This window comes from Gossypium hirsutum, chromosome D08 (assembly GCF_007990345.1).
Source record: "Gossypium hirsutum isolate 1008001.06 chromosome D08, Gossypium_hirsutum_v2.1, whole genome shotgun sequence".
NCBI classification, from domain to species: domain Eukaryota; kingdom Viridiplantae; phylum Streptophyta; class Magnoliopsida; order Malvales; family Malvaceae; genus Gossypium; species Gossypium hirsutum.
The window spans coordinates 8,230,444-8,300,622 of record NC_053444.1 but is presented as its reverse complement, the minus strand read 5'-3'; the positions used below and the strand labels follow the sequence as shown (position 1 = coordinate 8,300,622).

The 70,179-nt window shown below is 34.8% G+C and overlaps 9 protein-coding genes across 13 annotated transcripts; 6 read left to right on the top strand and 3 right to left on the bottom strand.

Moving 5' to 3' along the window:
* Positions 1–6,474: 6,474 nt before the first annotated feature.
* LOC107918726 (MATH domain and coiled-coil domain-containing protein At3g58360) lies at positions 6,475–8,116 on the top strand. Its single transcript, XM_016848316.2, has 6 exons — positions 6,475–6,591; positions 6,691–6,820; positions 6,903–7,072; positions 7,150–7,435; positions 7,513–7,679; positions 7,755–8,116. Exons 1-6 carry the CDS (start codon positions 6,567–6,569, stop codon positions 7,910–7,912), a joined length of 936 nt encoding a protein of 311 aa, XP_016703805.1. The 5' UTR covers positions 6,475–6,566; the 3' UTR covers positions 7,913–8,116.
* A 1,273-nt stretch (positions 8,117–9,389) lies between these two features.
* On the top strand, positions 9,390–10,247 carry LOC107918719 (uncharacterized). Its single transcript, XM_016848306.2, has 2 exons — positions 9,390–9,698; positions 9,865–10,247. The coding sequence occupies exons 1-2, from the start codon at positions 9,475–9,477 to the stop codon at positions 10,103–10,105; spliced, it is 465 nt and encodes a 154-aa protein (XP_016703795.1). The 5' UTR covers positions 9,390–9,474; the 3' UTR covers positions 10,106–10,247.
* A 298-nt stretch (positions 10,248–10,545) lies between these two features.
* Positions 10,546–16,510, top strand: LOC107918776 (uncharacterized). The gene is made up of 4 exons (XM_016848358.2): positions 10,546–11,044; positions 11,124–11,282; positions 15,997–16,105; positions 16,199–16,510. Exons 1-4 carry the CDS (start codon positions 10,709–10,711, stop codon positions 16,375–16,377), a joined length of 783 nt encoding a protein of 260 aa, XP_016703847.2. The 5' UTR covers positions 10,546–10,708; the 3' UTR covers positions 16,378–16,510.
* A 5,970-nt stretch (positions 16,511–22,480) lies between these two features.
* On the bottom strand, positions 22,481–23,455 carry LOC107908229 (uncharacterized). The gene has a single exon (XM_016835471.1). The coding sequence runs from the start codon at positions 23,453–23,455 to the stop codon at positions 22,481–22,483; it is 975 nt and encodes a 324-aa protein (XP_016690960.1).
* Positions 23,456–32,295: 8,840 nt separating this feature from the next.
* Positions 32,296–37,383, bottom strand: LOC107915005 (uncharacterized). 4 transcript variants are annotated; one of them, XM_016844102.2, is made up of 7 exons: positions 37,274–37,382; positions 36,886–37,162; positions 36,364–36,635; positions 35,583–36,234; positions 35,234–35,433; positions 34,449–34,693; positions 32,296–34,097 (listed from the first exon to the last, which is right to left on the bottom strand). In XM_016844102.2, the coding sequence occupies exons 3-7, from the start codon at positions 36,633–36,635 to the stop codon at positions 32,419–32,421; spliced, it is 3,048 nt and encodes a 1,015-aa protein (XP_016699591.1). In that variant the 5' UTR covers positions 36,886–37,162; positions 37,274–37,382; the 3' UTR covers positions 32,296–32,418. The 4 variants fall into 4 exon arrangements, with proteins under 4 accessions (XP_016699591.1, XP_016699587.1, XP_016699602.1 ...); XM_016844098.2 differs by lacking the exon at positions 36,886–37,162 and having other exon boundaries at positions 37,274–37,383; XM_016844113.2 differs by lacking the exons at positions 36,364–36,635; positions 36,886–37,162 and having other exon boundaries at positions 37,274–37,376.
* Positions 37,384–37,493: 110 nt separating this feature from the next.
* On the top strand, positions 37,494–40,946 carry LOC107915027 (probable mitochondrial import inner membrane translocase subunit TIM21). Its single transcript, XM_016844125.2, has 8 exons — positions 37,494–37,896; positions 38,302–38,367; positions 38,517–38,535; positions 38,961–39,121; positions 39,572–39,750; positions 39,838–39,886; positions 40,179–40,298; positions 40,470–40,946. Exons 1-8 carry the CDS (start codon positions 37,783–37,785, stop codon positions 40,650–40,652), a joined length of 891 nt encoding a protein of 296 aa, XP_016699614.1. The 5' UTR covers positions 37,494–37,782; the 3' UTR covers positions 40,653–40,946.
* A 5,091-nt stretch (positions 40,947–46,037) lies between these two features.
* Positions 46,038–47,760, bottom strand: LOC107915037 (uncharacterized). The gene is made up of 3 exons (XM_041099788.1): positions 46,701–47,760; positions 46,524–46,595; positions 46,038–46,434 (listed from the first exon to the last, which is right to left on the bottom strand). Exons 1-3 carry the CDS (start codon positions 47,496–47,498, stop codon positions 46,429–46,431), a joined length of 876 nt encoding a protein of 291 aa, XP_040955722.1. The 5' UTR covers positions 47,499–47,760; the 3' UTR covers positions 46,038–46,428.
* A 7,400-nt stretch (positions 47,761–55,160) lies between these two features.
* LOC107918375 (RNA-binding KH domain-containing protein PEPPER) lies at positions 55,161–58,344 on the top strand. The gene is made up of 9 exons (XM_016847927.2): positions 55,161–55,753; positions 55,843–55,944; positions 56,141–56,371; positions 56,512–56,570; positions 56,672–56,769; positions 56,884–56,996; positions 57,124–57,186; positions 57,361–57,437; positions 57,975–58,344. The coding sequence occupies exons 1-9, from the start codon at positions 55,424–55,426 to the stop codon at positions 57,985–57,987; spliced, it is 1,086 nt and encodes a 361-aa protein (XP_016703416.2). The 5' UTR covers positions 55,161–55,423; the 3' UTR covers positions 57,988–58,344.
* A 2,686-nt stretch (positions 58,345–61,030) lies between these two features.
* LOC107918678 (peptidyl-prolyl cis-trans isomerase FKBP20-2, chloroplastic) lies at positions 61,031–64,372 on the top strand. Of its 2 annotated transcripts, none has more exons than XM_016848263.2 (7): positions 61,031–61,144; positions 62,398–62,479; positions 62,563–62,777; positions 62,953–63,062; positions 63,398–63,506; positions 63,634–63,710; positions 64,118–64,372. In XM_016848263.2, exons 1-7 carry the CDS (start codon positions 61,096–61,098, stop codon positions 64,235–64,237), a joined length of 762 nt encoding a protein of 253 aa, XP_016703752.2. In that variant the 5' UTR covers positions 61,031–61,095; the 3' UTR covers positions 64,238–64,372. The 2 variants fall into 2 exon arrangements, with proteins under 2 accessions (XP_016703752.2, XP_016703751.2); XM_016848262.2 differs by having other exon boundaries at positions 62,557–62,777.
* The last annotated feature ends 5,807 nt before the right edge of the window (positions 64,373–70,179 follow it).

The following is a 70,179-nucleotide window of genomic DNA, read 5'->3' as shown; positions in this document are numbered from 1 at the left end:
TATATGTACTTTTAATGAATTTTAAGTATGAGTGTTATATATATATGCATATGTGTGAGGTTCGAATATATAGTTATGCATATATATATTTACGTACAGGTATAATTTCTTGTATTGAATTAGGTATGGAATTATATATTGATATATATATGGTCGAATGGATATGTATATATATATATGTTTAAGGTTTGCATTGGATTAAAAGTATAAATTGTAAATGCTTGTATGATTCGAACAGGGATTATAAATTTTCTTGGGATAAAGTTGAGGATGTGAATTATACATAAATGTTATGAATGTGTGTTGCTATTAAGAAATATACGAGAAATCATCCTTGTATCTGTGAAATTGAAATTTTCAGGCTAAGCGCCTAGCAGGCTAAATGCCGGTGAATTTTTCAGACTATAAGTCTAGCAGGCTAAGTGCCGGTGATCGGAATCAGGTTATAAACCTAGCAGGCTACGTGACCGGTGATATGAATCAGGCTATAATCCTAGCAGGCTAAGTGCCGGTGAATATGTTAAATTATGTGATTATATGCATTAGATAGATATATAAATATAACTGATTTTGGGTTATATATATAATGAATAAGTATATGAATATTTATTTATATGTATTCGATGAGCTTATAAATGTTTCAATCTATAAGTTTAGTGAATAGGCATATATACATTGGTTGATATGAAAATTGTTGAATATACTTGTACGAAATCGGCACATGTGGATTAGAAGTATAAATGTGCATATGATTCATGTAGTTTATAAGTGGAAATATAAGTTTTTGACATATGTTTTTGAAAGATCATAAACAAGCATTCAATGAAATGCAAATGATAAGTATATTTGGAATATATATATGCAATTAATGATTATGTATGTAACTTGATTTTTAGGTATATAATGATTATACATATGATCGTTTATATGTATTTTGGTTATGCTATAAACTTACTAAGCTATAAAAGCTTACTTAGATTGTTTTTGTTCATTTGTTTTATAGATTTTGGAGACGCGTTACGAGCTCGGGGATCATCAGCATAGTCTATCACACTATCGACTTCTTTTGGTATTTTGTTAACAGTTTGAACTCGATCTTATGGCATGTATAGGTTTGAGTATGATTTTGGTTAGATTTGGATTGTATATATATAAATAGCCATGCGAAAATGGTTTAATTTCCATGTTTGTGATCAGTTTGGTTTTAAAAATGGTTGTGTTTGTTCGGTAATGCCTCGAAACCCTAATTCAGCGACGGATACGGGTTAGGGATGTTACATTATGTATCCGCCAAGCCTCTTATTCAAGTCAAAAAATGAGAATATCAATAAATGGATTTGCCTTAGAAGTTGAGTTTTAAGTACAGGCTAATTCATAAGAAGAAAATTTTGGGGTAATACAATGAGTCTTTACAAAGTTCAGTTGGAATCTGCATTGGTAATGAGACATCTTCTAGTCTGCCATTAGAAGTCGTTAATTTGTGTAACTGTATATATGGTTGACACTATGGAATACTAAGATGTTAGACAGGGACAAATCCCAGAAGAAAATGTTATTTGGAAGAATACCCCTACGACTAAATCGGTGGATGTGTCTACCAACGGTTAGCTTAGAGAATGCAAAGCATCAGCTACACCAGAAAATTTGTGGAGCACTCAGTGATATATAGAGAGTTTAAACTCTGTGCTTTTATTCTTATTCCCTACTAACATAGAGTCTTAGTGATACACTTACTGCCTTATTGCAGGGTCTATGGATGAATCGAGGTTCGTGTAGAGGGATCAAGCCAAACATCGCCAACTTCTTGCGAATGGTGGTAGTTGTTTCATGCATATATAGAGGGGAACCCTTAGAGGCCATGCCTTGGGGATTTATTAAGTATATCCGTATTAAAGTTTTAAGCCTCAGTATTTATTGTAATATTTGTTCACGCCTAATAAGGTTGAAAGGTTGCAAAAACTTAGTACTTGATATAATCAAAATTTAAGTTTTGAAATCAAATGTGATCTATGGAATTGAATAAGGGTTGTATAGTAGCAATAGATGTATAATTTAATATTAACTAAGGTTGTGAGTAATCGAATAGAAGCCTTGTTAAGTAAGTCGGGTTAATTATGACACTGGATACCCAAACCCAGTAATTGAGTCAGGTATAGGGTGTTACACATGCCCCATAAGAAATTGTCCACATCCTTGGCATCTCTCTAACCCTTGAAGTCTTTGGGCTTCAGAATGTCCTAACGATGATTCGAGGTACCAAGCATGCCTTCTGTGGTTTTAAGTCTCGTGAGGTCCTCTTTAAGCTCTACGATTTTGCTGCACATGGCCTCTACCAAGGCTACAAGGTCTTAGTTCTTATGGGCCAAATCACTTATCATTACTTTAAGGGCCCCTTAGAGCTTTCCCTTTTGGTTTTCCTTGGGCTTTTCACTGGACTCTTTGCTACCCATCTCTAGTCCATCCATGTGACCTTGGATGTCCTCCACTTGATCAATGACATTCGCCATGGATTTTTGTACCTTTGCAAGCTTATTCTCCATAGACGACGCCACATCATTTGAGTTCCTGCTTGATACGCCTTTTTTACCTCTTGTTGCAGCACCTTGGCTCTCCACCATACCTTCCTTTTTGATAACAAATAATGCCTCTAGATCCCAATCTTCTTCACTAATAGAAGTAACAAAATTACTCTTCAAAGGATTTTTCTTAAACCAACAAGATCATGTCATATGGCCCCTTTCCCACAATTATAACACTTTCCTTCAAAAATTTTATTGTTGTCGTGGTTGTTCGAATATCCCCCTTCACGAATGCTCCTTTCACCTTAATGACCTTTTGACTTTTCATCATTTTTCTTGGACTCAACATTGTCATGCTACTTGAATTTCCTTTCGCCCTTACTGGCATAAAGTGCGTCTTCTTCATTCTTTAGCAAGACTTCCATTTTTTTAGCTAATACTTCTTGAATAGCTAACGAATTTTCAAATTCGACAAGGAAGGTTAATTTTGTCATCCTTGTATAACAATAACAAAACTCCTATATTCTGGTTTCAACCCGTAGATGATGATCTGTTTCATTCTAGTATCATCAATTGGAGCTTCAGAATCCAACTCAGAAATCTCTTGACATAACATCTTTACTTTATGGAAATATTATGTTATTGACATATTTCCTTATGTTACTGACAATAATTTACTTTCTAGAAGTTAGAGCTTTATATCATTCTTTTTATAAATCAGCTTGGCGAGTGTATTCCAAGCTTCCTTATTGACTTTTATTTTCCATTTTCTTAGTGTGCCACTTGCATCCTTGGCTTCTAATTATGTCACTTCATTACTGTTGACAACCTCCCATAGATCTTGTCCTTGTATATAAGATATTATGCAAGTTGACCATGTATTATAGTTTTTATTATTAAGCTTCTTCATTTCGCCGACAACTTGTATGTTTGTCATCGTGTCAACAAATGATTCTTGCAATTGAATATTGAAATAGTGAAAGTAGTTTATGAACAATGCACCAAGTAGGTTACCAGGAAAAGAGAGGTGGATCACAGTGGACACTCTTAAGTACCAAGCCTTTCCTTAGCCAAAACCTTTCTTAGACATGCAATTTCACACCACCACACTTCCTTCCAACAACTATGCAATCAAGGATAATCTTCAAGTAGCTATGAAAATTTCTTTTCTGATGCAAAAGGTCAAACAATGCTGCAACCAAAGAACCACTAAATTGATATTTAGCTACACCTCCCAACATTCCAAAATAAGAAAATAAATGAGGAATTTAAAAAACCAAATAGAAAACTTAATATTTGGTTTTGGTGCAAATAATACTTACAATATAGGTTTTTATAAAAACCCAAGGTCCCACTACCCTTATTTTCTAAGCAACGCGGGATATGGGTTTTTATATAAACTCATAATCCTTCTGTTGTTTGCACCTAAGTGATGTGGGCTTCATTCCCTTACTAACAAAGTACTTAGTTCCTAAAGACTACTCACAAAAGGTAAACTTTTTACAACCTAAACACTAACAAAATATATCTTCCAATAAGTTGGTGTTGATATTCAATAGTATCTTGTAATAGTTTTCGTTGCTAGAAAGTGAAAAACTTTACCATATAGACAGAGCTCGATACAAACTACTAGAGAATATAAGTTTGAATGTTTTTAACATGTTACATATTTTCACTATAAAATTTCATATCAGAATAGTAATCTTATTATATAAGTTAATGCTTTCCAATATTTTACCTTAACTAGAAAAATTAACCATGCTTCAACTAGATGAAAGTTTGACTAATGTTTGAACAATGTCATCACTATTTAAAACAAAAATTATTGTTTTTGTCCATTAATAGAACTTTTTCCAACTATACATTTGCATTCCATCCATTTTTGTTCTTTATTCATTTCATGATTGTTATATGTATTATATATTATATAATTTTATACCAATCATAACTACACATGTTAAAATATCATGCATATAATAAACTAACATGTAATCTTTTATCAAAGATTTGATGCATGAGAAACCCATACTTTTTACATGGCATACTTCAATAAACAAATAACAATTGAAATCTAATTCATGAAACAAGAGTAAAGCAATAAATTTGATGTAGATTTTCTTACTACAAAAAATTCTTTTAAATCAAATTTTAACAAAATAACATACTTTTATTTGACTCAATTGTCAATAGCCTTCCTTATAATACCATGCTTGTTGTGCCATGCGAAGTGTGGTGAAGCAACATGCCTTCTTTAATTTCTCATAAATTTATAAAGATAGAACATTAAAATTGTTGATGTGTGGGGTTAAATAAATAAACTTGTGAGAAATTAGCGAAGGCTTTAGGGCATGTAACAATGCCCATTTCTTTAAGGTTCCATCATATATCTGGGTGTGTAAAAGAGCAATTGCTAAATGAACCCCCAAAGATATAATGAAGTCTAGTGATAGTTTAAATTTGCACTAACGAAAACAATCCACTAAGCATTGATCAATGTATAACAAGAATATTAATTTCTATAAAAAAAAACTTCTACATTAACTTTTTATAAAAAAATTTCTGAATATAAAAGATGGTGGAATAACAAAGGAAACTTTATTGTCATGTTTTTTGGTTATGCCTTACAAATGAAATTTAACTCCTACTCATAAAAGTTCTACTATCCAGGCACCTATTAAGATAATCATATCTATTATGAATAAACTTTAATTTGACATAACTTTTAATATTTAAGAGGCATAATTCATCACTTGAAATAGTGATAATTTTTAGTTATTAATTCAGTGATATAACTTTTACATCACTTATAATTTTTTTTATTTATAATTATTAAAACATTTAAAACACTAAATTGGTGCATTTAACTGGTGTTCTTAAGTCGTGTGTTTTTGTCAATTGAGTCTTAATTTGATTGGCGTCGACATTGTTGCTCGTGCGGGAGGACGAGGGTTCAAATGCGTTAAAACGTCTTATCCTTTTATTTAAGGGTTGGGGAGGGGCTATGGGTAATTCTAAACATTGTATCAAAAAGAGAAAAATAAGATAACAACCTATAATGACATTAATGTTAAAAAAAAAGCATGTTGTGTTTTTTTGAAAATTTTTCATTTTTGGAATTCTTTGTGTTGTGTTACATAAGTGTTTTGCCCTAGCTTGGTATTTTAACTTTTTTGGTGATGGCTAGTGTCGGTTGATATATAAAGATATTTCTTTTATGTTTTTAATAAAGTATTTTCGATATTGCTTAGATAAAAAAATTAATATCATAATAATCATTTTAAAGAAAATATATAAAGAATTATAAAAATTTCTATCCTTTTTAAAAAAAAAAAGTGATTATGGTAAAGAGTCCTCTACATCTTGAATGGGTTTCAGAATAATCTGTCAAGAAAAAAGTTTAATTTTGAAGTCATGAATTTCTTATATTCCACATAAAAACTCATTCTTAATTACTAAGAATTTTCTTTTCTCAAAAAAGGAAAAAAAGAAAATAAGAATATTTTTGGAAGAATCTGACACTCCAACAAAAGTTATTGCCTTTTTCCATTTTGAGAGTACTGTGTGCTTATGTCAAAAAGAATATGTAACCTTTTTTCTTTTTTTATGCTCAATCCTTCAATAAATAAATAAATAAATAACCTCAGGAGCACTAAATATTGAAAATTGTTTTTTTCATTTCAGGCTTCTATACAAATAGAATCTTCATTGTTGAGTTGAGGTAAAAAAACATGTTTGGAAGGCAAAGTTCTGAGATGGGTTTTCTTGCAGATAATGTAAGAATCAAACACAATCCTCGTATCAACATTACGTGTCCCCCTAACCAGTGCCTGTCTCTCAGGATAAGTATTCATATTTAATGTAAACCTGGAAACCCCACCATGGGGGATCCTAAAACGTGTTCAAAGTTTACAAGACAAGCAAATGTTCATACATATATATTATAGGACAATATATAATTTCTTCATCTTCCATTCATATATAAAATAAGAACTTTTTTAAAAGAAACGAAAAAAAAAAAAACCCTTCACAGTGTTAATAGCTTAGCTAATGGAGGATAATCCCAAGAAACTTGGTTTGATTTTCATTGTTCTTCTTCCTTGAAACTGTCTTTCTATAATATTGATTAGTAATGAAATAGTCTTGTTTTTTTTTTCTCTTGTATGTTTTGTAGGAATCAGAAGAATAACAAGAGATTTCCCACCAGCTCATTTCTTATTTAAAGTTGAAGCCTTCTCTTTGTTGGCCAAAACAGGTGTTGAAAAGTATGAATCTGATGCTTTTGAAGCTTCGGGTTACAAATGGTATGAACATATATATATTAAAGAAGTCATTGTTTGAGAATATTGAATTAAATCTTGGATCTTGGTTTAAAAACTTGCCTAGGAGATTGTCATTGTACCCAAACGGAGACAATAAAAGCAATGGAAATGGCTTCATCTCCCTTTACTTAGTAATAGAGGAAACAGAAAATTTACCTCTAACATGGGAAGTCAATGTCAGCTTCAGGTTATTTGTGCTTGACCAGATTCGAGACAAGTACTTAACCATTGAAGGTTTCCATTATTATACTTTTTTTCATGATCATATACGTACATAATTCGCCACTAATTTGGTCTGGTAAACTTGGTAGATGGTGATGGAGCAGTGAAGAGATTTCACTGGATGAAAACTGAATGGGGCTTCGCTCAACTTATCTCCCTCGACTCATTTAACGACACATGCAATGGGTACCTTGTTGGTGATTGTTGCATATTTGGGGCAGAGGTATTCCCATTGGCACGCAATTGTAAATGGGAATGCCTTTCCATGGTTAAACAACCTGAAGACAACACCATAATTTTCAAGATGGATCACTTCTCCAAATTAGACAGGAAGTATTACGAATCTTCTGTTCATACAATTGGGGATTCAAAATGGTATAATCAATTCATTCCCTCACTAAAAAAAATTGATAATAAAATGGTATAATCTTGACCCCATGAACATTAAACAGGAAATTGACAGTTTACCCAAGGGGAAATGTGAAATTCAAAGGCAAAGCTCTATCAGTGTTTTTAGAGCTAGTTGAAGCTAATAAGCTTCCTCCTAAGCGGAAAGTCTATGCAGAATACAAGCTACGAGTAAGGAACCAAATGAACGATAATCACATGGAATTTTCAGGTGCTTTTTTAATCAAAATTTTCAAATCGAAACTCAAAATTCACCTGTAACGTTGGGTTTGTGTTGAAATTGTAGTTGAACGTTGGTTTAGTGCAACAAGTGTTAACTGGGGTTACCCACAGTTCATGACGCTCAAGGTTGTTCATGACCCATCCAAAGGCTATATCGTGTGTGATAGCTTAATTGTGGAAGCAGAAATTAACCTGGTTTCTCAAGTCAAGCGTTTCTCATGAATTATTTCTTTTATTTATTTATTTATGAAAATTTAAATGGTAGTTGAAGGTGAAATTGCTGTCACTTTTATGACCAGATTTCTTCATTAGTGAGGATGATGCATTGTTACCATGTATTGCTCTTGACAACTTGGATTTTATCTGTCTATTTCTCAGCTTACCAATTTATTTATCTAATGAATAATACCAATAAAGGTTAATTTCTCAAATATGAAGTTATTGTGTTTTGTATTTTTATCAATCCAGATATCAATTTCTAAATAAAACTCCAAATAATGAATGTGGTCATATTTTGGTTTAATTTCTCTTCATTTTTCAAATTTTGAATTTCTAGTCTTGATTTATATGATAACCATTAAATTTTATTTCTATCATTTTATACGAAAAATATATTATATGTATAACACTATGTCAATTTATTATTTTCACATAATACTCACACAAAAAAGTCATTCAAAGGTTATTATTTGAGTCAGGATTAAATTTTCAAATTTTGAAACGCGTAAAACTAAAAATAATCAAATTGAAGAATAATGATTAAATTCATAACTTATGCATAATATGAGACTAATAGCAAATTTTAACCTGATGAATTTAATTGTTACTGTTAAAATTTTAAAAAAAACATTAAGGACTAAATTTGACCAAATTAAAATATATGGACTACATTCACAACTTACACATAATACAATGATTAATAGCAAAATTTGACCAATAAAAAAATTTATTATCAAAGTTGTGCCGTTATGATATGTACATATTTAAATACCGAACCAAATAAGTAAAAATATAGAAATTAAGTTAATGAAATGTTACTAAAAATTCAATAAGAATAAGTGGAGCAAACATGATATAAATATTAAATAGAACTCTAAATAAAGAAGTTTATAGTGAAAGTTGAGTTGCCGCATATTTAAATATCGGTATTTAGTTTTTAATGTTGAACTATGGGGTATTCTTAATAACTTGAGAATTTTACAAAGTCGAAAGTATGATGGAGTATTAATCAAAACTGATAGTCATGAAGTTATCCAAGCTATTCAGGAATCATTTTCAAAGACATCTTCCTCAACACTTATCCGACGCATTTAACGGAACTTGTTGGATATTGATCAATAGAAACTCGAATATATTCCTCGTGAAATGAACCTTGAAGCCGATTATATTGCTAAGATGACTTTTGATAGAAATGAGGAGTTTCAGTTAATTGAAGATATTCCTTTAGAGTTGATACATACATATTTAAATACCGAACCGAATAATTAAAATTATAAAATAATATAGAAATTCAAGTCGCCGCGATAAGTACATATTTAAAGGCCGATATCGAATAAATAAGTAAAATCATAGAAATGAAGTTATGAAATGTAGTGGAAAATATAGCAAAGTTGGTAGGATTTGGAACCGTTGCGCCCCTAAACGAAAAAACCCTACACGGATACATCTTACCTTTTAAAGCCAACGTGCCTGAACCATTGCCATTGCCCTATATATACCCACTGTTTCTCTCAATTTCCTCACACCCTTCAGATATACAGAGTTTCTTCTCCAACTAACATCCCATGGATGCACCACACTGGGCCTTGTCTTCTGATGGCAGTGGGTGGATGATATATCATCCTCAGCCGTGGATGACCCAACTGGTTGAAACCAAACCACTGGATGCTACTGCTAAGGAGTGGTCTCCTCAAACCGACGGTGCTCCTGAGGAAGATCGGTGCTTGTTCATGACCTTCTCCAATGGACACCCTGTAACCGAGCAAGAAATCTCCAGATTCTTTACCCTGTAAGTATAAATGAGCCTTTAGCCATTTGTATCCAACATGGTATGTATCTTATACGGGTATTATTAGATTATGTTGAATCTTTTTCATATGGAAGATATTTGAAAGTCATATTTTTATATCCATACGTAAGACCGATAACTTCGAAATGATTTGCTTTTGGTGCAGTCATTATGGGGATTGCGTGGAGAGGGTGTACGTGCATTGGCCGCAGCCCAAGGATTCTGAAGAGAACAATATAACAACACCGCAGTTTGGAAAGGTTGTATTCAAGGCAAGTTGGATTCCATTAGTGATGACATTGTGTGGAAAGAGGCAAATCAAGTTCATGCTGGATGGGAAGACGCTTTGGTGCAAGATGTTTGACCCCCAAAAGGCTCAAGCTTTTAAGAGGAATGGGGCTTCTTGATTTCTTCAATTGTGTTTTTTGTATTTTGGTTGTCATCTGTTTTACAATGGCATTGTTGCATGCGATTTAAGATTTTCCATAAATTTTGAAGACAAAAAACCATATGAATCCTCTTCTTTAGAGGCAGACATTTTTATTTCGTTATTATTATACATGGGTTTATTAATCTCGTGACACCAACTATGAAATTTAATAAGCGAAATTTAATTTGTTTTTCAGTTAGTCTGAAGCATAAATTTATTAAAACTGAATTTAACTGGTTGAATTGAGTTCGTAAAATAAATAATGGATCAATCTATAAATCGATACGCATCTAATTAAATAAAATTTTATAAATTATTTAATAACTTCAATATGAATTCATAAGATTTGCGTTTAATAAAATAATTAGAATGAGAAATTTTCACATTTTATATGAAATAATATTTTATTTGAAGATCTAAAAAAACGGACATTTTCAATGCACCCATCTCCAACATTGCAACACCTGTATTTTTATTTTGAGGAAATAAAAATATAGGATGGCAACTGTTCTAATGGTGCTTGCTCTGCCTTGCAGATTCCAATCTCCACGCCATTCGTTGCAGAATTCTAAATCATTCCATGGCTTCGACTGAGTCGGAGACAACAACGTTTTACCAAAACGTCCTCGTAATGAGGCACGGCGACCGCAAGGATAACTTCGATCCCACGTGGATAAAAACGGCGGAGAGGCCGTGGGACCCTCCGCTTGTAGACAACGGCATGGCTAGGGCTTTCCGAACCGGTCGCACTTTTCGCACCATCCTACCCTTCCAGATCCACCGAGTCTTCGTCTCCCCTTTTATCCGCTGCGTCCAAACCGCATCCGAGGTCGTCGCCGCCCTGTGTGCCGTCGATGTCGAGGCCAATGCCAAGTCATCTGCCGACGTCATAAAATTCGACCCATCAAAAGTCAAGGTCAGACCAATTTACATAGAAAAACGATTCCTTCTTGTTTGTTTTTTTACTGCAAAGCTTTTTGTTGTAATTTTTACAGGTTTCTATTGAGTATGGTTTGTGTGAGATGTTAAACAAAGAAGCGATTAGGGTTGATGTAGCGCCGAAAGATGGAAACTTCGGTTTCGATGTTCCACTGCTTGAGACTATGTTCCCGAGTGGGACGTTGGATCCTAGTCTTGAACGAGTTTACGGAAAGGTAGTATTCGCGGTGGATTTTCATCTTTATCCATTGCCAAACAATTTAAGAATTTTGTCAATGTAGTTTGCATTTTTTTTCCTCGGCAAGTCGACATGATCCGGTTTATCATAATTTTTTCTAACTGCATATTTTGGTTTTATCATTAATTATTGAATTATTCAAAAGTTTTAATTTAAATCATTAAGAAAAAAAAGGAAATTATTCAAAAATTTTAATTTAAATCATTAAGAAAAAAAAGGTTAAATGCAATGTGAACACTTTTTTTTCTCTTTTATGGTTGAGTTTTATAATTTAGTTTTTTCATAAAATAATTTTAAACCTTACGAATTTATGAATTAAAAATTAAATAGTTTTTTCTTTGATCTTCGACACTGTTTGTCAGATCAATTTAGATATAAGATCAATTTAAATAGTTTTTTCTTTGATCCACTATATTGATTGTTAAATCGTTGCTAGGAACTCATTAACAGTGACTTAAATAAAAATTTTGAATAGTTTAGTGACTTAAATGAAAATTTTCAAATAATTTAGTGCCTAAATTGTAATTTATTTCAATCAAGTGACAAAAATAAAAATTTATCCTTAGTTTAGTGATTAATAGTGTAGTTTACTCTAATTTTTTCCAATATTACCTTTAGAGATTAGTAAAAAAAATTCAAACATGAGCCAATTTGATAGAGAGGTTTTTTTTTTTTTGCATTTGGTTTCGAGATGAGTCAAGATTAGTATAGTTCTTCAATGAATTGGGTCGAATCGTGTTTAGGAAAAAAAACTTGCCCCAACCCGAGATAATAATCATTCATTATATATAACATTAGTTTAAATGATTAGTGTTGGTATACTGGTACTCTTTTTTATTTCACAAGCAGCCTTAAAAAGTTGTTATTTGTTTTTTAGAATATTTTTTTCTATATTTTTATATCCCTATAGAACACTTGTCAACCCCTGACTCTATTTGTCGAAGCCAAGAGGGTCAAAGAGAATGAAAAAAAAGTCAGTGAAGTGTTTTTTATGTTGTGGTTCGCATAGGATGCGAGACTGTCTAGAGTGATCTAAGTTATCAGCAGTCACTAAAGAAGATAGAATGGAGCTAAAGAGAGGCTTTAGAGCTTGGATTAATGATACTTGATTATGTGAAAGTGAAGAGCGATCGCAAGCAGAAAGGATTGATGTATATGGACATCAACATCACAGGTCAAAGAAAGAGTCTCTTGTTGATACGGAGGAATTAGACTTGTTCATATCAGAGAAAGTTGTGAGTAAGCTTGGTCTCTCAATTAGTAAACTGACTAAGAGGATCAAGTTGGTCTCAATTGTGGGAGTAGCACAAGGAGTTGAGGTACAAGTTGGTTAATGAAAAGATAATAAATGTTTTGAGGCCATTCACTTGGATGATTTCGACTTTGTTCTTGGCTTGAATTTCCTTGATAATAGTAATGTTTTACTGGTTCTTTTTGTCGATTGTATATGTATCTTGGATACCCGACAACAATAATGTGTTGTATTGGTGAGTCGAGACATAAAGGGTGGAATCAATGCATTGTTGGCAACCAACTAGTTAAAGATGTTTTGTGTTGTAGGAATATTGACAAGGTTTTGAGGTCATTCACTTGGATGGTTTCGACTTTGTTCTTGGCTTGAATTTCCTTGATAATATTAATGTTTTATTGGTTCTTTTTGTCGATTGTATATGTATCTTGGATACCCGACAACAATAATGTGTTGTATTGGTGAGTTGAGACATAAGGGGTGGAATCAATGTATTATTGGCAATCCAGCTAGTTAAGGATGTTTCGTGTTGTAGGAATATTGACTTAATAAGTCAGAGTGTTACGAAGACCCTCTTGGAAATGCTATAGAGGTAGAAAATTTATATGAAGTTTGTTAAGTTATTAGTGGGGCTACTACCTATGAGAGAGGTGAGTTGTGCATAAGACTTTGAGAGAAAAGTAATTATGCAAATTGAACAGTTGTATTGAGTAAATGTAATGGGCGAGGTACATCTCAAACACTTTCCTAGTTTTTTAAATTATGATTTACCGTTAGCTTGGCAAAGACACAGGGGGCCCTTTTAGAGTTCTGAAGCAAGTAAGTTGAGGGGTTTACAAACCAGAGTTAGCAACAATATTTAAAGTTAACCTGATGTTAAATGTGAGTGTGCTAAAGTCTTTTTATGTGGATCACGAGGATCCCAATCGAGGCAAGTCACAATGGAGGCAAGTAAGAGCGGTGACTTCTCACAATCAAGATGTACAAAATAGGAAAATAGTTTGAGTTAGTGGGTAGCAGAGACATAAGCTGAGGTAAATATTTCGAGTGGAGGAACTACTCGACAAAAAGATTATTTAGGAATCAGCTGAGGCATCAAGATGAGTCAAACCACTATGACCCCAAAGACGCGACAAAGGTGTCGCAAGAATGGGCAGGCGAGGATGTCACAGGCTGTGGATCAAAACTCGTGACAAATACACACAAAACATCCCATGGAGATTAACTGATCAAATGAGGCTCATTTAATCTATTTGAACTGGCTCGATTCGTGAAACACATAAAGAAACTCATCTACTTGAAGTCTTGGTGACCCAGTGAAACACTCCAATAAAATTAAAATTGGATTTACCAACATAATTATTGTAAATCCTAAGGGATAAAGATGTATAGAGTTTAAATCCCTTTGAACTCTCATTTTGTAGATAGGCATAAATCTTAACCATTGATGTAATTTGATATGTACCATTGGATCTAGGGGATCTCAACTATAGATAAAGGCCTTCTCCTTCATTAGTAATCACTCAGTTCTAATTCTTCAAATTGATAGAATACTTTTGAGATTATTTACTCAAATACTTCGTGTGCACTATTTTTCTGTGGCTTTTCTGTTTGTTCGTGGCTTTATTTTTTTTTAGTTTGCTTTCGCTTTATTTGCGGTGCCTTAGAGAATTTCTGTGAGAATTTTCATATCTTGAGAGTAAGGTTGAATTAGGCGGATTTGAACTCAAGAAATCGTTCAAGGTTAAGCGGTTTGTCAGAATAAAGTTCTAGCCCCGTGATACTAGCATAAAGATAAATGATGTTTGTTTATTTCTATGAATAATCAATTTGACTATGTCAGTAATTTAAAATATGATAAAATTACTACACTAAGTACATAAGTTTCCTAGCATTTCTTGATTTTTATGGCGGTGACCAATCAATAGGAAGTGCACCAAATTGATTTAATTAATATTTTCCTTAATGGGAAGCTAGAGGAGGAAGTTTTTATGCAGTAACCTTCAAGATTTGATTTGTTCGCACCTAATGGTTCTATATCAGCGTGCAAGCTTCTGTGAGATATTTATGGGTTGTGGCAGGCTCCACGTAATTGGTTTTCAACATTGCGTAACGACTTGTTGGAGCTTGGATTTCGTCAATCTAAAATTGATGTTTCATTATTTTCTAAGTTTGGTGATGGTTATTTGACCTATCTTGTGGTTTATGTTGATGATGTTTCGGTTACAGGGAGTTCTTTTGTCGAAGTTGTTGATGTTATTACCAAGTTAAGTGCTAAGTTTTCTCTCAAAGGTTTGGAACTACTCAATCATTTCCCTGGAATTGAAGTGAAAAAGAATGATGGTTGTTTGTTACTCGCACAACAAAAGTATATCCATGATCTATTACTTCGAACCAAGATGGATGGTGCCACATCTTGTTCTACTCCGATGGCTACTTTTATAAAACTTATTAAACATGTGGGCTGAGCTATTGATGATGTACAAGGGTTTCTTAGTATTGTAGAGGCCATACAGTATATTTGTCATACTAGGCCTGATATTGCCTTTAATGTGAATAATGTGGTGCAGTTTATACATTAACCGTTGGATACACATTTGGTTGCAGTAAAATGTATTTTGAGGTCTTTGAAGAGCACCATTGGTCATAGCTTGTTATTGCACCAGGGGAGGTATCTCATCTTTCAGCCTTTTCTGATGTTGATTGGAGTAGTAACATTGATTATTGATGTTCAACATCTAGATACTATGTTTCCTTGGGTTCTAATTTTATTTCTTGGAGTTCAAAGAAGCATAAGACTATATTCTAGTCTACTATGGAGGCAGAGTATCATAGTATTGCTGACACTGCTTTTGAGGTTCTTTAAGTGCACACAGTTCTTAAAGATCTTGAGGTTTCAGTTATAGGTATTCTAACTATCTGGTGTGGTAACCCCAGCACCATTGCACTGAGTGTTAATTTGGTGTACCATGCTCGCAGCAGACATGTGGTTCTAGGCATACATTTTGTGTGAAAGAGAGTCAATTGCAAGACTTTACAAGTGAATTATGTGCTAGCAGGTTTTCAGGTTGCAGATATTTTAACTAAGCCATTAGTATCATCCACCTTTTTTGGGCTAAAGAAAAAGTTGAGTGTTTTCTTTGGAAGAGTTATCCAGTGCTTAAAAGGAGGAAGTGAAGAACTAGTTGTTAGTAGGTTATTAATTAGTTGTATATTTGTACTTGGAGTATAAATACGTGTGTTGGTACTAGTAAAAAATAAGACTGATGGTTGTTCTATATCTCTAAAAAGCTTTTATTTTTTGGTTATATTTTCTCTAGTCTATGGTCTTCTTCAGTTGCATTGCTTTTGTTTCAAGTTCATGCATTTTTTAGTCTTTCCAGCATAGTTGGATGCAACTTATTATGCCTAATTCAACATCTTTTGTCTAAAAAATTCACAGATGCCACAATGGGAAGAAACGGTGGATGAATCTAGAAGTAGATATAAACAAATTATTAAGGCATTGGCTGATAAATACCCCTCTGAGAACTTGCTATTAGTCACACATGGTAAGCTTCATCCTCTTTATACCAAACATAATTATAGTGATTTCATTGCTTCTAAATGTTTGAGTCCCATTTGTTGTTTGTGTCATATGGTAGGGGAAGGAGTTGGAGTTTCGATATCTGGGTTCTTGGAGCACACGACAGTGGTTGAAGTAGAATATTGTGGTTATGCAGAGTTAAAAAGATTAATGACATGCAAAAATGGGTCAACCACTGCTGGAAACTTTTTGGTGCTTACAAAAAGTGGTCAGAGTGGGATTACTTATTTTGATTAAAGAATGTTTCAACAAATAATCAATTCTTCTTTCATGAAAATCTTGTCTTTTTACTTCCCTTGCATGACGATGAACCAATGCCTTTCTTTTCTTTGGATGATGAAATTGATGATATTGATTCCATTTTGCTAAAGTTGGTGTCTCAATTTGAATATGTACTTTAATCTGCCCTACAAATTAGCATGTTGTTGCTCAAAAAGTGTTTATGATTAGGGTAATGAGAAGAGGAAAGCCTCAAACACTTGGAAATAACAATGATATACAAGGAACAAATTCCTCTGCCTCTACTTGGTATCTCACTCGTATCTTTATTTTATTTTCAAAGAGTTGTAATTGGTTTAATTTGATAAAATATTTGCCTCAAAATTAATTCTGAACATAATTACATATTTCCTAAAATAAATCCCTAATTCACATAACCCCTGAAATCTATAAACAAATTGAAGAAAACTGAAATTCAATGCCTAAAAACATAAATCTTGCTTAAGAGAAACTTATGACAATGAAAACAGAGATATGCCATAAGATAAGAAAACGGAGCTATAAACAAAAATAGCAATGAAAAATGAAGAATGTAAGAGTTAATCATCACAGTAGAAAGAGGGGGGGAAAGCAAAATCAAAATCCCAAAGGAGCAAAGCTTTGAAGATTTAGTTCCATCATCTCTAAAGGTTTCAAAATCCCCAAAAGAAAAAGCAATTTTACACAGTCCAATTTGATTCCATTATCTTCTTATTACAAGGCTTTAAAGGCAAGAAAACAAACCCAACAGAAGAATTAACTTCCCCGTTAATATTGGTAAATGTCAAAAACAAAAGGCAAGATCAAATGCAATAGATTTCACAGTTGGATTTGTTGTAAAGGCTCAATAACATGCTCCTACTTGAAGAGAGAATAAATATAGATGGAAACATAATGAAACTATGAGGTGAAGAAAAAAAAAGAGATTATTTTTTTAACTTAATTAGGCTATGTGGCATATAATATTGGTGGGCAAGGTGATTCCAAATAGAGACCGAGGATTTTTATTCGAAATACAATGGACAAAAATTTGCTTTCTGGTTTAAGACAAAAACTTCGTTGTATTTGATTTATTAAAGTCAACAAGCAAAACATGTGGAGCCATGGGGTTGTCAGTTTCATGAACCAAATCATCTATTTTTTTCACTCTTTTGTTAACGGTCATCCATTGGTGAAAAACACTAGTGAAAAATTAAGGATCCTCAAATCTAGTCGAAGGGTTTGTTTGGTAGAGTGGGAAGAAAATTAGAAAGAAAATTGAATTGACTGAAAGAAAAGTAGGAAAAATGAAAAAACTAAGAAAGAAACAATTTTCTTTCCATCTGTTACTTAGTAGAGTTGAAAAATGAGAGGAAAAAAAATGAAACTTTTCAAAGAAAATGCATAATTTTGAACTAACATACACAACCATCTCTTATTTTCTTTCCTAAATTTTATTTTCTTTCTACGTTTCTATTTTCTCTTTTCATCCTTTTACTTTTTCATTTAACCACAAACACGATAGAATCTTGGCTTTCTAAAGACAAGATGGGTATAATTAGGGTTGTGGAGCTTAAGGGGGGGATTTTGATTGAGCCTTAACATAATATTACACTAAAAAGCAGAAATTTTCAATGCATGATGGTGAGCAAGACTGACTCTGTTGTGAGCTGAAATGTTAGCAAAAGAATGTCAAAGCTAAAGTCAAAACGAGAAGTTTAAGAATTAGTGATACAGAGCGTTTTGTTATAACAGATTTTTTCCACGTCATTTCTTTCATTGTAATCTCTTTAAACCTGCATGTTTTGCATGGGGAGCATTATTCAAGGAATTATTCAACAAACAACTCTCTCTCCCTCATTCTCTCTTTCTCTCTTTTCCCTCAATCTCTCTCTGTTCTCTATTCGTTATCTCTCCCGTAACAAGGGTATCAGAGCTTTCACGATCCCTTTGATGGCCGGCGAAGGTGTATCGACGAGGTTGCAAAAGGAGGTGGACAGTATGCAGCAGGAACTTTTGAAAATGCAAGAGGAAATCGCGCAATTGGAGACCAGAATGGAGACCAAAATGGATACCTGATTGCAGGATTTCAAAACCGAGCTTAAGGGTGATCTTCAAGCTTTGTTGAGTCAGTATTTTAGACCACCACCAACTGGGTCTTCAGCAAACGTTCCACAGGACAAAGGGAAGGGGGTTTTGGGAGCTCCTCCTGGGTTCTTACCTAAGAATGCCGAGCTACCTCAGATGCAGACGGATCCTTTGGTTTCTGATGGGGGTAATTTACAGATGAAGAATTCTTAATTTGTGTTGGGAACTTCTGCCCCACTTAGCCGGTTGGAATGTCCCAAGTTCGACGGCATCGATTTTCGGGGATGGTGGACCAAGTTGGACTAAGTTGGACCAATACTTTGAAGCAGAAGGTACCCCTGATGCTTGTAAGGTTCGCCTTGTAATGTTGAACTTAGAGGGCCGGGCGTTGGAGTGGCATCATTTCTATTCTCAGCGTCATGGAGGTCTGCACATGCTGTCTTGGCCAGCGTATATAAAGAGTCTTCAGGATCATTTTGGTTGTGAGATTTTCGGGGATCCAATGAGAGAGTTGGTCAACCTGAAACAACAAGGTACTGTTGAGCAATTTCAAGATCTTTTTGTCGGGTTACTTAATCAACTACAATTTCCTGAATCATATGCTCTTGTTGGATAAATGGCAGTAGCAAAGAAAGCAAAAACGAATGAAAGAAAAACAAAAGAAAAGAACTCAGCAAGAAAATTTGTAACTGAGAAGTCATCATAATTTCATTCAAACTTTGAATATATGATGGTTACAAAAGTATTTGACAGTTACCTACTAATTTAACTGCTCTTACTTACCAAAAAAATATAGCAACTTGTATACAAAAGAAAGCTGGCATACCAGCTATTACATCAGTCAATCTTTCCTACTAACTTAGCTAACTCATTACAAATATTTAGGCTAAGTTCCATAGGAACAAATATTCAAAAAAGTAATTTTATAACTGAACCAACTCCATTTATTTGCTACAAAATAGTATAGCAGCTAAAATTGTACAATTTGCTGCTGTTGGTCTTTTGACCAATTTGTTGCTGTTGGTTCTTTGTTGCGATGCAGGCCACGGCTTCAACACTCCTCCTTGGTCTGTATGCAACAAACACCAATCCTTTCCTTCAAAGCATTAAATCGGTTGGCTCCCAATGGTTTAGTTAAAATGTCAGCTAGCTGAATTTCTGAGCTGCAATGAATTAAGCTAACCTCCCTAGATTGCTCAGCTTCTCTAACAAAATGAAATTTGATTTTGAAGTGTTTAGTCTTACCATGGAAGACTGGATTCTTGGCTATGGCCACAGCTGATTGATTATCCACTCTAATCTCAGTAGGCTGAACTTGACTTTCATTCAAATCATCCAAAATCTTCCTAAGCCAAATGGCTTGGTTCACAGCTGCTGCAGCTGAGATATATTCAGCCTCTGCTGTAGATTGTGCAACAGTTTGTTGCTTCTTCGAACTCCAGCTGAAAACACTCGAGCCTAAGGTGAAAAAATAACCTGAAGTGCTCCTCATGTCATCAACTGACCCTGCCCAATCGTTATCAGAATAGCCTACGAGTTTCAGCTCCTTTGCCCTCCAAAACTTCACACCAGTATCGATGGTTCCTTTGACATACCTTAATACTCTTTTTGCTGCCTTCAGATGTGCCACATTACTGCAGTGCATAAACCTTGAAAGTAGACTAACAGCATAGACAATGTCTGGTCTAGTTGCTGTTAAATAAAGCAAACAACCAATTAAGCTTCTATATGCCTTCTCATCTACTCGATCATGTTCACTGGCACTTGATAATTTTTCTCCCAATGCAACTGGTGTAGTGACTGGTTTGCATTTCAACATGCAAAATTTTTCAAGCACCTTGGAAGCAAATGTTTGCTGACTTATGAAAATGCCATCACTTCCTTATTTTATCTCCATGCCAAGAAAGTAGGTCATCAGACCAAGGTCAGTCATCTCAAAGACATGTTGCATCTGTTTCTTGAAGTCTTCAATAAGTTGATCTTTGCAGCCAATAACCAACAGATCATCAACATACAAGGAAACAATTAACAAGGTCTCCTCCTGATCCTTCTTAACATAGAGTGTAGGCTCACTGATACTCTTTATGAACCCGAGCCTTGCTAAGTAGCCATCAATCCTCTCATACCAGGCCCTTGGAGCCTGTTTTAGACCATACAAAGCCTTTTTCAGCTTGTAGACCTTCTGTTCTTCACCAGTGACCTTAAAACCCTCAGGTTGCTCAATGAATATTTCTTCATTAAGAAAGCCATTTAGAAAGGCTGACTTAACATCCAGATGATGCACTTTCAAATGCTTTTGAGCTGCCAAAGCTAGCAGCAATCTGATAGTATCCAACCTTGCAACAGGTGCAAAGGTTTCAGAAAAATCAACCCCTTGCTGCTGACTATAACCTTTAACAACCAGTCTGGCCTTATGTCTATTAAGGGAGCCATCTGCATTGTTCTTAATTCTATAAACCCACTTTACACCTATAATTTTTCTGTTTTCAGGTCTGTTTACAAGCTCCCATGTATCATTTTTCTGAATCATTTTAAATTCAGCTTCCATAGCATCCTGCCAGCATTTTTCTTTTTCAGCTTCTTCAAAACATGAAGGCTCTAATATAGTTACTGCACATCTCTCATAGATGTCAGTTAATGTCCTGGTGCCTCGAACAGGTTGATCATCATAGCCATTTTCAGTTACTTCTTCATTTTCAGCTTGCTGCAGATCAACATCAATCTCTTCTCCATCAGGCAAATTTGCTTCAATTCCATCCCATTTTCAGCTACTTGCTTCACTGAATTTTACATCTCTGCTCACTACAACCTTCTTGGTCAGTGGATCAAAGACTCTGTATCCTTTCTTCACGTTGCTGTAGCCAACAAACACCCCAGGCATGGACCTCCTGTCCAACTTAGTTCTTCTCTCCTCAGGTACCAACACATAACATAGACAGCCAAATACCTTCAAATGAGAGACAGATGGTTTCTGTGCAAACCAGGCTTCAAAGGGAGTTTTTCCTTTGACTGCATTAGTTGGCAACCTATTCAACAGGTAAATAGCTGTATTCACAGCTTCAGCCCAAAAAACATTAGGCATTTTAGCCTCAAATAACAAACACTTAGCCATATCAAGGACTGTTCTGTTTTTCCTTTCACAAACACCATTTTGCTGTGGTGTGTACACAGTAGTCAATTGGTGTTGAATTCCAGCATCATCACATAATTTTTGAAACTTTTGAGATACATACTCAGAACCATTGTCAGACCTCAAACATTTTAGTTTGCAATTTGCTTGGTTTTCAACCAAGGCTTTAAATTTGCAGAAGGAGTCATAAACATCTGACTTATGCTTCAAAAAATTTACCCAACAGAACCTTGAATAATCATCAATGAAGAGTACAAAGTACCTGCTGCCATTTAAGGAGGTAGTCTTCATTGGTCCACAGATGTCTGTATGAATAAGCTGAAGCTTCCCTTGTGCTCTCCATGCCTTGTTGACTGGAAAGGGTAATCTGGTTTGTTTGCCTAGCTGACAGACCTCACATACAGCATCCTTTGGCTCAATTTTGGACATATCACTGACCAAATCCATTTTGTGCAGCATGTTCAGTGAATTGTAGTTCACATGCCCCATCCTCCTGTGCCACAAGTCTGTCTCATCAGACTGAGATGCATATGCCTTGGCTTGCAGTTGATTCACATCCACAATGAAGGTTCTGTCTTGCATAGCCACTGTAGTCAACACTTCACCAGCAGCATTTTTGATCAAACAGTTTTTGCCTTCAAAAATCAGAGAGTAACCCTTCTCCAATAGCTGGCCAACACTTAGCAAATTTTGGTCAATGTCAGGTACATAGAGAACCTCTGAAATGGTTTTAATACCTGACTTGGTGCTTATCAAGGCCTTGCCTTTCCCTTTTACCTCCAGCAGCTCACCATTGCCAATTTTAACTTTGGACTTGAAGGTGGTGTCAAGCTCCTTAAATATACTCTTCTCAGAAGCCATATGGTGGGTACATCCACTGTCAATCTACCATATTTTACTAACTTTGCTCGAGCTTGCAAAGCATGATGCTGAAAAGACATGCTCTTCAGGTGATTCAACCTCTTCTGCAGCTTGAGCTTGGTTTTGAAATTGTGGTTGTGGTTTTGGCTTGCTCTTACAGACCTTTTCGATGTGGCCAAATTGCTTGCAGGCTCTACATTGAATGTCTGGTCTGTACCAGCAGTATTTCTCAAGATGAGTAGTCTTCTTGCAATGGACACAAGGTGGGAACTTCCTTTTGACAGGTTCTTTCTTCTTCTTCTCAGTCCAGGGCTTCTTGCCTTTGGCATTTAAGTTTGCACTTGAGCTTTCTCTGCTTCTAGCCTGAAAAGCTCCTTCATAGTGGTCCTCCTGCCTATTTGCCCTTCTCTGCTCTTGAGCATAAAGAGCATTTATAAGCTCTGTCAAAGGGATTGTTGAAAAGTCCCTTGAATCTTCCAGAGAAGAAATTTTTGCTTCATACTTCTCTGGCAAGGTTGTTATGACCTTCTCAACCACTCTTTGGTCACTAAATTCCTCCCCAAGCAGCCTTATATTGTTGGCAGTAGTCATGATTCTGTCAGCATACTGCTTGATGGTTTCTGAGTCCTTCATTTTGAGATTTTCAAAATCTCTTCTCATGTTGATCAGTTGCTGTTGTCTGGTCTTATCAGACCCCTGAAACTCCTCCTTGAGTTTGTCCCAGGCCTGCTTTGGAGTGTCACAAGCCATTATTCTTGTGAAAATAACATCAGAAACTCCACTTTGAAGGCACGACATAGCCTTATACTTCTTAGCACAGTCTTCATTGTGCTGCCTAATCTGGGCTATGGTCGGGTTGGCTCTTAATGGTGGTGGCTCAGTGTCATTGAGAACAACATTCCATAGGTCGTGTGCTTGCAGGTATGTTCTCATTTTCACTGCCCAGATGTTGTAATTTTCTCCAGCAAAGACAGGTGGAGGAGGTGGTGTAAAACTCATTTTTCAGCAAGCAAAACAACCTCTTCTTCTTTTGTTTCAAACACAATTTGCTTAGTGACAGTGTACAACCAAGGCCCTCAAAGACTGAAAGCTCTTGATACCATTTGTTGGATAAATGGCAGTAGCAAAGAAAGCAAAAACGAATGAAAGAAAAAGAAAAGAAAAGAACTCAGCAAGAAAATTTGTAACTGAGAAGTCATCATAATTTCATTCAAACTTTGAATATATGATGGTTACAAAAGTATTTGACAGTTACCTACTAATTTAACTGCTCTTACTTACCAAAAAAAATATAGCAACTTGTATACAAAAGAAAGCTGGCATACCAGCTATTACATCAGTCAATCTTTCCTACTAACTTAGCTAACTCATTACAAAGATTTAGGCTAAGTTCCATAGGAACAAATATTCAAAAAAGTAATTTTATAACTGAACCAACTCCATTTCTTTGCTACAAAACAGTATAGCAGCTAAAATTGTACAATTTGCTGCTGTTGGTCTTTTGACCAATTTGTTGCTGTTGATTATTTGTTGCGATGCAGGCCACGGCTTCAACAGCTCTTAGCATTTTTCTGGGAAACTTGAAAGCTGAAATCGGTCATTATCTGGATCTATTTGCCCATCAACGCTAATGGAAGCTTTTCAGCTAGCTAAAAAATTGAAGTTCTCGTTTCGAATTCGGGAAAAGGGTCTGCAACTTTTGGTGTTACTTCTCCTAGAAATTTTAGCAATGCTTCTATTATATCAAGGCATTCCTCATTCCAGCAAAATTTGTAGCGAGTGGCCAGTCCGCTACTAGGGTCTCATCTAACAACTCCGGATCTAAGAGCATATCTCTAGCCTTGATGGTCGAAAGAAAATAGAAAGGCCTTTGTTTCTGGTGTGGGGTTAAATATCATGTAGGACATAAATGCATGAAATCTCAATTGTATCAAGTTCTGTTGGAACCTCACTTCGATGGTGAGAATGAGGACTTTCAAGAATGCTCTGATAAGTTAGAAGCAAGCGAAACTGAGGAGGAAGGGATTCGATCACCTACAATTTCCTTGAACGCCTTGACGGGGTTGCAAGGACACAATACCATGCGAATGGCTGCTACAGTGGTGACCAATGTAGCTATCATCTTGATCGATTCAGGGAGCACACATAATTTTGTTGACTTGAAACTGGTCAATAGATTGTCTCTGCCAGTGGTGCAACAAGAGCAGCTACGAGTAACTATAGCGAATGGTAGTAGCCTGTTTACTCGAGGGCTATGGAAAGGGGTTACGTGGGAGGTGCAAAACCATAGTTTACAACTGAATTTATGGTGCTATCTTTAAAGGGGTGTGATATGGTATTAAGTGTGCAGTGGCTTTTGACTCTTGGAGACATTATTTGGAATTTCAGCTCATTAACCATACAGTTTCAGTTAGCAGGGGATTTTTGTGTTCTTCAGGGCATTGTGCCTGGGTCCCTAACAGCTGGCAATAAGGGCTCACATCCGCGATGTTTCGCAACTATGGGGCAACCAATGGGACTTTTCTCAGCTATTTTGAGCTCTCCTGAACAATTGACACTTTCCACCACAGAGGATAAGAGCCATGTGAACCAGCTTCAAGAGCTGTTGAAGGAGTTCGATGATGTATTTCAGGTCCCAAAGGGGTTACCACCTCGCAGGCTGCATGACCATAAGATTCAATTAAGGGATGAAGGAGCAGTAATCAAAATCTGGCCTTATAGATATCCAGCGTTTCAAAAGAATAAAATGGAGAAACTCATCCAAGAGATGCTGCAAGCTGGAGTTATTCGTGATAGCACAAGCTCGTTTGCCTCCCCTATTGTCATGGTTAAGAAAAAGGATGGGAGTTGGCGATTATGTGTGGATTATAGACAATTGAACCAGCAGACGATCAAGGATAAATTTCCTATTCCAGTGATTGAAGAGCTACTAGATGAACTAGGGAAAGCCAAGGTGTTTTCTAAATTGGATTTAAGATCAGGTTACCATCAAATTCGTATGTGGGAATCTGATGTACATAAAACTGCATTCCGCACACATGAAGGACACTATGAATTCTTAGTGATACCCTTTGGCCTCACTAATGCACCCTCAAGCTTCCAGGCCCTTATGAACTCAATTTTTAAGGCCTTGCAACGGAAATTCCTGTTGGTTTTTTTTATGACATACTCGTTTATTCAAGATCGTGGTCTGACCACTTGCAACACTTGAAGGCGGTTTTGCTAATTCTCAGGGAGCAGCAGTTGTATGCTAACAAGGCCAAATGTTGTTTTGGTTCTTCCCATATCCAGTATCTGGGACATATTTTGCAGGAGGGTACAATTTCCATGGACAGTTCAAAAATTGACTGTATTACTGCCTGGCCTGTCCCTTGATCAGTAAAAGAACTGCGTAGTTTTCTTGGCCTCACAGGGTACTATAGACGGTTTATCAAGGATTATGGGGTGATCACTCGACCGTTGACTGAATTGTTAAAAAAGAATGGGTGGAATTGGTCTGATAAATCAACTGAAACTTTTTTGGCACTCAAGGAAGCTATGAGCTCAGCACCCGTTTTGGCACTACCAAATTTTCAGCTAAAATTTGTGGTAGACACTGATGCTAGTGGGGTGGGTATTGGGGCAGTTCTACAGCAGTAGGGTAGGCCCATTGCTTTCTTCAGCAAAGCTCTTGGGGTACGCCACCAAACGTTGTCGATTTACGAGAAAGAGATGATGGCAGTTCTACTAGCTGTGCGGAAGTGGCATCCTTATTTGGTGGGACGGCATTTCAAAATCCGGACAGATCATCAGAGCTTGTGTTTTCTATCTGAGCAAATGGCCGTTACTCATTTCTAGCAGCGTTGGGTCGCGAAAATGTTGGGCTATGATTTCGAAGTGTCCTACAGAAAAGGGATCAATAATAAGGTTGCTTATCTCTCTCTCGACATCCACAGTTTGACCACTGTCAGTACTTTCAGTTATCAACTAGTTCGGCGATTTCAGGACTTTTAGAGCAAGTACAACGATCCTACACATTGTATGACCGCCTACAGAGAATCATTCAGAGTATTTTGCAGACTCGAAATAGTGATCAAAAGTATTTATGGGATGGTCGTTTTCTATTCAGGAAAGGGAAGATCGTGGTAGGGAAGGTTTCTCGACTGCGTCGAGAGCTGTTTTTTCACTTCCATGCCAGTGCCATCGGGGGCCATTCGGGGGTGCACGTTACCAGGAAACGGCTTTCGAGTCAACTTTATTGAAAGGGCATTACTACAGACGTTAAGAGGTGGATTCGCGAATGTGAAATTTGCCAGAGATGCAAAGGTGAATCAATAGCTTCTCCTGGTCTTCTCCAGCCTCTTTCAATACCTAACAGGGCTTGGTCTATAATCAGCATGGACTTTATTGAAGGTTTACCTGCCTCAAATCGGAAGACTGTCATCTTGGTCGTGGTTGATCACCTGACCAAATTTGGGCATTTCCTCGCTTTGAGTCATCCATTCGCTGCTAGAGACGTGACCCAGGAATATTTGACACAGGTTTATAAATTGCATGGCATGCCTGACTCTATAATATCAGACAGGGACAGACTTTTCATTAGCAGCTTTTGGCAGGAGTTGTTTAGGAAATCGGGTACTAAACTGTTGTTATCAACAGCCTATCACCCACAGACGGATGGACAGACTGAAGTCCTTAACCGCTGTTTGGAGAACTATTTGAGGTGCATGACTGGAGAAACACTTGCACATTGGTTCAAATGGCTACCTCTCGCAGAGTGATGGTACAACTCTTCCTATCATTTCGCGATTCAACTCACACCATATGAGGCCTTGTATGGACAGCCTCCACCCACACACATGCCTTGTATGGATCGTAGTTTACAAGCTAGGGAAGCCGCTCGAAAACTACTCCAATTTTGTCTCAAGAAGGCTCAATCTCGTATGAAGCATATGGCAGATAAGCACCGATCGGAGAGGAGTTTTCAGGTGGGTAACATGGTTTACTTACACCTGCAACCATATAGACAACAGACTATTCGAAAGGTTTCCAACCAGAAGTTGTCCCCAAAGTACTATGGCCATTTCCCTGTGATTAAGAAAGTGGGGGAAGTGGCTTATACTTTACAACTTCCACAACACTCCCGAATTCACCCTACATTTCATGTTTCTCAACTGAAAAAGCATGTGGGAACGAATCCAACCCAAGCTCACTTGCCATTGGTGGATGACCATAGGGCTTTGCCTAAAGAACCAGTTCGAATTATCGATAGGAGGATAGTTAAGAAAGGCAGCCAGGCAGTAATGGAAGTTTTAGTGGAGTGGGCAAATTCATTTCCGGAAGATGCGACATGGGAAACTTTCACAGCATTACAAGCTAAATTTCCAAATTTTCAGCCTTGAGGACAAGGCTGTTTTCGGGGAAGGAAGTACTGTTGCGAGCTGAAATGTTAGCAGAAGAATGTCAAAGCTAAAGTCAAAACGGGGAGTTTAAAAATTAGTGATACGGAGCGTTTTGTTACAATAGATTTTGTCCACGTCATTTCTTTTATTGTAATCTCTTTAAACCTGCATGTTTTGCATGGGGAGCATTATTCAAGGAATTATTCAACAAACAACTCTGTCTCCCTCATTCTCTCTTTCTCTCTTTTCCCTTAATCTCTCTCAGTTCTCTATTCGTTATCTCTCCCGTAACAGACTCTCATTCCTCCATTGATGAACTAAACTCTAGAGCCTAAAAATTGACAAAAAAAGATTTAAGCTTATCAAGAAAGTGTGCACCAAGAAAAAAGAAAATTTTGATTGATGCTATATAATTTTAAGTAATTGGTTGGATCACAGTATGACAATTAAATTTATTATGTACAAAGAAAGAAATAAGGAATCCGTGAAAGATGAAAATGTGTGTCTATTGTTTTCTAGAACCAACACTGATTATAGAGTCAATGGTATCCTCTTCCAAAGCAATTTCCATATCAACATCGCCATTCTGATTATTAATCACCTGTTTGTAAATTTTCTTATTACCAAATGTTCCATCTTCAATACTTTTTAAGCTCGGATTTAATTGTATTCTCGCTAGAATCATCTGCTTCTGGAGTACTGCATCTTTGTTGAATGACTTTGGAATGTTTCTAAGTGTTTAGCCATACAGCTATCAACCGTCTTTGCTTTATATCCAAGATTAGCAATAATTCTCATATTGACATCATCTACATCTGATGGTAAACTGGTATCAGTAGAATGGTTCCTACTTGTTGGAGTCTTTGAGAAAACTTGTAAAAACACATAAAAGCAAGAATAAAATAGAAATATTTTTTTATGAAAAGTGTATGTTTCATTGAACTGAAAAAATAATGCTTATATAGAGAGAAAAATTCAACAACTAATGACTAAAAATAAGCAACTAAAAGATTCATAATCTAAAAATCTCTAAAAATTAACAACAAACTGAAAAAGACTAAAAATAGCTAAATTATTTTGACTGCAATAGCTTTGGCAAATCTTCAACACTCCTCATTCTTTCAGCACTTTAATGCAATTGAACCTTCCTTTTACACATCTCTAAGAAAGAATAATTTGATATTGAAATGCTAGGTTTTCCCATGAAATATGAGATTATTTTATATAACAATAGTTGCTTGATTATCTACAAACACTTCTGTGCACTTTCCTACTATAAATTCAAATCAAGTAACACTTTTCTAAGTTATAAGGCTTGATTTGCGGCAGTTGTTGCTGCAATAAACTCAGCTTCAGTTGTAAATTGTACCACAATTTCTTGCTTTTTGGAACACCAAGAAAATACCCTTAACCAAGATTAAAATAATAACTAAAAGTGTTCTTCATATCATTCGACGAACCAGCCCAATCACTGTTAGAATATGCTTGCAGCATGTACTTTTGACTTGCATAGAACTTGATTCTGAAATTCAGCGTTCCTAACATATCTCATCGCCCTTTTAGTTGCTCTAAAATGGGTGTTAGTTGTACAATATGTGAATCTAGATAAAAGACTTACAGCATGTAAAATGTTAGGTCTAGTAGTTATAAGATACATGAGAGAGCCAACCATTCTTCTGTAAAGAGTCTCCACTCTTTCAGCTTCATCATTCTTGCTCAACTTTTCCTTCTGACATGCTAGAGTAGTTGTTTTTTTACAATTTTCCATTCTGAACTCTTTCAAAATCTCACTTGCGTATTTCTTTTGACAGATGAAAATTTCATTTTGCTTTTGCTTGATTTCTATTCCAAGAAAATAAACCAATTCTCCCAGGTCTATCATCTCAAAAGTATGTTGCATATCTGTTTTGTACCATCAATCCTGCTGTACCAGGCTCTAGGCGCCTGCTTTAGTCCGTACAAAGATTTCTTGAGTTGATACACTTCATCTTCACAACCTTAGACTGAAATTCCTTCAGGTTGCTCAACATAAATCTCCTTCTCAAGAAAGTCATTCAAGAATACAGATTTAGTGTCTATCTAAAACGCTTTCCAAACCTTTTGTGCAGTTATAGCCAATAATAATCTCATGGTTTCTAATCTAGCAACAGATGCAAAAGTATCAAAAAAATTGACACCAGAGATTTGAATGCACCCATTTTGCAACAAGTTTGGCTTTGTGTTTGTTGATAAAGTCATTCGCATTCAACTTGGTTTTAAAAATCCACGTCACTTCAATGAATTTTCGATCTTCTGGTCTTTTCACAAGTTTCCAAGTTTGATTCTTCTCAAGCATGATGATTTCTTCCTTCATTGCAGCTATCTATTTGGGATCCTTTTCAGCTTCCCAAAAATTTGCATCTTTGATAGATATCAAAAAGTGATCTCGAACCTCTTATTGGGACATCATCCACAAGTTCATTTTCTTTCAACTGGAGCTTTTTACTTTGTTCTGTAATTAATGTTTGTCATACTTCTTTCTAGTTCCATTGTCCATACTCCATGAAATGCACATCTCTATTTATCAGAATTTTCCTTATATGAGGTTGGAAAACTCTGTAAGCTTTGGAACTGTGTTGTAACCCACAAAGATTTTGACGTCTATCTTTTTGTCCAGCTTATCTCTTTTGATCTATGGCATATAAACATCCAAACACCTTGAGATTTTTTAAAGAAGGTTTATAACCATATCAGACTTCAAATAGTGCCTTTCTTTAAACTGCTTTTGTTGGAAGCCTGTTGAGTAGAAAGACGGCAGGATGTGCAGCTTCTGCCCAGTACTCTTTTGGCAAACACTTCTCAAATAATAAACATCTAATCATCTTTTTTATGGTACGATTCTTCCTCTCACTAACTCTATTCTATTGTGGAGTATATGAAAAAGTGAGTTGGTGTTCAATCCCAACTTCTTCACAAAACAAATTGAATTGATCAAATGTGTACCCCTTGTCATTATCAGACTTTAAACCTTGAATCTTAAAGCCACTTCAAGTTTCAACCCATTGCTTAAATTTCCAGAACATACCAGCAACCTCTAACTTATTTAAGGAAATAAATCAAGCACATCCTAGTATAGTCGTCAATAAAAACTATGTAATACTTACTCTGAGTGATGTGAGGTCCAGTTTGGTCTGTGTGGATTAATTTCAGTTTTTCAGTAGCTTTCTAGGTTGCTTTTTTTGAATGGAAGTCTTGCTAGCTTACCAAATTGACAAGTTTTCCAATTTGGTATATTAGCGTCAAGGTGAGGCAGACCCTGAACCAAATCCTTCTTTCATAGGTTTATTAAAGCAACATGATTGAAAAGCCTAAACCTTTTGTGCTACACTTCTGCATTGATCTTAGCTACAGCATAGGCTTTTTGCTTCTGCTCTAAATAATCCAGAGTAAATCTCTTTCCCTTCATCATTACTTTGAATACATCCTTACCTTCTGCATACCTGATTTGACAATGATCGATGTCAAAAACAACTTTGAAGCCCTTTTCAAGCAACTAACCAACACTTTACAAATTTTGATTTATATTAGGTACAAATAACACATTATTGATTAGCTTTGTACCTAAAGGGCATCTAATTGCCACAGTGTTTCGCCTTTAACAACAATATAGTCTCCATTATAAATTTGTTCTTTGGAAATTATCGAAGTATCTAACTCCCCGAAAAAATCACGATCAAATGTCATATGGTTTGTGCAACCACTATCAATAAGTCATTTGTCACTAGATTTGCTAGTTGCAAAACAAGTTGCTACAAAAAAGTTGCTCATCCTCTTCTTGATCAGCTGCAACTTCTTTTTGCTGAAAGTTGTTTTTGCAAATCTTTTGATGATGTCTTATCTTTTGACATTTCTCACACTATTGATCTGGCTTTTGCCAACATTTGAATGGTGGATGACCTTTCTTTCCACAATGCTTGCGAGGAAAAATAAATTCCGTTTCCCTATTGATTTTAGGAGAATCAAAACCTGAGTTGTCCTTCTAGTAATTCCTTTTTCTTCTTTCCTTTGTCTCCATGGCTTGATTGAACTCTTAGACCAAATCATCTTACTTCTCGCTGGTTCAAGAAATAGTTGCCCCACACATTCTCCCTTGTCAGGACCATCCATTGGTGGAAACACTAACGAAAAAGCAAGGATCCTCAAAATTAGCCGAAGGATCTTGGCCTTCTAAAGATAAGGTGAGGTACAATTGGGGTTGTGGGATCTGAGGGAAAAACTAATTTGTGGTAGAGCCTCCGCATAATATCACACTACTTCAGATTCAGAAGATCTGGAACTTACTCCATTTTAATGGTCTCCAGGTTCTCAATGTAGGATGGTGAGCCAGACTGACACTCATTCCTCCATTGATGAACTGGACTTTGGAGCCTAACAATTTGACAGAAAATATTAACTTTATCATGCCATAAGAAAACTGTGTACCATGAAAAAACAAATTCTGATTGATGCTATAATTTAAAGCAACTGGCTGAATCACAAAATTACAATTAAATTTATTGAGCATGTACAAAGAAAGAAATAAGGAATTGATGAGCTATCTTTCTATCGTTTGTGAGAACCAGCACTGATTGTAAAGTCAACGGTAGCCTCTTCTGAAACAATTTCCATATCAACAACACCATTCTGATCATTATTCACCGATTCATGAATTTCCTTACTATCACATCTTCCATCTTCAACACTTTCAGAATTAGTTGTAGAAGGTTCCTTGTTGCTAAGAAGTTCCTTGTCATCAGAATCATCTGTTTCACGAGCTGCAACTTCAGTAGATGGTTGACCATCACCATTAGGTGGTGTTGTTAAATGATTTTGGGATGTTTCCAAGAGTTCAGCCATACTGCTATCGACTACCTTTGCTTCATGACCAAGATCAGCAACAATTTCCAAATTAACATGATCCTCTGATGCGAAACCAGTATTAGTAGAACAATTCTTGCTTGTGTTCTCATTCTCACTTTCTAACACCACTGATATATCCAGATTCAGAACACCTGAGGGTTCAGCAGTATCAAGCACTTGCGGCTTCAAAGTACAGCACAAGGATGGGGATGGCACTGAAGGTTCAGTACACTTGCTGCCCAAATGATCTTGATTTGTCACTGTGCATGGCTTTGAAAGCTGTTCTGTTTGGGGAACCTCATCTGGTTGTGGCTCAACAGCCATTGCACTTTCGTGACAATTTATGTTAAATATTTCTTCACATTCGTTATCTCTTAAAGCATCATCTTTGGGAAGTGAATAACCATCCATATTAGGGACCTTGTTAATAAAAGCACTGTCTCCATGCCCTGGAAAGGCATTACCAGCTACAATTTCCTCACTAAGGGATGGTAATTCAGGTTGACAAATACTGGTGGGTGGGTCAACATCCATCTCAGAACCAAATATTCCTTCTCCAGCAGTCTCGCCGTTTATACCAACTCCCTGATCAACTGATTCACTGCCCAAATCACTTGCAATACCAGCCAGAGACTCAGAGCAATCTACGTAACCATATTTATGATTAGGCAATATGTTCCTGTTCACGCAGTGATCCTCATCTGCTAATCCTCTATTTTGTTTAGCAGAAGCTACTGGTGCACTTTCTTGCTCAATAGCATCCTTAGTTTGTTTCTGAACATGACCAACTAGTGAATTTAACTGTTTCTGCACAAAAATTGCTAAAGAAACAGCATGATCACGGATCAAAGAATCGTGAGGTGGGCAATGTAGCATATCAATCAATGCCTTGTTGTACTGAAATATGCTGACAGAAGGTGAAATAGACCCTTTTTCACGATAGACCTTTATAACCTTGAGGACATGCTCACAAAGGTAGCCCATCTCTGCCCAGGAACAATCACAGATCCCAAACTGAGACCCAGGGTTCCAAACAACATAAACTGTATCTCGATCAATCTGATCGGTCACTTTTGCAAATCTCCTCTCACTGGCCACATCAGAATCAGGAATCTTCAATGCCTTCCTCCAAGATGTTAAACCACTTACCCACTCATCCTTCCAATATCGTGCAAAATCATCTTTCCCCGAATATTCATCCAGCCAAAAGTACGAATGCACTTTCGTACCCAACTTATCAACCAGCCAATCAGTGCGTTGGTAGACAGCAGGATCCTTCTCATTCAACAATCGGAGCTTCAGTTGATTGTGGTAAAATTCCATTGCTGCACAAGTTTCCAAGCTTGCAAGTGGAAGCGTTTTAAGGGCAGATACCCAAGTCCCTGAAACAAAGAGAAAGTTATAATTTCTTTCCCCACAAGTTAAAAGGCTTTCACAACAGGAAAAAGTGCCTTCATCTGTTAGTGAAATATAAATCTTTGTTCACTCAATACAATCATAACCGTCTGACCATCTGTTTCCAATTACAATTATATACTCTGCATCTGTGTTTTATGGACTGGAAAATATAGAGAGATGAAATGGACTGAAAAAAATGGAAACAAATTTGAAAGTGCAACATTATATTCAGAAGAAATAGTTCAACGAGGTGGCTCCCTACTGATAATTTAAAACAAGAAGTCGGGAACAGGTGTAAACCAGATAAGAAAGAAAATGTAAATGCAGCAACGAACCTATTCTAGGATACCAGACTGCTTTGAAGTAATCCATAAAATCCAAGCAATCAACAAAATCTTCCATGAATTTCTCAAACAAATCAACATTTCCACATCCTCTGCAAATATCATCAACTGCCTGCCCAAGTCGTCTTGATATCTCAACACGCATCTCTGTCTCTGAACATCTCTTCACTAAGTTTTTATGCCATGCATGGCGGACCCTCCAAAAGGATATCAATACAGCGCACTCAAAAACATCCCTGAATACAATGCAAAGAAAGATCGTGTGACATGGAGCACATTCCATCTATCTATAAAATAGAGCAAAAATCATACCCTTCTCCATGCTTGAATGACATAACCATTATAATATGCCACTAAAGAAGCTCACCTAATCAAGCTAAACTAGGTTCCTCCTAGTTTAAATCAAAAGAAAATGGAAAAAATCAAACCCCTCAGCTTGTTCCACATTTGTTAGAATTCAGCAGAGGAACTCCAAGGCTAGAGAAGACATAGGAGACAAAACCAAGCAAGGAGCTGATGAACAAAATATACAATCTTGAATTAAAAGACATCTCATCAGATGCCTGGATTTAGCAAGTAGCTATTCTAGTGCTAGAAATCAGTGGGTCCTAAGTCCTAAATCTAATAACTAAAAGAGGACTATTGAAGAAATCATATGAGCTCAAGCTCCTCAGTCCTCACCTAACACAATAGACAATGGAACAATATTCTTCTACAACATATTTAAAGAATATAGTAATGTAAAATCAGCTCAGACAAAGGACTTCACAGCAAACCTGACTGTATGAACATCAACAGAAGGATCGTCCACAATAAACCCAGCCAACTTCCAAATAGGGTCTTTAGTGCGAACCCTGTTGTATAGAGCCCTCATCCATCTATGAGCATCTACACTAGCAAATCTTGGGGTTATTATCCAAGCTACCGGGATTGCTTTCTTGTCTGAATTGAAGACAATGAGACTATGTATAGGATACTGAAAATAATTCATAGAGAGAACAGTTAGATTCAAAGACATTAGAAGAAGTCATGGACTGATAGTGACAGTGACAATTAGAGGATTAAGTCATACAACTTAAGAGGTAAGAGGTTGGGAAAAGGCAAAAAAAGGGAAAAGAGACAAACCTTAAGTTTATTTGTTGCAAACCTTGAATCAGAGGCAATGAGACTGTGATTTCCAAATCGAATCATTTGTTGCAACTGCCACTCAGTTTGAATGCCCAAGATAAAAGGGTCTGAATCAGTGAAATCCTCGTAAAAAAATACACAATTCTGGTGGCTTTCAACCCACATGCTTACACTGACTGCATCATCTGCATCCAACTCGTATGTAGAACGTCTAATGCTCCTCTCCTGTCTTCGAACATACCTGTGGGTCAAAAGGTCATCACGGTTGTATGGACCACCCTGTTTCTCTACAGATTCATTGTGCCGCTGCATTATGGTCTCCACAGACACACCAACATGTAATAAAGATAAAACACGGAGGCGTAAATCCTCTGAGATGTACGGTGCAAACATAGCACGTGTGCCTGCTGCCTTTTTGTCCTGTGGTCCATGGCATGGCAACCCTTTCTTATCTACATGCTTATCCTGGTTATATATTATCAGTGCTACTGACGGTTCAGCAATTAAGCGTTTTACAATAAAGTGACAGGTGCAGCCTCTTTTTGTATTAGGTCGACCAGCATTTGTCTTCTTAGGAATGTATGTGTTCCGGCTGGGACGTACAAGACCCCCTTTCCTATGGTCATCAGGACCAAATGAACACCAATACCTACAAGTTGAACAGTATAAATTTAAACAAACAGATCATGGTGCAAGACCATTGAGCACAAGCTATCAAAAGATAAAAAAAAAAAAAAAAACTAAAAAGAAAACATGGAAGAAAAGAAGCAGAACCTACAGAATATATTCAAGAATACCATCAACCTTTGGCTTGTAAGGTGCCTTTGGCGATCTCCGCCTTCTTGCTTCAACATGAAATCTAGTTGGACAGTCTTTGTTAGAGGATTCACCCCTAACAAAGTCATCCACTCTAGCAAAAGGGATCAAAGCAACTCTATCTATATTGTCACGCCAACCTTCCACCTTTGACCATACAATATCATGAGCAGAGAACTCCAAGGTTGGTGGGTTTTGTACAGGAAGAGACAGAATCTCATCCCATCTAGCCATCTACATTAGAAGAACCACTGATTACACTACTTATCAGCAAAGTTTTTGCAAACTAGGGCAAAACCCCGCTTATCAAATAATAAACCCAAGTTGCCACAACCCCTGTTCCCCAACGCCCACGAGAAAGCCATTCAAATAATAGAAATCATCATAAATACCACATCTTATTTATATAAGTTGTTCGTATTCATAGGTCACAGCCAAAATGCAAACAAGAAAACAGAAACCTGGAGCAAGAATAAGACTTAACTCAGGCGGCTTCAACCAAATTTCAGTGAACTTGAGGCACAATAGAATAAAATACACACACACACACAAAAGGTGTCGAAATCGATAAGTATCCTCCGAGGTTCTCTACTATCAAAATAGAAAAGCCATTCAATTAGCCTCTTCAAGAGCAAAGGTTTTAAATTTTCAATGCCCCAACACTCAAAAGCTTCCCATTAATTCATTCCACCTCTATCATTACTCCCAGGAAACCAAAGAAACCTTAAAAAGCTTCACCTTTTGCAGGTCACTTTGCTCAACTGAAAGTACAATAACATGACAAACCATATTTTTATACACTGTTAAGCTTTATATAAGAATATGGTAGATACATAATTATATGCACAGAAATTAAGGTAAGGGATGATTACCTGACAAAGGCAGCTAAAACAAGCCCCTTTGTTTCCTCTCTGTCCTTCTTAATCAGACTACAGACGCAAGGAGAGAGGGAGGAGAATGAAATGCCTATTATGCGCCGTGATTAATATTTTATATTTTGCAATAGAGAAAACCCTTTTTATCTCTCATAATTACTCTTCGACCCCTCTATGTTATAAATGTTTGTTGTTATATCCTTCTTGATACTGGGCCTTGAGGGAGGTTTTTTTTTTCTATTTGTGGCGACTATTGGGCTCGTAAAAACACAGGCGGCCTTGGGTGGCAGTTTCCTAGAATAAAACCTCAACCGCTGGGGTTTTCTCCTTTCCCCCAATTGCATCCCGCTGTATTGTCCTTACTGGCTCATACGTTTTAAATTGATTTTGTTTTGTTGGGGTTCGGGGTTTTTTCTTGTTTTGATTTATTGTTCATTGGTAATTCAAAAAGAAAGTGTTTTTTCATAGAGTTGTAGAAGAAAAGGTTTAAGCTTGTATAGTTGAAGATGCAGAACATTAGGCGGTCTATAATATCTAGTAGGAGCAGATGGAGTGGTTCCTTCAGATCATTTGTGGAATCTAAGCTTTATTTGGATGATTTTGCATTAGCTGCTAAAAGGGTACGATGGTGTATTCCCAGTATTCCTTGCTTTGTATGGGTAGTTTTTCTTTATGGACATTACTGTTCTTTCATTTTTGCTTTTTTGAGGTCTTTCTTTTTTGCTTGCCTACTGAATATATAGACTCTTTTTATGTGTGATATTAGCTGACAAAGTAGTTTGCAATGGTGAGTTTTTATATGAAATGTAGGGATATAGTAACATAAGTTCTATAGTAGCGAGTACTTATTAGTAAACCAAAAGGGTCTATGACCCAATCAACTTTATTGGAACTTCTTCTGCTTTTATGACTTGGTTAATATGATTGCATTATATTTTTTGATAATCTTTTAAGAGCATTTCTTAGATATGATGAATCTGTATCAGTTGCTAAACCATTTGCTGATGACTTGCTGATTACTGCAGTTTTCAGCAGTGGGGAATTCTAATTTTACAAGACAGTATGTGACAGGTGCCAATAATATGTCAAAGGTGAGGCAGTAGTTCTTATTCTATTAACATTTTTTCTCTAAATTTCTGTTGGGTGCAGAGTAAGTGCTTTATGTGTTTGTGTGTGTGTGTGTTCCTCTCTACATTAGCTGCAAAGTGCAAACTAAATGCCTTTTTCTTTCATTTTGCAGGGTGTGCTTGGAGCTACTGGTTAGTTATTTCTCATATATGTTTACCTTTCAACATTTATGTTTAATTTATTACTGTTTTAGCCAATTTGCGATACATTTATAATGATTTTTTGGACTCTTTTTGGAAGGGAACCCCCCCCCCACACACCTCACAGTTTCATCTAATTTTTCTGAAAGTTATGGGCTATGGGATTCTTGTATTAGTGATGCTGATAAAGCAGAACTTTACAGTTATTATCACTGTCCATTTTGGTATCCATAATGCTGAAATTCCATGTTGGCCTAACCTTCTTTTCATTATTTCGTTGCATAGAATATTGCATCATGCATAAGTGACCTACTTTGTGGAGTGCATAAAAGGTTTATGTCAAGTTGGATTAGCATAAGATTAATTATTACCTTCTTTTTTCTCATATGTTTTTATTTGACAATAATGTCCAACAGGCATTCCTCTTCCATTTAGAGGACACTTTGGTCGAGATTGGCTGGTTCGCTTTCAAGCATCAGTCCCTCACATAGAAAATCATGGATCGAAGGTCATCTCTACTTGCTTTGCTAGATCCTTTGCATCAAGAACCTCAAAGCAATCAAAAGAAACATCTGAGGTTTAGATCTTAACTTCAATTTTTGGCCTTTTGTGTTCTCATCTCTATTAGCTTTAAATGATTGATAAAAATAGTTTTCATGTTGCTTGCTTAGTTTGTTATTCTGATAAGTGAATCAACCCATGTTTTATCCACTTCTATGGTGAGGCTATCTATGCCTTAATGCTGAAAGAATGCTAAAGGGAATGTTTTGAAAAGTGGTCAGGATTTATCATCATCTTTCTTTCCTAATTGAGCATGAAATGACTTGCATTATTTCATCATACTTCAGTCATTGCATAGCAATAAAGGTTAAACAAAATATTGAAGTTTATTTTATATTAAGTAAATCCATTATCTGAGTTGTACTCATCAAATGTTATGCTGCTGCATCTTTTGTTCTCTGGCCTTTATGGTTACTTCATGCTTCACATCAGTTGGGCTGAGTTGTTGTCTTTATCCCTTCGGCAGACTAGAAAAGAATTATCTAATGTTGAGGATCCATTTGATGCTCCTACATATAATATCCCAGACAAACCTGTGACGTTTACGGAGGGAGCTAGCTACAGTCTGATCATCCTTGTCGGGCTTGGGATTGCAGCTGCTGCAGGATATGCCGTCTTCAAGGAGTTGATATTTCAACCAAAAGAGTAAGTGTCAAATGCCTAGTTGGTGATTGGGTTACTAAGTTTCTCCCTCTGTTATTTGCACCCTAATTCAAAACTATGGTTTTATAGGTATAAGATATTCAACCAAGCTCTAGAAAGAATTCAGAACGAAAGCCAGGTTTGTGAAAAGTAGTTGTTCTGAAGCACGAGCATCAAAATGAGATGTTAGAGGCCCTATTTTGGATGAATTTGACATATATTAGCTTCATAAACTATAAGTATGTTTCTGTTTTTCTTAGATGCATCAATTGTGCATGTTTCTGTTTTTCTTAGATGCATCAATTCGTGCCTGAGACTTGAGACAGTTCAACAGACAGCCATGTTGTATTTGACTCTAAGCATTTTGAAGTGCCAATTAGGGGTGGTCATTGTAATTCTATGTCACATGGGATTACATTTGTTTCTGTCAGGTTAGGGTGAGGATTGGACATCCTATTACCGGCTATGGTCAAGAAACTAGAAATCGTGCAGCCCGCCAACGTATTCCAAACAGGATATACACGGACGAAAATGGTGTAGAGCATGTGGAGGTTATTCTCTAATCTTTACTAGTTTATCGGAAAAAGAGTCTTTCATATTTGTTAGCTGCTTATAAGCAACTTTGTATTACCGCAATCTTTTAGCGTCCTAGATCACTCGTATGCAAATTTTGATCTGGTGATTGCATCCCATTATAAAAAAAATAAAAAACAAAAAAACAGGTTAATTTCTATATTCGTGGACCCCATGGAGCCGGGAAAGTATTTGCAGAAATGTTCAAAGACAAAACAGACAACAAATGGAAGTATACGTACTTGATAGTTCAGATCAATTCCCCTTCACGGGCAGAACTAATGCTGGAGTCTTATTTACCGGCAGCTGAGATGAGGTCTTCCACAAACTAACATGGGATTGAACAATTTCCTGGATGTTGAGCTTTGTTTGTGTCCCTCATTTAATCATAGTCACCTCTAGTTGCCCTCTACTGGAATGAGGTTAAAAAAAAAGTGTTTGGGGATTTTATAGATTTGGTTGAGAATTGTTTGTCCATTCTCCTAATTGTGAATGGATTTAGGTTTTTGTTATTCATTTTAACTTTACCCCTTAGTGATGGTGGATGCATGGCATGGATTGATTCTATACAAGTTACAGTGAATAATATAGCAGCAGTGCAGCCCCTCCCCATGTTTCGGATATTATTTGATGGATTTGTCTTATTCTTACCAGATTCACAGCCTCGTAATTTGCTGTTCCGAGCTAAACATTCATGCTAATCACTGTCAGAAAATGGCAGTACCAGTCATTACAACTTGAAGCTTATGTTTCTGGTATATTCTCCGTGGAACATGTTAGATGAACTCAACTTCCATAAGAAACAATTCCCATTGATTTTTTCTTCAAAAATCTGTCCAACTCTCCTAATAATTTAGTTATTGAAAATGAGTCACATACACCAAAGGGCAAAGATACGATAAGAGACGGTAAATAATTCAATTCAATTATTTATACAAAACGGATTCATTTGAAGCTTCATTGTTATATATGCATTAGTGAAAAGAGGAAGCGGGAAGTATGAAGCACTGAACGTAACAACTAGAATATGATTGAAAATAAAGTTAAAAAAGTTTAGCAATTAATACGAATAATGAAATAGATACCATTTTATCACTTGTCTTCCTCCTGCAACCTTTCCCACCCCCAGACTACTGCTTCCTCAATTGGGTTGGAGCTTGGAAGGAACATGCCACTTCTATAAATGATATGATCATATCTGCTCCGCCCACTATCACTTATTTTTATCCAAAGTTTATGTTTGACATGAAAATTAAATCACAGTTATTGGTGGTATTTGATACTAGGTACATGTCTACATGATAAAACCAACAATGCTTAGAAACAAAGCCAACAATATATATTATATTATATATATGATAATTGATAACAATACTTGCCGTGCCGACCACCATTTACTACAAACATCGTTTGGAATGGCAACTTTCCCCACCACAAATTTCTTTCATTTACAACCAACAAACAGCAGTAAAAAGTTGAAACCTGGACCACTTTTTCAAGTGGGAAATACATGACCTAAGCTTCATATTTTACTACCCACTCTTCTTCCCATCATTGCCTAAAAGAAAAGCAGCCGCAGCAGCAGCATCCAAGTATTCACTGCACTACAGAGACCAGATATATACCAGAATGTAGCATTGTGAGTTGCATCAGATCGCATCTACATATAGTAAGCATGCCAGGTAGTCCAAGATGTCGGTCCTTTGCTGGGAACCAGCCAGGATGCTACCCAACAGCAGGGAGCAGTTTGGAGTTTGAACCACATCTACAATGCTAACAATTATCCCTTTCTGTTAGTCTGCCAACACATAATCTGATGGAAACTGAAAATTTGACACTAAGTGGAATAAACACAACATAAATCTTACCCACCAAAATAGAAAGCAGGAACCAGAACCGAGCATGATACCTGCCATGTTGTCATCAAAACACATGTGCTCGTGAAAAATTTTCAAGAAGGTGAGAACAATGGAGGTAATGCCATTCAGTTAGGCTCAAGCTTTAAACAGCACAACTCAGCATTTTTCAATGGAACACTGAAGAAGAAATCAAAACACAGTAGAAAAAACATGAATACTACAGCACTTAATGATCTTCCTTTCATATGAGCTGAGCATCTAACCTGAAACAGCTTTGCATTCAATGTTCCCAGCCAGATGCATGTATAAGTCATGGTTCACCAGAGATTTCCAGTAGAAATATCAAAGTAACAGATCAAACCATCATTTATCTGAGAAAAAACACATCCTAACAAATTTAAGGCCCATGCTCTGCTCGAATATGTGTGCATGCACGCATGTGCTCGTGCAAGTTGTGCTGGCTTGAGAAGGAACTAACAGCAGGTACAGCTGGCAACCATACAGCAAATCAGATAAATTTAAAAAATAAAAATAAAACCTCATTATATGCCCAATTAATATGTGTGCTATAGTAGGATTAGTATTCATAGAGTTTCCAAAAAATGAAGCTTGTCATGAGGTGACCAAAAGCAGTTTTTTCTTTAGATGGAAACATAAACACCAGATACGCATGTAAGGTATTGAGGTCAATCACAGAAGTCTAACCAAACTCTTTAGTCTCAGACACTAATATTTTCCATGAAATTCCAAGCCTAAGCAGTCATCCACATCTTGCAATTATACACAAACAAATTTCCCACATTTCAAATAGGCAATTAAAGAATGCCAATATTTTCACAAGAGCATCAGTCCGATTATTTGGCTTGTGGGCTACCATACAGACAAGAAGGTGTGCCTTCTTGAGCTGATCAGAAACACACATCTGAGATTAAACAGTAAAACTTCCAAGTAGGGGAGATAAACAAGTAAACTAATTGAGCTTGACATGTTTCTAAGATCTGGTCAATAGTGATAAACGGATCACTTTTACTTTTCAGAAATGCAATTTCAAAGCAAGAGCTAAACTCAGTGATAAAAGATTTTAAGTCACGCAATGCAAAGCTTCAATGACAAGCAAGTCTTGCTGATCGATCAATTGTATCAAGAAATAATGGTGAGGCATCTACCTCACAATCTCTTCAACAAAAATGGTGCACAAGAAAAATAACTTTATAGTTCATTTAATAATTGAACTTCATCTCAAGCCAATCATAAGCCAGTGAATTAACCTTTTTTCATCATGTAAGTTTGCTTTCGATAGCATGTAAGAATATAAAGATACAATGCATGCAAGCCGATAGAAGGGCATTATAGTCAATGTTTCAGCCTATTCATAGGCACATGTCTTGCCTTGAATGGCCACTGACACATGTTTGTCACTTGCACTAAAGATAAAACAGAAAGAACAAGTAAAACTACTTTTACTTTTCACAGGCACGCATCTTGCCTTCAATGGCCACTGGCACGTGTTTAACACTCGCGCTATCTAGAGATAAAGCCAAAGAACAAACAGAACTACTTACTTTTACTAAATAACCACAGTTTCCTCAATAAATTGAAGCCAGTAAACTAACCGTTTGAAGCAAACTAACCGTTTTTGCTTCAACAAAAGTACATTTAAGAAGAAAGAAGGAAATGGAGATTCCAATGTTGCAAATGAATCATAACCATACATTCCTACCATATATGATTCCATATACTCTCATCAAGCAGCCTGTATTCTTAACATAACAGACAGTAGCTTGAGCATGGTCACGTGCTCATAAGTACTTAGTCCATCAATTACTATCAAGTGATCAGAACTACTCAAACTGTTAATTGCTAACACGTGCTCAGTACTCGATCATTAATTTCAAAAAAGTGCTCAGAACTACTCAATCCATTAATTACTAACATGTGCTCAGAGCTACACAATCAGTTGATTACAAGCACGTGTTCATATCTACTTAATCGGTCAATATCTAAAGAAGCTCAAAACTACCATCCAATAATCACTAACACGTTTCACCAATCAATCAACTGTCAGTGAACTAGTACAGTTTATCTGAGCAGTGCATATGGAAAGAACAAAATGAGAAAGAAACACATGCACGACAAACAAAAGTATGCATCCCGAACTTTCTGGATCAGTAAAGAGTTATTATGCTCTAACATTTAACCAGTTCCATGAGCAACTAACAAGTACTGATAGTTCAAGGATAGTAGCTCAAGCATGGTCACATGCTCATAACTACTTAATCCATCAATTACTACCACGTGATCAGAACTACTCAAACAGTTGATTACAAGCACGTGTTCATATCTACTTAATCGGTTGATTACCAACACATGGTCATATCTACTTAATCGATCAGTGACTAACAAAGCTCATAACTACTATCCAATAATTACTAACACGTTTCTCCAATCAATCAACTGTCAGATAACTAGTACTCTGAGCGGTGCATATTGGAAAGAACAAAATGAGAAAGAAACACGTGCACATCAAAAACAAGTATTCATCCCGAGCTTTCTGGATCTGTAAACACTTATAATGCTTTAACATTTAACCAGTTCCAATAATTACTAATAAGTTTCACCAATCAAGCAACTGTCAGTGAACTAGTACAGTTTATCTGAGCAGTGCATATGGAAAGAACAAAATGAGAAAGAAACACATGCACGACAAACAAAAGTATACATCCCGAACTTTCCAGATCAGTAAACAGTTATTATGCTTTAACATTTAACCAGTTCCATGAGCAACTATAACAAGTACTGGTAGTCCAAGGATAGTAGCTCAAGCATGGTCACGTGCTCATAACTACTTAATCCATCAATTACTACCATGTGATGTTAATTGCTAACACGTGCTCAGTACTTAACCGTTAATTTCTAAAAGGCGCTTGGAACTACTCAATCCGTTACTTAATAACATGCGCTCAGAGCTACACAATCAGTTGATTACAAGCATGTGTTCATATCTACTTAATCGGTTGATTACCAACAAGTTGTCATATCTACTTAATCGATCAATGACTAACAAAGCTCATAACTACTATCCAATAATTACTAACACGTTTCTCCAATCAATCAACTGTCAGATAACTAGTACTCTGAGCGGTGCATATTGGAAAGAACAAAATGAGAAAGAAACACGTGCACATCAAAAACAAGTATTCATCCCGAGCTTTCTGGATCTGTAAACACTTATAATGCTTTAACATTTAAACAGTTCCAATAATTACTAACAAGTTTCACCAATCAATCAACTGTCAGTGAACTAGTACAGTTTATCTGAGCAGTGCATATGGAAAGAACAAAATGAGAAAGAAACACATGCACGACAAACAAAAGTATGCATCCCGAACTTTCCGGATCAGTAAACAGTTATTATGCTTTAACATTTAACCAGTTCCATGAGCAACTATAACAAGTACTGATAGTCCAAGGATAGTAGCTCAAGCATGGTCACGTGCTCATAACTACTTAATCCATCAATTACTACCACGTGATGTTAATTGCTAACACGTGCTCAGTACCTAACCGTTAATTTCTAAAAGGCGCTTGGAACTACTCAATCCGTTACTTAATAACATGCGCTCAGAGCTACATAATCAGTTGATTACAAGCACGTGTTCATATCTACTTAATCGGTTGATTACCAACACGTGGTCATATCTACTTAATCGATCAATGACTAACAAAGCTCATAACTTCTATCCAATAATTACTAACACATTTCTCCGATCAATCAACTGTCAGATAACTAGTACTCTGAGCGGTGCATATTGGAAAGAACAAAATGAGAAAGAAACACATGCACATCAAAAACAAGTATTCATCCCGAACTTTCTGGATCTGTAAACACTTATAATGCTTTAACATTTAACCAGTTCCATAAACAGCTAACAAGTACTGATAGTCTAAGGATCTAACGATCTACCGGAAAAAACGGTTTCCTTTTACATAAACTGAAAAAAGGTTAAAACCCTATTATGAGTCTGATAAGTCATATTTACAATCTGTAGCTATTCATAACAAGATTCATAATATACTGTCTCCAGCCATCCCAGTAACCTCTTCATGGATTAGACAAAAAGGCACAAGAACAAGATACATTTGTTACCCTTTCATCTCTACAAGCTCAATCTACAACTGCAAAAAAAGGTGTTTAGCAGTCACTCTTATCCCCACCCTCCAGAAGCACTGGTTTTAGCAGCACTCCCATCTAACCCTGCAATCACAAAAATCAAACCTTAACTCGGAATCAGTTAAGCACGTAATTAAAAAGATTAAACATTTTGAATAGCCAAACCATCAGACCTTTAGAGGAGGCTCGGGGACTCTGTAGCTATCAGGCGTTATGGAAGATAACCACAATCCAGGAAACACGCACTGTACAGGATTCAAAAAACAGAAAAGAAAAGAATACGAATTTAGAAATGAAAAAGAAAATCCATATTTCAGAAGATAAGATAATGAAGCAAATCAAAAGCTTACATCAAGTTGTTTCTGAACATTCTTGGCTCGCTTTTTTGGCCTTCTAGAAGCCTTTGAACCGGTCATAGCAAAGATATCCTCATCAATTTCTTCCCTAGTAAGCGAAATTGAGAACTTCTGTTTCTTCGCCTTCTTCTCAGCTGGTTTGGACTCGGTGACATTCCTAGACCGACTCGACTCTGGCCTCTGAGTTTTGTTATCGTGAGCCGAAGCCACCATCTTCGGCGCACCTCCATTTTGATTCCGAGGCTTTGATATCGGCTTCCTAGGCCTCAGATTCCACGTCTTGGGAACAAACTCCTCAACGTCTTCCACATTCAAGTTCTGATCTCCTACGTCCACGACCTCCTCAACAGGTTTCTGATTCTTCGTTCGCAAACGTATGTAGATCTTCGATCTACCTTCCGGTGGAGCAACTTTCTTCCCCAAGCTGTCACTATCAACCAGAGAATCAGGACCGTTGATAACTTTCTTCTCCGATTTTCCAGTCTTATGATCGAGAGAAGAACCAGAAGAAGCTCCGTTATTGAAAGGAGCTTCCCGCACTGTATTCCCCTTCCGGTTATTGTCGGAGTCGGTATCGGTATCGCTGCGCTGAGGAGATTTCTGAGAGGAATCAGCGAGCTTTCGAAGGCGTTGATTGTTACTGTGGTTCATGGCCCATTTGAGGTCATGTAGTTGAAAGTTATGAAGAGGCTGAGATTTCAAGGCCGAAGAAGAAGCCATCACCACACCTTCGGTTTCGGTTACGGTTTCGTTCGAGTTATTTCTCGTTTCTGAGATTGAATGAAAGACCATTGATTGATAAAACAGAGAAAAAAGGAATTCTCCGTCCTTTATCGGACTGAGAAGAAATGAAACGCTACAAAAAGAAAAAAGGGAAATTTGAGAGAAGAGAGAGAAATAGAGAAATGGAGGACAAAGTGAAAGAGTGTTGTTTGAGGCTTTTATTGTGAAGAAAGGAGAAGGAAGAAGGAAGAAGGAAGAAGAAAAAGGGCAGTTACGATACTCTCCAACTACAAACAAAACAATGGAAGAAAACAAAGATTTATTTTCTTTTGGTTTTCCGGTTTTATCCTTTAGTGTTTTTGCTTATTACCTTTTATGTGAAACCGGTTGAGTCGAGTGTGGTCTGTCCTGTCGTTGGCCCACAATTTCGACGCTAATATTTTTTAATTTGTTTGAGCGTTTTTTAACATTTATATCCGTTAAAAATGCAATGTATTTTAAGATTTGTATTTTTAATTATATTTCATTTTAAATCCTTAAATTATCTCTCTTGATCCTTAAATTATATTATTTTAATTATGTATTTACATTGTTTACATATAAATAAAAAAACACATAATAAAACTTAAACTTAAAATACTATTTACTATTTTATTTTTATATAATGTGTATGTCAATTTAAATTTTTTATTAATTATTTTTTATTTACTTGAGCTTTTAATTAAAATATTTTAAAATTTTATCAAATAATATCTAAAAGCCATTTTAATAAAATAAATCTAAAAATCAAAAACTCAAAATCAATATAAAAAAACACAAATTAAATTGGACCGAACAGAATTAATACGGGCAGATTGAACCAAATTAAACTCACCCACACATCACATATGTTTCTCAATTTTAAAAAATAAAAGATGGATTCCTAAAAATAAAAATAAAAACATTCAAAATTCAAATGAAAATTTCGCTCAATTCACGTTCTCTAATAATCAAATTAACTAGTACTCAAACAATCAATATTTTCTAGTTATTTGAATGTAAATAATTAGCTCCTCATTTCTATATATAAATAATTATAATATTTAATTTAAAATTATTAGTTGGAATAAAATAGAATTTGAGATAATTATACATTAATTTAAAAAAAATTATTACTTGAATAAAAAAGTTATGACAATTATAATTATAATTTACGTTTAAAATTTTTTACGTAAAAAAATAATGTTACTTTACATTGATTACTTAAAGTAAAATTATACTTTATGTTGACCATGCTAAAAGTACTTTAATTCTTATTTAAAAAAATTTATTATAGTATTTAAATTATTTAATATAATTAAAATGAGGAAAAAAGAAAGTAAAATATAATAAAATGGATTTGTAAAATTTTAGAAAACAAACAAAAATGGTTAGAAAAGGTTACAAACTTCGATGGTATCATAAATATATTTGGCATGTTTACACAAATGATAATTATTGTGATTATTTATTGAGAATCTGGCTTTAAATTTTTAGCTTTATTTGGACTATTATTTTTTAGCATCCAACTCAGCATTCATAAATATAATTTTCAATGTCAATAACTCAACTTTACCACTCATGTGAATAACAATAAATATTCCAAATATTGAATTATAAATATAATAAAAATAAATTTATAAATTTTAATTTGCTTGCCATACTTCATATTTCAAAATCGCAAAAACTGAAAGATTTTCCAGAGGAAAAAAAAAAGGTGTTGGTGGTGAAGAAAAAAAAACAAAGGGGCATTAAAATAGAAGCTAAACCACAGAAAATCCCGGGTGTACCTACTCAATATTTGCATAATAATGTTTTGCATGAAGCACACGTGTCCTCTTTTAAGATTCGTTGAACAGATTTTGACACAACCCACAATCTTTTCCGAAAATCAGCAAATATAACATTTTAATTCTTCTTTTAAAATGTAAAAAAGGAAATTTTCAGTTTATTTTTGTAAATTCCACCAGTATTATTTTAAGCAATGTTTTTAGATTTTGTCTGATAATCAATTAAATTTGTTCCTCAAAAATAATTTCAAATAATTAACTTAACAATCCAACTAATCATAGTTGGTTACAGATTTACACACATTGATAATTTCAAAATTCTTGACACCTTAATTTTACTATTGAAATTAAATCTTTAAATTTTAAAACAAACACAAATACAATTTGATATCAATATTAATATAATTTTTATTTTTATATTTTTTAAAATATTTATTTCTTTGAATTTTTTAGAACTAGGATCAATTTGAGATTATTTGTAAATTTTGAGAGTTTTTTTTTTAATTATGACTAAATTGATATAATATGTACAAGTTGAGGGCTAAATTTATTATGATCCTAATTTTAACAAGAGTGACTAAAATAGTCGAACTATGTAATGTGGATGCTTAAATTATAAGTTTTTAATATTAGGTGCTTGAAATGAATTTTTTTTATATAATTAAATGATTATATATGTAATTTACCCTAAAAAACTCCACCTTACATCTTAGTATGTTGCTCTTTCTTCATCAATTAAAAAATGATTAATTAGTATATTTAAAAAGAACATGATTAATTAGCATCTTTTAATATTTGTAGTTTGAAATTTTATTTATTTATTTTAAAATTAAATATAAGCTAAAATGTTTATTATTATAAAAATAATAATTTACTTTTAAATTTATAATCCATGGTGGAGCTCTATCCTAAAATGTATTGATTTTTTTTTAAATTCGACGAGTTAAAGTTGTTGAGGGGGATCGACTCCTTCGAATTTCAAAAGAAGTTTTCGAAGCGTCATTAGTTAAGTAGTCGACGTTGTCCTCAACAACCAAAGGTATTATCCCTGTGTCGCAACATAAAAGCTATATATACCTTAGTTGGTGGTTTAAATCCTGGCACGCACATTCACCATGATTGTAATTGTGCACAATACTAAAGTTTCTCTCTTGAGCTATTGCAGATCATATCTCCGCTAAATGAGGGCCCCCTCCATGAACTGTTCACGACTCTCCACAGAGATTGAGTACAAAATCCCAAGTGGTACCATGGTTGCAAGGTAAATGCTACATATGCCTTGATTGGTGGTTTGAATCTTCGCACGCACATTCTCCATGATTATTATTGTGTATAATACTAACACTTTTCTCTGGAGCTCTTACAGGCCGTATCTCCACCAATTCAGGCACCCTCCCTCTATGAATCGTACAACGGTTCTCCGCAAAGGTTGCGGACAAAACTTCGGCACAAGGACAAAACATTTGATTGTTGAGGGCTACATTGGCTACTTGACGGATAACACTTTAAAGACCTTTATCGAATGAGTCAATCCCCCTTAATAGAGTCAATCCCCCTTAATAGATATAAAATTGAATATTGAAGCCAAATTTAGGTACCAAATAATATATTAATTATTTTTGTTATACTTAAATTTAAAATTTTAAAAATTTTAATATTTATATTTTATTTTGACATAAATTAATCATTTTATTTTTATATTATTATAAATTAGTTTAAATAGGTAATAAAGTTAACCATTTAAATTTAAAATGTTAAAGTGATTTTTTTAAATCCCTCTATGCTCATTACGTTGAAATGATATTTTTTAATGTTAAAAAGCATGTTTAAAAAAAAAATTTGTGTCAACAATTCCAATAGAATATTCAAATGTGTTAATTATTTAGATTAATTAATGATATTATTAAAATAAAAAAATTAAATTATACTAAATTAAATTAATATAGTAAAGGCTTATTGGTATCATAAGTTCGTAATATATTTTGAAAAAAATCAATGGTAAATTACACTCAAAGTCACATAACAAGAGTTTTTGATTGGTGCAGGCAATGCGAATAGAGAAAGGCTATACAACAATTATTTTAATAACTTAGTGACTTAAATGAAAATTTTTGAATATCTCAATAACCCTTTTGTAATTTTCTAAAATTAAATGACCAAAATATAAACTTAATAATAATTTAGTAACATTGAGTATAATTTACCCAAAAATCAATTAAGCACCCTAATATATACGTATCCATACATGGTAACAAATCAATTGATATATAAGGTAAAATATTATTTTGTATGGTAAAATATATATATATATACGGTAACATATCAATATATATGGTAATATAAATTTTGATTTCATAAAATATATATAGAAACATATTAACTTTAATTTGCACTAAATACATGGGGTAAAATATATATGGTAATATTTATTGAAAATTTAATATATTCTACATATACTTTTACATGTATATAGTAATATATTTTGGCTTCATAAAATATATATGGAACCATTTCTCAAAAAATATATATGGAAATATATTAATTTTAATATATAAAAATATATATATGGTAATTGGCAAGTTATTTGTTAAAGTTAAAATATTTGTTCTAAATATAGAAGGATTTGGACAAAATTAAAAAAAAATTAAAAATTGTGTTTGGACAAGACAAAAATATTAGGTCCACTTAAATGTATCGTGAGCTTGGGCTTCATTCATGGTCAGAGCTTTGTTGATTTCACATTTTTATAATATGTTTTTATTTTTGGGATAAATATTAAAACTATACATGAATTATGGTGTAATATGTAATTGTATACATAAATTTTGATTTTATGTAATTTTATACATAAAATTTTGATTTGATCCAATTCTTGTAAATTATTAACATAATAGTGATATAGCATTATTTTATGATTATATATTGCATACATAAATAATTATATTATCTAATATAAAAATAAATTGATGTAGTTATTTCTTTAAATGTGTATGATTAAATCAAAATTAAAGTTTTAAATATATATTTGAACCACAATTAGAGTTTCAGGTGTATAATTGCACCAAATTAAAGTTCATGTATACAATTGCACACTAAATCAAAGTTCATGTATAATTTTGAGATTTATCCCTTTATTTTTTTAGTATAGGCTTAATCCACAATTTGGCCCCTAAAGTATACCCATTTTTTCACTTTGGTACTTAATTTTTTTTTGTCTCAGTTTGGTACCTAAAGTATCAATTTCTTCTATTTTCGTCCATTTTGTAACGGCTATTAAAAAATTAGGCTACTTTGGTCAATGGAAAAGAACCACGTGGCACGTTTTGGCCAATGAAAAATGCCACATGGCAATTAGGTTAATTTAAAATAAAAACATTAAATTTAAATTTAAAAAATAGAAAATTATAATAATAAATATTTAAATATTAAAAAATACTTTTAACTTTGACTGACTATTGATTAATTGTTGACTGGCATTGACCAAGTCTTAACTGATCATTGACCGGCCATGTGGTGCTATTAGAACACTCCACGTGTCTTTTTAAAAAAAATTAATAATACATATTATATTGATTCCTAATCTTTGTTTTTTTTATACAATACCTAAAACTACCCATGGTCCCTCCCTATCCAAAAATAAGAGGATAATACGTTTCAACGCACTCAAACCCACGTCCTCCTACAGTGGCAACAATGTCAATACCAATTGACTCAAATAGCATTATTTTGAATTTTTAAAATTTAGAATTATATAATTTAGAATTTTATAAAAAATATTTTTACACTTTTTTTAAAGTTATACATATAATATATGATTTTTTATATTTAACCAATATAGTATATATAATATTTTAAAAAAACATGTGGCATGTTCTAATAATGCCATGTGGCCAATCAATGTCGGTCAACGGTCGATCAAGAACTCAATGATTAGTCAACATCGACCAATGCTCGACCAACAATCAATCAACGCTGATCATTTATCAATCAATGTCGATCAACAGCTTGTCAATACTGGTCAATGGTTGGTCAATGTCAGTCAACGGTCAATAAATAGTCGGTCAAAGTCAAAAGTGTCTATTAAAATAGAACGAAAATGATCCGTCTATCTGAAACATAGGTAAGATTTCAGTTTAGAGTTTATTGCTATAAATATCACAAATCAAGTCGGTTTTCAAAAGTTTTTTTTTCCATTGTGCAAGAAAACCGTTTTCAAACCCGATTTTTTCCAACACCATCGTGGAGTAAACTATCAATGGCACATTCACGTGCCAGATATTGAGATTGACCAAGAATTCGGACGTGATGCATTGTTAAATTCTCGGATCAGAGTATGATATTTATTCAAACTATAGTATGGAATAATAAAGTTTATTATCCAGATAATATTAATTTTGAAATCCTTACATAAATATTATATAATTAAAAATTTTAAAAAATTAATCTCAGCTTCTGATCGTTGACCTAACAGTAGCTGGATATCTTTAAGCTCCTCTGGTAGTCTTACATAACTCGGGCTATGGTTCCACCTATTCAAATAATATTTTTTCCCCAAAAATCAGCCTAATTAAATAATGTTATGATAATTATATTATAGAATTAATTTTATCTTGTTATGAGTGAGAAAGTATAATGATAGTTGGCTTAAGGACATAAAAATGGTAGTCGGAACCATGTCCATGATTGCAAAAGGAGTACACAATCACCAATTTTAATTTTTTGTAGTTGCGCCGCCTGACACATCTCTCGATACAATGTTGCTAACATGGCTGACCCCGAACTAAGTTAGCCCACTTCTTTTAAGTCGATGAGTTGTAGCATCCACCTTAAATGTACAAGAATTTGAGATTTATCAGGTATTAGAACACCTCCTATTAATCTCAGGATGTACGCTTGGGTGTGTTGTTCTCTTTCAAGGGGACTCGAGCTCTCATGGAGATTTTGGAAATTTTTTTCTAACCATTTCATCTCTATTTGGCTATCGAAAAACTTGTCTGTCACCTTACCTTACAATTGCTCGCAAATGCCACTCCAATCTTCAACAAACACTGATCCCATAACGACTGACCCATCCACCGGTAAACCGAGCTGTAATTGTACACTCATCGCATGGAATATGAAATGTGTGTGTCTTGAGTCTCCATCTTTCCACCAACACGCTAATGAGTATGGGGTCCAATTTACACTCCCTGAGCATACGGGACACGTGCAAGAATCCTGCATCTTTCATATAGGGTTCAATCATACGTGATGGCCTCGAAGATAGATTGTGCATATGTCTCCAAAATTCGAGTTTCGGTCTGATTATAAAAAAATAATTTTTTTAACAACTTAATAATGAACTTAAATAAAATTATAAAAAAAATATAAATATTTTCTTACCATTTGCAACTGAAACGCGAAAATGTGGTTGTCATCGAAATGAATAAGAGTATTTACCATTCTAAAATTAAATTAACACGAATAAAAATCGAAAAATAGAATCAAATCAACACGAACTTGAGAGAATTAAAATTAAAATTTTATAATTAAAATATTGAGAGATTTAAAATTTTTGAGAGAATTAGATTTGAAATAGAAAATGAGGAAAAGATTTGGGTTTATATAAAAATAAAATCAGCCGGCTTTTTGTGATAGTTGGGAATTCGACCATTGGGGAGGAAAATAAGTTCAATTCTCTCTTTAAAATTGACTTATTCCAATAAATATGTCATTTTTTTTAGTCTGACATTTTTGGATAATTTAGCCAGCCGACACTCATATTGAATAGTAATAGCAAGAATATTAAAAAAAATGAACAATGTTAAACCATTGACACGTGGCGTAAAACCAATTATGACAACAAGCCAAAATTTTCAAATTTAAGTAAAAATCTGGCTACAATATATACGAATGAGATATATTAGATTTCTAAAAAGAAGCCATATATATATTATTTTTATTTTTATTTAAAAAGGAGAAGAAGATGAAAAAGAGTGAAATTAGCTGAAAGATTTGTGTGCGGGTTGTGGCTCGGTGCTCGTGACTTCTGGTGATCCGAGTCTGAAGTTCCAAATGCCCTTTTAGGGGGGTATATATGTAAATCCACACTCTGAAACGATTAAAGCCCTTGACTTCCAAGCTTCTTACGGATTCGTTCTTTTCTCTTTTTCTTTTTCTTGCTCTGGTTTTGCCGAACCAACGGCGATGGCCCAGCCTGGTGAATTCCCTGTAAACCCCCCAATGCGACCCGCCTCCCAAATCGAAGTTCAACCTCTCACCGCTGTCCAATCCAAGCCTATTCCCCCCAAAGACCTTTTATCCACTGCCAAGCGCCGTCGCGACGAAGATGACCCCACGGCCGCCTACGATACAGGCGAATCGGCTCCCAAACGACAGGCCAAAGCCCAGGACGTCATTTTCCGAATCGTTGTTCCTTCGAGGCAGATCGGTAAAGTCATCGGCAAAGGAGGTCATAGAATCCAAAAGATTCGTGAAGACACCAAAGCCACCATCAAGATTGCCGATGCAATCGTCGTAAGTTTAGGAATATCATGAATTTTGTTGTATTTCCTTTTCTCATTTAATTATTCCTTTACCCATCCTTTTATATTTGTTAATGTCAGCGACATGAAGAACGTGTCATCATTATAAGCTCTAAAGATTGTGAGAACATGGTTTCTGATGCGGAAAATGCACTTCAACAAATAGCTACCTTAATCCTAAAGGTAACCCTTTTTTTCTCTATAATCTCTCAGCTATTTATTTTATTGCCAGTTTAACTGTGGTGATAACTGATAAACAAAGATGATGAATTTCAAGACACAATTACACGCAAAATTATGTCTTATTGTTAATTCTTTATTGGGTTTATTGTTGTTTTTTGAACTGTGGATGATTTGCTTGGATTGTATTTCTTAATAGGAAGATGATGGTAGTGCGGAGGCAGCAAAGGTAGGTGCTGTCAGTGCGGGACATGTTGCTGCAAATACGATAAGACTTTTGATTGCTGGGTCGCAAGCAGGCGGCTTAATTGGGATGTCCGGTCAAAACATTGAGAAACTGAGGACTTCCTCAGGAGCCTCTATCACAATTCTTGCTCCAAACCAGCTGCCATTGTGTGCATCAGCACATGAATCTGATCGAGTTGTTCAGGTTAGATTTTACATGGTTGAAGCTTAATGAGATAGGCTTGCAAATTTTATTTTTTAAAATATTTGAATCCTATCTTTATATTGCTCTACTGTTTGTTTGTTCTGATGGCTGGATTATGATTGAATTCTTATTGGCCACAGATATCAGGCGATGTTCCTGCAGTATTGAAGGCTCTGGCTGAGGTTGGTTATCAACTCAGGTATAAGTTGAGTTCTGCTTGAGTTTAGTCCCTAAATACGATGAACTAGTTATCATGCTTGAAGATGAAATATTCAAAACTTTTGTTGGATCCTGGTTCAGGGAAAACCCACCACGTCAAGTGATTTCCATTAGTCCTGCATATAATTTTAACTTGCTGCGCCCAACCCTTCCACAGCCATTTGTAGACCCAACTTCAGGTTATTCAATATTTTACATTACTTATTTTTAGCTTTCAACCGCTACAGTATGTGGTTATCAAGTTTTAATATTTTCTTATAACCACATCATCTTTAGGACAACCACTCTTGCAGCTGATTATGTAACTTTCGAGATGGTGGTTTCGGAGACATATATTGGTGGATTGATCGGAAGATGTGGCGCCAATATTTCAAGGATCAGAATCGAGTCTGGAGCAACCATAAAGGTAGGCAGATGGCTTGTTCTAACTTTCTCTGTGGATTCAATCTTTAGTTATTCTTGGTCACGTATCCATGTTTACGAATTAGGTGTGACTTTCTTGAGTTCTAAATACATTAGTTCTATTGTTGCAGGTTTATGGTGGGAAAGGAGAACAAAATGTGAGGCATATTCAGTTCAGTGGTAGTTCTCAGCAGGTAATTTTTTTTATAAAGGCTGGAAGATTAGGCATTTTTTACCCCAAAGATTTGTTGAGATATGCGGAGGTTGTTGACATACTAAGATTGCATGTTAAAACCAGAAGAAAAGCTCTGCTCAGCTGGATTTGTTTGTCATGTTTCTCATCTTGTTTAATTATGGATGTTTCTTAGGTTGCCTTAGCAAAGCAGAGGGTTGATGAATGCATATATTCTCAGATGATTCAACAAGCTGGTACTCAACCACCAGGGTAATTTTTCCTACTATATTTGTCTTTCCATCTTGTCATTTGGTTGGGAACATATTTAACAATTAACACAAAGAAACACTCTTACATGATAATCATTAAAACTCTGTTTCTATACGTCATTGTGTACAGATTTAGTTTACTATATCCATGCACACTTATGAAACATGGGCATCTATAATGAGCACATTAATGCTCAAAACTGGGTTTTAGGCTTTTAGCACCAAAGTGGTACAATGTTGCCTGATAATCGATTAAACACCAAGTATTTCATCTCAACATGTGTTTAAGTAGTCTGTATTCGAGGAAGTTACTTATCATGGTATCATGTTCATTATAGGTATAATCTATGGTCTTTTACTATCTGTACTATCGATACACTATCTTATTCGTCGTTATGTTTGACTATTAGATGTCTCCTTTGATGACAAAATCTTATGATGTAAAAGTTTTAAAGATTGTGCAATCTGTGTCTGCTTGTTTAGATACATGTCCAAAGGTTTTCTGGTTCTTCACTAAGCTAACACATATATCTCTCAGTTTGCAGATGTAATGAAGGTGCAACTGAATATCTTTGGGATTATTAACAGTTGAAGGCCAGTATTGTTTCAGTATCGTTTCACCTTCTGACCTTGTAGCTAAGATTGCAAAGTCATTAAATATTGGGTGGCTTTTGTTTCTCCATGGATGAACAAGTGATTTGCCAGATTATAATTTTGCTGTTTTTCACATATAGAGCAGGCTTGTATTCTACTAATTATTGAAACTAGAAGCGGTGGTGGATGAAGGTTGAAAGATCATAACATCGAAATTGACATAACATGATTAGAAAGTCGGAATGGTTCATCATTACTGCTTTGGTTGTCAATATTTTTGCCTCAATTTATCTATTCCCTTTTCCTTTTGAACACAATAGTTTTGGATTTATATATATACATATATATATGTACGAGCCTTCGTGTGAAGTGTTTAGTATAATTATTCTTTTGACTGGTTCATCCATTGCTATCTCTTGCAACTGTTTGGAGGCTGCTCCTGTAAACCAGTCATGCTGCCGATAGACCCAAAGAATCCTTAGATCCATTGGATTCACGGCCACCTCATCGTCTCAAACCATCAGTGTGCTGTGAAAAGCCTTTAAATTCTTCCTTTCACGGACAATACCCAAAAAAGTCTCTTTTCAAACCGCATCCAGAAAAGAGCAAATGAAAATTACGTTTTCAAAAGATCAATCTGTTGCCACGTTTCGGACATGCCTCATCAACTGCCAAAGCAAAACGCTCCGTTACAAGTTCTCTTTGCTTTTTTAAAGTGTTAGTAACAAATTGGGGCACTTTTATCAGGAGCTGTAGTAGAAAAAGTTTTTTCAGCTTCAGCTGAGAAATTTCCTTTACCAAGATATACAAGGATTTACTAATATTTTTAAGGATTTATCAATATTTCTAAGTACTAGGAATATTGATATATCCTTAGATATTTTGGCAAAGATCAAATTTGGTAATATTTTAGAAATATTAAAAATATTGGTAAAAGATTAAATTTGATAATGTTTTAGAAATATTGGAATTATTGGTGCATACGATAAAACTTTTCGCAAGGTTTTTTTTTTTTTGAGCTCACCTTAGAAGTTCCCAACCAATTGCTTTTGAATTTAACATTGCTTTTTTAAAAGGGTTGCTAAACAAGTGTTTTTGAACTCAAACATAAAAGTTTTTAGGAAAAATACTTTGAATCAAATGACGGTTTTTAACTCTTATTTACAATCCATATTTTATGTAATACAATTATTTCCTCATTTAATTTATATTTAATTTTTTTGGGTTATATTTTAATTTAAAATATAGTTTATATATCTAAATTAAATTTTACAAACAATTAATATTAATTTTTTAAAGTATTTAAAATTTATATTTCAAATATCAAAATATTAATAATAAGTTGTAATAATTTTTTTATATCATAACATTATGAACTATAAGTACTCTTTAACACTTTAAAACAAAATGTATTAAAATGAACATTTTATTTTTCAAAAATACTATTTGACAGTAATATTAAACTCTTAAATAGTAAATCAAACATTTCAAAATCGCTTCTGGATTCGAAACACTTTTTAAAAGCAATGAAAAGCTAGTCTTAAGAAGGGTTCAGCTGTATGAGGTCTCATCTTACAAAAGACATGTGCCTGCCATGTTGGCTTCGGCATTGTCATGTTAAGATTCATGTAGTAGCTACTTCTATCACACCTAATAAAGTCTCCTGTCACCCTACAATTGACTCTACAATGCTAGGGCTAGACTATACCCAGTAACATCTGAATAGAATACTTCACGGCCTTACCTTCCACACTTTATGATAGTATCACCAGCCCTAGATAGCAAGATGTTTATTTAGAGATACCCGAGTTAAACTTTTTCCCTATACAAACTCTTCCATCGTCAAGGAAGCTTGAAGCAAATTCAACTCAATCGAGACTCTGCCTCAATATCTCTAGATTATCCTAGCTCCTTTAGAACTCATAATAGTAGTTCTCAACATTTTAATGTGAACTGCTTCTTTTAGGTCTCCTAATAGCAACTCTTGACATTTTTGTGTGAATTGCTTTCCAAGTTTTTTCTCCAAATCCTACATCAATGATTTTAAAATTGTTGATATTGAGTATCAGCAAAGGTAAAACAAAGAGGAGATGGTGGTGGTAACAAGGGAGCCGGTTCATCTGTGATAGGTGGAAAGTTGGAGTAAGGGAGTAGGGGGAGGGGAAAAGAAAGGGAGATAAGGAGAGGAAGAGGCGACTATGTGTTAAGGTGTATTGCTAAGGTTGCTAAAGAGGGAGAGGGTCTCTTTATTGTTGTGTCTTGGGGTATTTATAAGTGGGGAGTCTCTTATCCAGTTATGTTACGTCACCGATAATCTCGGAGTATGGAAGACGTATGGTCAACCAAGTGGCAAGACCATTAATGCATTGGTTGTCATCAAATGTAGTACGACTCTAACATTTTCTTTATTGAAGTAGTGCGTGATTGTTAGGCTTTAGTGGTCCCACAATGGTCCCATAGTGATCCTTTCTTGATGAGTGTATACTCGCTAATAGAATTATAAATAGCATGCACAATTCAATACTGGAAAGCAATTTAAATGGATCGACGATGAAATTAAACCCAAATTTGGTTTGCTAGATCTCAGACAGGATGGAATTTCACTTGCTTGTTAACTGTGACTTATTGAGACGTACGAGACATTGGTTCCAACACTATTATATCATGTGAGTTGCTTCTTGAGTTTTAATGTTATGCTATTAGCATCTGTGTTGATTCTTTTGCTCTCCTGCTATTAATCTTTTACAACTCCCTTTTGTGCTTTTTTTATTAATTATATATAAGATATTTTATAATAGCCATTTTAGACCCTTTTATTATTAGAATTTGTGGGTATGACGATGGAAATTCAATTGATTAAAAAGTTAAAACGATTTCATAGTGGAAAAAGGATGAATACAAGAAAACACACTAAATCGAACATATAATAAACCTTTTGGGGTGATAAGAGAAATATTAAGAAACTGCAGGGGTTGATTTGATAAATTGACATTTTAGTCACAACTGAGGATAACATGACTGCTATGGGCAAAACGGCTACTCAAGTCTAGCCCGGAAAACAAGCCATGCCCATGATTCTCTCAACTCCTCGTCTGTCTGAACCATCGTTTCTCTGTAAGTACCTAACATCCATTTACATTTACATTATCTCTACAGAAACATGTCTGAGAAAGATGGAATTATTCATGTTGTTCTTGGAAAAGATTTTTGCTTTCCATTTTTCTGGGTTTTTCTATTTTGACCTTTTAAATAATTTCTTAGTTCTTTCTCCCCTTCAAATGGACTCAGAAGAACTTGGATTGACGAGTTAAGTGGAAAGTAGTTGACCCTTGAGGTGATTCTGGAAAGAACATATATATATATGTATTTATGTTGATAATAATAACTAAACCACTCGACGTGCCTGGAAACAACACTGTATTTGATTAATCTTTGTCAGTCTTTTCCTAATTTAAAGATGACTGCTCACTCCATATTATTACCGTGTTTATTGGAAGAAATTTCTTACTTATTTAGATTATGCTTACTATGTGCTGCAGTGATTCTGATAATTGAATTTATTCATTTACTAGTGATACTAGTGACCTTGTTAATCAAGGCCCCCCAGTAATTTTCCTTAATTCCATAAAGCCTGAATCTAACAACTTCAGAAACAAAATTGAACAACACTGCATTAGTGCTGGAATGGCAAACAGTCCAGTAAAGCCATTATGGCAAGTAAGGCATGCCTGGGGATATGAAACTGAAATCAAATTAACCTGTGACAAGCAGCCTTGTCTAGTTTGTGCCTGGTCTCCTGCCAGGTAAAAGCAACAGATTAGGTGTTACCAAGAGCCCCTCCAAACTATTTCTCCATTCTGATGCTTAATGAGAAGGGAAATGATAGCTATCCCCCCGCTAGCATTTTGTGTTGGCGAAACCTGTGGAATACTTCTATCCTTTAAAACATAAGAATGTATCCGTGCCACCCAAGTAGACACCTTGTGTGTAAACTGCCCAAAGGCTCCTCAATATGCAAGCTTTGTTCCATGCTGATAAATCCTTGATCGCCAATCTCCATTCAGACATGGGATGAGATGACAGATACACGGCCAAGAGACTCTAGTCTCTTTCGCAGAAACCCTCTTTTCCAATCTGGAAGAAACTTGAGCATAATTGGGTGACCTTCTTGATAGCTAATTGAATGGTGGTGCCTTTCAGTTTATTTTGATCTATCTACAATGGATCTTGACAACTCTTGCCTTAAGATGCTTGTATATTTCAAGAATTTCTTTTCTCAATCAAGCAATGAACTCTGATGTTTTCTATGCTTTACTGTTTTTATATTAGCATATCTTGTTCGTACTTCTTGACATATTACATTTCAGCATATGCCAGGGTAGGAATTGTTTCCACTCAAAGGAAGAAAACTGCAATTTTCTGCTCGAGTCACAGATTAAAAGACAATGGGTGAGGCAGCTATATAATCTCTTTCTTTGCTATGTTTTAAGTATTGCTTAGGTCCTTACCCTTAGCATTTTGTTTAGAGCCAGTCTGCAGAGTGGATGTGTATTGCATAGGAAGGAAAACTTGAGCCGTAGGTTTCTTCTTTTTGTTTTAGTCTCATCAGGCTTGTCTCCAACCTTGCCTTCTTCTGGAAAGACCAAGAGTAAGAACCCGTATGATGAAAAACGCTTGCTAGAACAGAATAAACGGAGACAGAAAGAGAACAACGCTCCCGAAGACTTCCCAAATTTCATCAGAGAAGGTTTGTGTTGCAACGATAGGAAGTCAAACTGACTTTTAATATCTAGCAGGATGAACTCCATCTTCAAATATTCATCCATTTCTGGTGTTTCAGATTCTTTCCGCATCTGTTATTCTCTCTTTTTTGTTTTGCAAATCATTTCTAACCACCTCTAGTTTTTAAACATTTGATTCAGGCTTTGAGGTTAAGGTTGTAACTTCAGAAGATTACAGAAAGAGTGATTCAGGGCTTATATACCGGGATTATGAAGTTGGTAAAGGTGATTGCCCAAAGGCTGGTCAACAGGTTTTTTCTTTCATTGTCTTTCAACAATCTCTTCCTTTTCATTATTTGTGTTAGGATACCTTAATAAATTTTCATCGTACGATGGGATTGTTATCGACCTGCACATCATTATCTTGTCACGTATATTGGCTCATTTCATTAAGAGAAATAGAATACTTTTGGTCTCAACATTCTTCTTTCTGCAAAACATGATCAAGTCCACAGTGGCTTCTCTCTAAAATCTTTTCTGGCTGTTGCACCTAGGCTACTTTAATCAAGCACATTTTACTATTGCTACTACCTCGTTTATTACTGCTATATCCATTTATGCCTGCCAACTATAAAATGGTTTTCAGGTCACCTTTCACTATATTGGTTATAACGAGTCCGGTCGGCGCATTGATAGCACCTATTTACAAGGTGCTCCTGCCAGAATCCGCATGGGAACTAATGCAGTGGTTCCAGGTGAATAGATTATGAATCTGACCTTCATGACTATCTGGTAGTGGCAGTTTGCCCCTGCAAAATATAAACAAAGTTTTGTACAACCAAATGTGCATGTAGAAATGATTGAAATAGATGATACATGCAGGATTTGAGGAAGGAATTCGGGCCATGAGGCCAGGGGGGAAGAGAAGGATAATCATTCCTCCGGAGCTTGGACCTCCGGTTAGTGATTCCTGTTTCTTATTTCTGCTTATTTTAGCATGATGGGTACTGATATTACTCCTTCAATATGCTTCTGCCTATTGAATTGTGCTTCTGAACATTAAACAGCAATTGCTTACGAAAAAAACATACGAAGTCGTTTCTTAGCATGCAGGGTCAGCTACATAGGTTATTGTATTATGTTAGGATCACATGTTCATTAAGCTCAATAAAGTGAGGTCTTCTTGAGAGTTTTAATTCCCTTTTATTAGTGGGAAGAACAAAGACTGACCGAAAAACTCTGTTGAGAAAACTGTAATAATTAATGTGTATAATGTTCATTTCAGTGTTCAAATTCCCTTTTATGCTTTGGGTTGAATCAATTCGGATTAATCTTGATTCATAGGAAAGTATGCTTCCCTGTGCAGGTGGGACCTTCAACGTTTTTCAGCTCGAAACAGTTCGAAGTATTTGATATAGAATTACTCAGCATACAGAACTGTCAAAGGAGAACCATAGCTTTTTATTCAGATGTTGTGTGCAATTGAGTGATTGGGAAAAATCTTAAGTCCTTAAAACAGGCCTCTTTTGAAAAGTTTATTATGTAATATATCATGATTTTTTCTTAACAAGAACTAATCCCCATGCTTGTTTAAAAGAATGCATTTGGGAATATCATTGAATTGTTTGGATTACAATATGGTCAGCACTTCCTCGAATCGAGACTCCATTAGTATCAATATATGGGTAACTTTACGGTGAAAATTGAGTTATAAAGTTTAGCGGCAACAACATTATGTTGTGAGGAATGAGAATTGGCCTGATTCACATCCTCAATTATCAAAGAAAAAAAAACTCATATCATGTACGTTCTTTGATTTCCTAATTACAAGTTTTATTCATTGTATTATAAACTGTAATATTTTATTCTATTGAAAGATTTTGCTTAAATGACTTTATTGTTAAATATTTTTTGGAGTTGGAGTTAAACTTTTTGTTATCTTTTTTTTCTCTCTCTTTAATATTGCAAAGATAAAAATGAATTTATTTTGATAATAAGATTTACCATGATTATAAATAAAAAAAATAGAGCTGGCAGGCCCTCAAAAAATCCGAATCTGAGGCGGATCCAATTTAAAATTGATAGATTTGAAATTATATTTGCAAGCACAACTAGGCATTGGTGATGATTTGGCACTGGTTAAGAGCATTGTCACCTGTGTCAGGCACTGGTGATGAGCAAAGTAAACCGAATTAATTTGATTAACCGACCGAATTCGATTAATCGGTTGATTAATCAAATTAATTTGGTTGGGGTCGGTTAATAATTTTTTGGAAGTTCGGTTAACGGTTAATTCGGTTCAAAAATGGTTAATTAACCAAATTAATCGAAAATTTATATTTTTTATACATTTTACATATATTAAATTCAATTAATTTTTGATATGTTTTATACTTGTTTTAACCAAAAAACAAAAAAACATATAAATTTCGGTAATTCGGTTAACCGTCCGAATTAACCGAAAAAGTTCGGTTCAATTAATTTTTTTTGCAAAAATTTTGGTTTGGTTAAGATTAAGGGTTTAAAAGGGTCGGTTAATTCGATTAATAGTAGTTCGGGTCAGTTAACCGATTGAACACCCCTAGAGCAAAGTAGGAAAACAATGAACACTTAAAATGTTTACACAATTTGGTTTCCCTACGTCTACCAGGCCTTGTCCAAAGTGATAAATCACTATCTTGGCATCTTGTACAACAAGTGATTACATATATTAACACGCACCAGATTAGAACCTCTTTTTTGTACCTAAGATCTAGACAAACTCTCATCTATGTTTTCCCCTAAAAACTTAGACAAAAATCAAGTAGCACACTTGATTTTGCATTCAATGCAGTCACAATAAGTGTTCCTCAATGAACAAGAATAAGTGCTCTCTAATTTGTATATCACCTATACAAGTCACCTCAATATATAAGGAATCGAGACTTAGTAACATACTATATTAATTATAATCAATTTTCCTAATAAAAACAACAAGATAATCAACACTAGAATTTCTTCAATGAGTCTAGCACAAGTCTTCAAATCTTCAAGATATGCTTTCAAGTTTACCCGATTCGACCAATCTCTTCAAAGTAGGGAAGTCGATTTCCTTGGTTCGATCTAAACCAATCTTCAGGATATATTGCTATAAAAGGTTTGGATATCATAGATAGGCTTGCACACGCTCGGATTATCAATAAAGATCAATGCCGGAGGACTTTGTTACCAAAATTTGTCAACACAAAAAGTATGATAAGTTTTTTAGCTGAGCAGTGCCAGACACCAGTGGGCACTTCTCAAAAACAACCATAACAATCTCCCCATTTAAACAAAACCATAATAGGAGAACATATACAACAAATGAAACATGTGTCCCCCCTAAGAAACTCTCCTAACCAAATAGTCTTAACGACTAATATAATCAAGTAAATCAACAATTAATGCTTTTGAAAAAATAATTGCATTAATAATTAAGGTACTTAGTGTAACACCCTTCCTCGACCCGATTGCTAGATTCGAGTTACATGATGCTACAGTTGTTTTCGGAGCAACTACGAACAAATAAAACTCAAATTAAACATAAATCATACAGTCATAACCATTTCAGTTCATAATCACCATATTCAACCTTTCTTGGGTCTTATATGAGCCTAGTATGCTCTAGAATTAGCCCAGAATCGAACAAGGACCAATTTGTAATAATTTTGAGATTTCAAAACGATGTTGCACTGTAAGGGGTTTCCTCGTCGCGAAACTGACTTGCCTTGTTGTGACGACGGGGTTACTCATCACACTGTGGCCCAGAGTCTAGGTCTCGTTGCGATGACCATTGCTTGACATCGCGACTTGAACTATGTTTTTGGCATAAAATAGGCCCATTGATACCTAATTCAAGCCATCAACAACATTAACTCATTTGGTGCCTAATTGCACCTTTGTTCCTATACAAAATCAACCAAAATACATTCTATAACAATCATTTAACCATTTCCAAAATCAATAAATCCAATACGCCTCAAGTTGGCACCATTTCATACCAATTCGACCTATTCAAACATTACTTATACAATCATGTTTTTAAACCATTCAAAACAATATTTAATCATACCATATTAAGCTTAATTATGCTATTCAAAATGCCATACACAAAATCATAAAATTACAAAATTAAACATATACAAAACTAGACATTAGTTTGCTCAAATCAAGCATTAACCAAAGTTTCAAACCAAACTAACATTTTTAAGTTAATAAAGCAACACCTATGTACATGCCAAAAAATTGAGTCTAAAATGGTCCAAAGACTACCGAATAGATAGTAGGATAGTGTGGTCTTCAAGCTAATCCAATCGATAGGTTTTGCAAATTAATGATCTACAAGGAAAAGTAAAAGGTAAGCAAAATGAATGCTTAGCAAGTCCATATGAAATTTACTTAACTTACCTTGACATTTATAATAATTTAGCAATTGAAACACATTGGTACAAACATGACATCTTTTGGCAACCTTATACTTTTATGTACAATTCAATCATACAATCACTATGTTAGTTCATTTGCATATCAAACCATAATATCAAAATCATATATATAACCATTTCATATCATAACATATACTATTAAACTATGCTCAATTTATAAATATCACATTTTCCAATCCACGATCAATCATTGCATTTTCGCTTTTAATTACTGTTTTCATTTCTGTTTCACCCAAAAACTATAGCAAATGAACTCGGATACATGAGAATAATTTGCTCACACGAGCTGTCATAATCGGGCTATTAGCACTAGCTTCAGACCAGGGTTGCTCATACGAGCTTAGTTAAATGCTGCTAACACTAGTTTCAGAGAATTCGTAACATATGCTGGATCTCAAGCTATCGTATTAATCATTGATCAAACACCCTTTTTCATTCTTTTAGATTGGACCACTTACTTTTTCCATTTGGACCCTGATGGCATGACATTCGTATCCTAATCGTTTACTAAGTTCACATAGGCGCTGTTACTGTTTTCGTACCATTTCAAATATCGTAATATCATAATATACATATTATTCAATACTATAACCATTTCACATTCATTCAATACATTTTATCTATATCTATTCAGAATAACTATATTTTTTGTACTTTACGATTTAATCCTTTAGATGCCAACATTATCAAATTACAATTACCCTAAACTAATAGACATTATAATATAATTCAAACATAAAACAAATAACATAGTAAGTTTTATATAAACTTACCTAGAAAAAACAACAACAAATGAAACATCGAGGACTAATTCGCAAATTTGCCTTTTTCTTAATTATCCTCTGATTGATTCAAATCCCAATTTATACGATAATTCATTTCAATTTATCAATTCTAATTACCTCATAACATCCTATTATATGCATATGTCAATTCAATTTCATTTTTCAAATGTTCCGTAAACTTTTTCATTTTATTCCCTAAAACAAAAATTGCAATATCTTTCAAATTTGAGCCTCGATTTCGAAACTGATCTCAATTTCATCCTTCTACAGTCCTTTATTATCCATAATTATATAAATTTAACATCAATCTTTAAATTTATGCACTTTAGTCTATATGCTAAAAAATTAATAATTAAATTTTACAAACTAGTCCTTTTTCATATCCAAGCTTAAAATCTAACAAATTAACACCAATTTCATCAAGTATTCATCAATAAAAAAATTTTGAAAACTTCAACAATTTTATACATTGGTACACGAGTTAGCTAAATCAAGCTTTCGGGACCTCAAAAACATAAATATTATAAGAAACAGACTCAAATTACCTATTCAATTTTTGATCGAAAGTTGAAATGCTCAAAAACCTATTTCCTCCTTTTTGATTTGTGAAGATGAGGATGAAGTAGATGTTTTTGTTTTATTATTTATACTAAGATTAATATATAATTTATTATAATTAACCTAATTAACATTTAATTAACTAACACTAATCTCACTTAACTAATTTTGGTGGATAATAGTTGTCCACCACCACCGTTTGACATAATAAGGAAGGTCCAAATGCTCAATTGGTCCGTCAATTAATTACAAATCCATAGCGATTAATTTTTACCACTTTTACAATTTAGTCCTTGTACCTTAATTAACTATTCGATTAACAAAATTAGTAGACCAAACTTTAATTAAACTTTATACTAACATCATAAATATTTAATATTTATGAACTCGAATATCAAAAATGGGATTCCCAAACCACCGTTTCTGACACCACAAAAAAACGGGTTGTTACACTTAGAATTATATTATAATAAGTTAATTTGAATAAGGCTTCACAAAATAACCACCAAAGTAATTATAATTCATCAAAAGCACCCCCAGATAATAATAGTAATAAAGTTTGTAGAAAAACAACCAAAACAATAACAGAAAACAAAATAACTCCAATCTCTAAGCTCCACCCCTTTTTGTTCAATAACTTTGCCAAAGATCTACGTAGTTGTTTGACCAACAAATTATTCTTCAAGGCTTTAACTCGACGCACATTTTCTTGAAGTTGTTGAATGGCTATTTCTTGAGAAGTGATCTCAGCATCAGGGTGTTGTAGCATTCTTTGCTCAAAGGCTGAAAGATGCCCAGGAATGCTAGTCTCAATGCCAACAGTCTTTAACAGCCTGATTTTTTAGTGGTGTCAGAAACAGTGGTTTTGAGGCCACTAAATTCGGAGAGTAAGTCCGTAAATATTATTAGTTAATATTTACAAGTCAAATATGGTTTTAAAAATGTTTTTGAATTGGTAATTTATATTTTATAATGATTTATTAGGTTCGAGTGGTAAGACCCTAGGTCAAGTGGTTTTAGAAAGTGAGGTATCGAGACCTCGTTTCTATAAACCGAGATGTAAATATTTTATAAATATTTACGGAGTGTCATTAAGGTGGTATTAAAGTTTCGTTGAAAAATTTTAACGTTTCGATAGTTAATTAATTAAAAAGGACTAAATTGAAAAATGTGTAAAACTTACTAATTAATTATAATAATTAAGTGATTAAATGGATTGATTAATAGATAATGAAGGACTTAAGTAATAAATATACCTAAACTAAAGTGATCAGGCGGCATATGAAGAGAAAATAATAAAATAAATTGATAGAATGGCAAAATGGTAATTTTGATGAAATTAAAACAAACAAATTGAATTTTAAAGTTTTCTATGCAATTCATCTTCAATTTTTGGCCTAAACCGCCATAGGAGAGAAATATTTAAGTTTTTCCTTCAATTTTTGCTTCATGTGAGTTCAATTCTTACTCGTTTCTTGTAATTTTCATATTTTTGATATCGTTGCAATTAGGTCCAGCTAACTCGTACCTTCGTTTTTTATTCTGTTAAAAATTTTGGAAGTTACCATTGATAAATACTAGATTTTTTTGATGAATAATATGGATTTAGAGCTTTGATTGTG

Bases quoted from the DNA above. Each gene is read 5' to 3' on its own strand.
- LOC107915027 (XM_016844125.2), top strand. From the start codon at position 37,783: ATGCAGAACATTAGGCGGTCTATAATATCTAGTAGGAGCAGATGGAGT. The intron at 37,897-38,301 runs GTACGATGGTGT...TGATTACTGCAG, and splicing joins TTGCATTAGCTGCTAAAAGG to TTTTCAGCAGTGGGGAATTC. The intron at 40,299-40,469 runs GTTATTCTCTAA...ACAAAAAAACAG, and splicing joins ATGGTGTAGAGCATGTGGAG to GTTAATTTCTATATTCGTGG.
- LOC107915037 (XM_041099788.1), bottom strand. From the start codon at position 47,498: ATGGTCTTTCATTCAATCTCAGAAACGAGAAATAACTCGAACGAAACC. The intron at 46,596-46,700 runs GTAAGCTTTTGA...AATCCTGTACAG, and splicing joins ATGTTCAGAAACAACTTGAT to TGCGTGTTTCCTGGATTGTG.
- LOC107918375 (XM_016847927.2), top strand. From the start codon at position 55,424: ATGGCCCAGCCTGGTGAATTCCCTGTAAACCCCCCAATGCGACCCGCC. The intron at 55,945-56,140 runs GTAACCCTTTTT...ATTTCTTAATAG, and splicing joins TAGCTACCTTAATCCTAAAG to GAAGATGATGGTAGTGCGGA. The intron at 56,997-57,123 runs GTAGGCAGATGG...CTATTGTTGCAG, and splicing joins AGTCTGGAGCAACCATAAAG to GTTTATGGTGGGAAAGGAGA.
- LOC107915005 (XM_016844098.2), bottom strand. From the start codon at position 36,635: ATGGCTAGATGGGATGAGATTCTGTCTCTTCCTGTACAAAACCCACCA. The intron at 35,434-35,582 runs GTTTGTCTCTTT...AATTATTTTCAG, and splicing joins TTGCAACAAATAAACTTAAG to TATCCTATACATAGTCTCAT. The intron at 34,694-35,233 runs GTTTGCTGTGAA...CATTGTATTCAG, and splicing joins GTTGATGTTCATACAGTCAG to GGATGTTTTTGAGTGCGCTG.
- LOC107918726 (XM_016848316.2), top strand. From the start codon at position 6,567: ATGGAGGATAATCCCAAGAAACTTG. The intron at 6,592-6,690 runs GTTTGATTTTCA...TATGTTTTGTAG, and splicing joins GGATAATCCCAAGAAACTTG to GAATCAGAAGAATAACAAGA. The intron at 7,436-7,512 runs GTATAATCAATT...AACATTAAACAG, and splicing joins ACAATTGGGGATTCAAAATG to GAAATTGACAGTTTACCCAA.
- LOC107918776 (XM_016848358.2), top strand. From the start codon at position 10,709: ATGGCTTCGACTGAGTCGGAGACAACAACGTTTTACCAAAACGTCCTC. The intron at 11,045-11,123 runs GTCAGACCAATT...TAATTTTTACAG, and splicing joins TCGACCCATCAAAAGTCAAG to GTTTCTATTGAGTATGGTTT. The intron at 11,283-15,996 runs GTAGTATTCGCG...AAAAATTCACAG, and splicing joins TTGAACGAGTTTACGGAAAG to ATGCCACAATGGGAAGAAAC.
- LOC107918678 (XM_016848262.2), top strand. From the start codon at position 61,096: ATGCCCATGATTCTCTCAACTCCTCGTCTGTCTGAACCATCGTTTCTC. The intron at 62,778-62,952 runs GTTTGTGTTGCA...CATTTGATTCAG, and splicing joins CCCAAATTTCATCAGAGAAG to GCTTTGAGGTTAAGGTTGTA. The intron at 63,507-63,633 runs GTGAATAGATTA...TGATACATGCAG, and splicing joins AACTAATGCAGTGGTTCCAG to GATTTGAGGAAGGAATTCGG.
- LOC107908229 (XM_016835471.1), bottom strand. From the start codon at position 23,455: ATGAGTTTTACACCACCTCCTCCACCTGTCTTTGCTGGAGAAAATTAC.
- LOC107918719 (XM_016848306.2), top strand. From the start codon at position 9,475: ATGGATGCACCACACTGGGCCTTGTCTTCTGATGGCAGTGGGTGGATG. The intron at 9,699-9,864 runs GTAAGTATAAAT...CTTTTGGTGCAG, and splicing joins ATCTCCAGATTCTTTACCCT to TCATTATGGGGATTGCGTGG.